Source organism: Gossypium arboreum, chromosome 1 (genome assembly GCF_025698485.1).
Source record: "Gossypium arboreum isolate Shixiya-1 chromosome 1, ASM2569848v2, whole genome shotgun sequence".
Taxonomy (NCBI): Eukaryota; Viridiplantae; Streptophyta; class Magnoliopsida; order Malvales; family Malvaceae; genus Gossypium; species Gossypium arboreum.
The window spans coordinates 57,239,124-57,311,212 of NC_069070.1; positions in this window are offsets into that span (position 1 = coordinate 57,239,124).

The following is a 72,089-nucleotide window of genomic DNA, read 5'->3' on the forward strand; positions in this document are numbered from 1 at the left end:
CCCACGTCTACGTCCATTACCATTGCCACCTCTACTTTGCCTACAGCCTCTCTATGGTGGTGGTCCTCCACGCTGTGGTTGGACACCTCTTTGCTCCGCAGCTAGATCCTGGGTTACTCTCCAAGGACATTCTCTGAACTTATGCTCCTTTGACCCATATCGAAAACATGCTCCAGCCTGTTTCCAGCACTGCCCCATATGCACTCTACCACAGTCTCTGCAAGCCTGCGGTCTAAAGGTATTCACTGGAACTGCTCAGACCGGTTCCTCCATTCTAGCTCTTTTAACATTCCTATTTGTAACACTTGGGGGTCCAGAATCCCTCCTAAATCTGGGTCAATCCTTCTCACGATTCTGCCGTTCAGTCTGTTTTACTTCCTCAGCTATTTTAGCCTTTTCTACCAATGCAGCAAAATCACGCTCCCTCTGTGGAGCTATCAGTATCCTAAACTCATCGCGGAGGCCATCCTCAAATTGAACACTGCGCTTATATTCAGTCGCAACTATCCCGCTGGCGTATCGACTTAGCCTCAAGAATTTCGTCTTATACTCCGCGACAGTCTTATTACCCTGAGTCAGATTCAAAAATTCCTTTTGACGGGCATCCACATAACTAGCTCCAACATACCTCCCCTTAAAAGAAGTCTTGAACAATTCCCAGGTTACTCGTTCAATCGGGGTACTCTCCCTTACGGTGATCCACCATCAGTATGCCTCGTCTCGTAGCAATGACACAGCCCTCTTCAGCTTTTGCTCCACAGAGCAATCTAAGTCATCCATAATCCGCTCTGTTGCTTCCATCCAATATTCAGCCACATTTGGGGCTACTCCAAATACGCCCCTAAAATCTTCTGTTCCATTAGCCCGGAGTCACTCCGAGATGGATCCCCTATTTACTGTCCCAGTGCTAGCTCCAACAACTCTTTCTAAAACCCTTAACATGGCTTGGGACAAAGCATCGTCCCCCACAGCCCGATCATATGGCCTAGTCTTAGTTGCTTGTGGCATGAATGCCTCCTCAACTGGCCTATGCCCTGAGGATGAAGATCCCGCTTGCACCCTTCCGCGACCACGTCCGCGGCCCCGTCCTCGAGTTCCTCTCGTACTCATATCAAATTATCTGATTACAAATTTTATGACATTAGTTTAATATTCGATAGTTTATTACGAGATGTCTTATGGAAATATAGCAGTTCAAGGATTGTTTTTGCAACGTTGTAGCCTAGCTACAGTCTCAATCCCATCGTTTTACAGCTCTACCCTATCTAAAGTATCTTAGTAGGGTCTCAATTCTATTCATAGCATCATATCAATATCGCATAACGTAAAAGAGAGTATAATTACAGACTTGGTACCAAAGATTCAGTGTGCCACTTCTTTCTCCAAACCATTTAAAACCAAAAACCATGTATTTGGTCACAGAAAATAGAAATTCTTAAAATTTGATTTAAAATACCTTTGTTTTGAAACTCTTGATTTTAGACCTGTTTAAAAACCCACAGCCGAGTTGTTGCAACTTGGCTCTGATGCCACTAAATGTAACACCCAAACTAGGACCAAATGTTATGGCCGAATTCGACATGCCACATTGAAGTTACAAATCCATGTTTCGTTTTAGTGTTTTAAATAACCGACTTTTGTTAAGCTAACAAAGTGAATGAAAGCTGTGCACCAGGTAGGTATCCGAAACAGAGGAGGTGAAGGCTGCTTAAGTACCAAGCTCTTCGATTGGATCCAATCCTAAACATGCCCACAACCATTGCCACACTTGGTTATAACGAGTTGAAATCTATTTTAGTGGATATCTTTGATAAACCGAATAATCGTGGCGTTGTGTTATTTTGAAAACAAGTATCATTTTAAAGACGCGCCCTAGGTCTAGCCCAATTGATTTGTTATTAGAAAGTTTAAAGTTATTAAAAATAAAATAATCCCAGAAAAGAACAAAAAAAAATAAAGTTAAAATGGCCTTATTACAACCCAAAAATAAATCGTAAATAAGGTAAACCAAATGAAACCAATTACTTATTTTAAAGTCCAAAAGCGATCACCGTGGCCACTCTGAATCCCCTCCGGCTCCAAGACCCCACATCATGGCTCACTTGCAAGGTTAAGGAAGGGGGTGAGTTTGGAAACTCAATGTGCAACAAGCCCCTTTCAGAGCCCAAAACAATATCAGCATAGTGGGCCTAAGCCCAAAATTAGTCTCAACATATACTGGGCCGAAGCCTTTCATTAAACGACTATTGGCCCGAAGCCTTTTCATAATTCAATCATTGGGCCGAAGCCTTTTCATTATTCATATCACTGGGCGAAGCCTTTACTGTAAATGGTATGGCCCATAGGCCCAAATCAATACCACATGCACTATTAATGGATGTATGCAAGCCCGTTTGGGGAGACTACTCAACCCACCAACCGCTACTCTCCACCCGTACCAACCAAGATCTCCATGTGGGGAATAACTCAACCCACAAAACCAAGCTCTCCACTGGCAGCATAGCTGCTTTATCATATAACTGGAGGCCTAGCCTCTTTTAATAACTAGGGCAAAGCCCTTTCCGGTAAACTGGGCATAGCCCTTTTGCACTTCCTCCATTCATAAAAACCCAACCCATGCATAAATGAATACATCATGTGCATATCATACATATCATGTGCATATCATGTCAAATCATGTACATCAAAATCTCACGCATCAAATTCATAATTAACCCTAGGGTTATAATGGTCATTTTTACCTAGGGGTAAAACAGTCATTTTCGATATTATAAGGGTAATTTCATAATTTTACCAAAATATTAGGGTCTCTCATGTTCATTAACAATTATCAATAACTTCAAGTGTTTAAACAATGATTTTAACGCACTTTATCAAACTCAGGCTTTTGGGCCCAAAACCCTAATAGGCCCTACGAATGCCGATCTAGCCCTTTAAGCCCTCATAACCCAAATTTTACATCCGATACACTCGATTAACAAGCAGTATATCCAAGTTCCATTTTCTATCAAATTTACCCCAAATGGGCCTGGAAGCCCATTGGGCCCGATTTTAGCCCCTCGAGGCCCATCTCACCATCGTGCACAAAATCGTGCCCTTACCTGTTCCAACGATCCTAATCATCAAAATTAGTGAATCCAATTGACCTATGAGCATTCGCGTGCTCACGAGTCCTCAAAATGCCAGAATTTCGGCATTTCGACTTTTCGGCATATATCGATTTAAGCTACGAAAGTGGGTTCGTTGCACACCTGTTTTGTGACGTTCACCAACGAAGTCTCCCATGGCAACCTACAATTATCCACCTCCACTTTTAGTCTACAAATCATACTTATCAAACCAAAAATCTACCTTACCACATTCAGCCAAAGACCCCTAATGGCCATAGTCACTTACATTCACAAGGTCTGACGATATGATCCAAGCTTATCCAAATCGACACCCCACGCCTTGCTGCTCCTCCAACGTAATTATTCCACTATACAAACCATAAAAATCAAATGAAGAAGCCCAATAAGGCTTATATCTCTAATCGGCCACCTCCATAACTATAGGGGTTTCGGCTTTTGTCAACAGTTACTACTGAATTGATTGATAGTACGAATACTTACCATAGTCTCCCTTCTTGAACCGTTTAAAGCTTAGAAGATAAAGGGATTGGCCACCAAAAAGTGAAGGAAAAAAAAGTGGGTTTTTAGTCAACAAGAAATCGACACCACCTAGCTTCATTGGTTTCGGCTTTTGCGGCTTTTCGACAGATGTGGAGGTAAGGAAAGAAGTAGTAGATGAACGGAAGGGAGTAGTTGGCTAGTTTTGGGAAAAGAAAAGGAAAGAATGATGAATGGAAGGGTGGTAGGTTCGGCTGGAGAAGAAAAAGAAAATAAAAGACTAATCCTAAAGAAGAAAATGGCACAACCTAAGTCCCTAATGCCGAAAATACTAACCTAATACCCCTCTCTCGAAATCCCCTCTCTAATCCCCTCTATTCGGCTAACTCTATCTCCCTCTCAAATCCCTAAAATCTCTCCCCTTATCACTCCTTAATCCAAGCTTTTGACTGATTCAAACTCTCTCCCACAGAGTTCCATTCGACTACAACTCCTGCATCCTCAAAGCATAAAAATAACACCACATTTGCCATCACAGTGAATCGAACCCAGGTTTCCCCCAACCACTTACACGCCACCTCTTTAGTTCCTTAGTGGCGTCACTTAACCACTTTACTAGAGGCTCTTTTGTGATACTTTTTACCCACAATTTCTAATAAGGCCACCTATCCAATGCTCCTAACTTCTTAAGTCCAAAATTCAAAAATTCTACCAGGTTTTGGCCATCACATGGGCCATTCATAATCCCATTTACACACTCCCATTATGAATTCACATCCAAATATCAAATTTTAAAAAACTTTACCAATATCTCGAGAATCACGAAAAACCCAAAAATCAGGATGTTACAGAAGAAACCAAGCTTAAGGTTTGGCCATTGTTGTAGCTCAATCAAGGTATGCAACGAGCTCAGTTTTTTATAATATTTACATTTTTGAGATCGTTGCTAAGTTATCTACAAGACCCATGCTTGAATTTTTTATTTTGGTGAATATTTTGATTTATGCCATTGTTAAAAGCTTGTGATTTTTGTTGTTTGATGATGAAATATGAAAGATATGTTTTAGATTAACATGTTTTGTATTGGATTTTTTGATGATTTTGAGTAATTAGGACTAAATTGCAAAAATAATAAATTGAGGGACTAAAATATGAAATAAATGAAATATATGGACTTGTATGAACAATAGGAACATTCGGCCTAACATGGGTGAATTAAAATTTTGCATATTTTGTGTTTTCTGCAATAGGGACTAAATTGTAAAAAGTGTAAAATGTCAGGGGTAAAATGCTAATTTTTCCATTTATGTGTTTTTGGACTAAATTGAATGAAAATATTTTTGAATGAGTTTAATTTTAATTTGTTTAGATTAAGAACCAAGGAAATCAGATTTGGATTGGGGAAAAACTAAAGTTGTCGACTAGTCGTCCCGTTTCATTTTTCATCATCCGATGTAAGTTTATAAGCAAATTGATGTTGTTAAATTTCAATATAGGTGATCTATAAATAATTGTAGTATTTAGTTGTAAATTATAAATTGGCATTGAGTAATGAAAATAATTTATGTTTGATGATAAAGTAATGAATAAGTTTTGGTAGTTGAAGTAAAGACATGAACTATATATGTTAAAGTGTTGGTTATATGTATATTAATTGCAAATTTAAATTCGGCAAAATGATATATGCATATGATATTAAGGTATGAATCATGAGTATATATATTCGATTATATGATGATTTTGTGACTAGAAAGTGAATAATAATTTTATTAATGAACATATTTGTGTTTTGGCCAAGTTAAAATTGATAAATGGATATATATGAGACTTCGACTTGTGATTATGTGTAAGACCACGTTTAATACGTTGGCATCAATATGTGATTCTGATATATATGTGTGAGTAAGACCACATTTAATACATTGGCGTCGATATGTGATTCTGATATATGTGTGCGAGTAAGACCACATTTAATACGTTGGCATGGATATATGACTCTGATATATGTATGCGAGTAAGACCCTGTCTGGGACAGTGGCATTGATATGTGATTACATGTAAGACCACGTCTGGGACATTGGCATTGTACGATATGTGTGGTTATCCTAGTATTTTATTTAATTTTGAAGGGTTCAATGGGTAATGATAATTGTGATTGAATGTGTAAAACGAGCTAAAGTGAACAGGTATGTAATAGCTTATTTCTTATTTGAATTAAGGTAAGTTGGTTATTTGTTACGTGTTATAAAATGATAAAAACAAATATATGTATATGAACTTATATATAATCGGTTATATGATGGTATTAAGGATTTAAAGTTGAATGTTATTTAGATAAAAGAAATACATGAATATTCGGCCAAGGTTAAATTTGAATATGAAACTATATGTTATATATATATGAAATGTTGAGTTTGGGAATAAATGTGATCATGATAGTATAATTAGCTTGATTAAAATGAGTTGATATTGATATTGAGTTATTTATTTGCTTATGACTTACTAAGCTATGATAGCTTACTGTATGCGTTTATGTTTGTCTCTGTTTTATAGATTTTGAAGTCAAATTACGAGCTCGTGGATCATCAGCAAAGTCCATCACACTATCGACTGTTTTTGGTACTTTATAAATTTTAACTCGAACCTATGGCATGTATAAGCTATGATGTTTTTGGTCAAGTTTGAAGTATGTATATATAATGAGCCATGCGAAAATGGCTTGTTTATTTTGTTAAGTTCAGTTACAAGGCTTGATCATTATGCTTATTTTCGGTTATATTTGACCATAATTTATGTTTATTTTGGTAAGTATGCTTTGTGACAGATAGGATTGATGTTTGGTTTTAAGTTGTAATATGCTATGGATATGTTTGGTTGTGGTTATGATGTTTTGGCTATTATATGTGTTTATATGTAAACTATGGCTAGTATGTTATATGAGTACATGAACCCTTAATCAAGTTTATATGTGTTATGTGCATTGAAGATGGTTGAAGATTTTGGATGTGTATAAATGATTGATTCGGCTTCAGTTAATGCATGGATAAAAGTGAATGTGAATTTAGTTGATATGTTTAGTTAAGGCGATATTAGGTGATTTGGTATTAAAGAATATTAGGTTATACCCAAACATGGTTGGATTTTATTCTGATATACATGTTATATGGTATAAATTGTTTTTATGAATGGTTTATTATTTCCAAATTAATGAAAAGCAAGTTGGTTTTGAGTTGTATTTAGGTAAATGTATAGTATATGTATTTAACATGATTCGCCTATATATATATATATATAAACATATGTTGTAATAAATTTGATATGACATAAATCTTAGTAAAATGTATACTTAAATACTTAGTCAAATATATGGTTTTAAATTAGTTATAATTATGATCTTTGTTATATTGCTAATAGGTAATATTATCATGTTTTTATTCGGTTATGAGATGTGAAAATGTTATACAAATTTTGTTTGATATATAAATAATTATATGTATTAGTTTAGACCTTTGAAATGTATAGATTTGTAAATTGATTGAATAAAGTTGAAAGTGAACAATCGTTAAAGCATATTTGTTAAACAAATTTATATTTGGCTAAATACATTGAAAAATGACCAAATGTAAGGTGACTTGTGCATTAGTAAATCATGAAGATAATATGAGTTTTTATGTGATGTATAAATTTCCTACTTGATAATTGATGAATGTTGAGTAATGTATAAGTCAGTCCCTAAATTATGATTATAAACTGGTTGATTATGTGGTAATATACATGAGTTGAATATGATAAGATCAAATTGATAAGATTATGTGTACTTGGTTCTGTAAGTTCTATTTATGTATGATTTTTAATATCTGTTTGAAGTGTACTATAGTTTGTATATTTTAATCATTCTATAAGTTGCATTAAACTTTATATTCGGCTAAGGTTTAAAAAAGAAAAAGAAAGGCCAAATGAATAATAATTCAAGTTATAAGGAAACATGATTATTTTTTAATATAACAGGGTTTGAGTATGAAATGAGATGTTTATTTAATGTTAATGTTAATGTTTTGTAAACTTTTACTTTGTGATTTAATTATTATTATATATGCATTCATAATGACCTAAGAGTTTATGTAATCATTCGGAAGTTGTGTCTGGTCTGCTAATGCCTCGTAACCCTATTCCGGCAATGGATGCAGGTTAGGGGTGTTACAAATTTACTCTAAGCAAATTAATATTTATTTATTTTTACAAATATTTTCTGTCATCCATAATTTCAAACGATGAATTTACTTAAGTAAATTCAATTACAATATTTAATTAAACTCCAACACATAACTTCAGTATCACTTACCAACACTTGTCAAATTAGAGAATATCTTACGGGTTCGAGTACTTCGTTTATTTGACACCATAGTCCAACTATGGCCTTACACATATTTTGCTATGGCCCTGCAAGAGTCTTACGTGTATCACAATGCCACAACCCAGTTATGGTCTTTTCACTAAAATGCCATAGTCCGGCTATGGTCTTACATTCCATACTTTGCCATGGTCCAACCATGGTCTTATCCTCAATTCATCATTGAACGATTGTACTCATTTTCTGCGTTCTACTCAATTTGATCTTCCAATTCAATTTTCATTCTATTATAAAATTCATGGTTCAATAACAAAGACAAAAAAAACAAAACATTATATTATCTCTAATTTAACAATTAAACATAAGATTCAACCATATGAACATACTTGTAACGCCCCAATTTTTGGGTTTTCTGTGTTTCTGTGATTTTTAAAATTTGTGTGTGTTCTGGTTGGTTAAAATATATATTTTAGTAGGTTAGTGGGCCTTTGGAAGGCCCAAACTTAAGTTAAATCCGTGGTAGTCTTTAGAATTTTAATTTTATGAAAAAGTGATGCAATTGGCGTTTAGGCTTTTAAGAGTAAAGGGGTAAAAGATGACACAAAAAGGAGTGTGGTGTAGTGGCAAAGTGGCGCCACTTAGGGGACAAGGAAGTGACGTCATAGAGGAAGCAAGGGGTCCAAGGTTCAAGTCTTGGCTCTTGCAATATATTTTGGTTTTTCTTTTCAATAAATCTGGAAGCAAGTACTTACGCTTTAAAGTTTAATATGTTAGATTTATGACACAAAATGAGTTGATGGCCTAGTGGTGGTGGCGTGAGTTGGCATGTGAGAGGACTTTGGTTTGAATCCCTTGGCACGCAAAGGTTGATTATTTTGCTATGTTAGGACTGCAAGAGTTGGTGTTGGTTTTAAACTCTGGTGATGGAGGGATCCCACATCGGGAAGCTAACATAAGAGTAGATGGAGAGCTAGCTTTATATAGAGAAAACCATGAGGAGAGTAGGCATACCCTTCTTGTCTGATCCCTTTCGCTTTGTGACGTGCTCGTTTGGGTTGGGCGTCAGCTAAGAGTGTTTGGAGCACGGATTAACTGCAGTCTCCTAACAGGTGTGTATTTATCATTACTCTAGCAGTAGGACGACTATTTCGGGCCGTGATGGGCTGAAATGGGCCATGTGGTTCCAATGGGTCCGTAGGCCCAAGTGGATAAGTTGTAGAATTACCAAAATACCCCTGTAGGGTAGACTACCGATTTACCCCTAGAGGGTAAAATAACTATTTTGCCCCTCGTGCGTAAATGACTAACTTGTGTGATGATTGGGTTAGTTGACGTGGATTTATGCTAGTTATTGTTAATTCGTAAGTCTAATGTGTTAGTGATCGATTGTAGGATTATCGCGTGGGAGATATCGTCATCAATCGTCATCAACCAGGTGTGTAAACGACACCCTCCCTTAGACTGAATCGGTAAAAGCCGAAATACTAAAACATTGGTATTTTGTGAACTCGCGAGCGTGCGAACGCTAGTGAGACAGTTGTTAATGAATATGGTGCATTTGGATGATTAAAGTGCAGAATGAGCATTTTCGTGCACAACAGTATTTTTGGGTTTAATGGGACGAAAAAGGGCCAATAGGCCAACGGGCCCACTTTGGTAAAAAGACGAGGTAAGGACTTCTGATTACTTGGTAAACGTTAGAATGAGCATGAAACCTTAGCAATAGGTAATAATTATTGAAATACCTTTATGCATGCAAAATTACGATTTTACCCCTAGGGTTATTTTTTTTTTGAAAAGCATGATGTTCATTTAGATATCGTATGCCATGACATATTATTTCATTGCATGGGACATGGGTTTATATTGATGGAGGAAGCGTTCTAGCGACCTCGCTGCAATCTGTGGCCTTGCCACATATATTCGTTCGGTGACTTCACACAATATCCGCACCTCATTTGCAATCTGGTGGTTTCCGCCATATATATATATATATATATATATATATATATCTGTTCGGTGACTTCACACAATATCCGGCACCTCGCTGCAATTTACGTAATGTGTAGCGGTTGGGTGGGTCGAGTAGTCTCCCACATGGTGTAAGGCTAGTACGGGGTGTTATGGATGGCTCGGGTTGGGATTTCTGCATTCATGATATATTTGTTTTGTATCTGCTATGGGCCTATGGGTTTCATTCTAATTTCTGTATTAGGCCAGGGCCCAGATAAGTTTGACTCTGAGGTTTGATCTGTTTTGGGCTATGGTTTGGTTATGTTACACACTGAGTTTACCGAACTCACCCTTTATTTTCATCTCTGTAGGAAATCCCCAACCATAGTGGGCTTGGAGCTGTGAGGGATTCAGTGTGGCTACATCATCTGCAAAGTTGGTTTTTCTAAGTTAGTTTATTTTTATTATTTTATATTCTGATTTAATTTTGGGTTTTAAGTTGTAATAAGGCCGTTATTTAAATTTCTTTTTCCGCTATGGTTTTATTTTCTGATTATATTTATACTATGTCGAAACTGCTAGTGTTAGGCTGCGCGGGTTTTCAAAATTAATGAACATTTTCCAAGACTCAACAAGCACAACAAATGGATAGCCTAAAGATTGATAAACCGGCTTTTCATTCAACCGTTGTTTTTACAAAGACTACCTCAATCACTTAAACCAACGAATGCATACTAAGTCGTAAGTCCATGTGACACGTCAGATCTGGCAATAACGTCTGGGCCAAGTTTGGGGTGTTACATTTAGTGGTATCAGAGCCACGTTGCAACAACTCGGCTGTGGAACGGGTCTAAAAACGGGAGTTTGTAAAGAAACACTGAATAAAGGTTTTCGAAAATCATTTTTTTTTGGAACTTGATTATAAATTGTTTTCGAGAATGTTTCCAATATTTTCTCTTTACAAATAGGTGATTTTAAATATTAAAATCGATTTTCTAAAATTAGGTTTTTTTTAGAAGGTGGCACACTGAATCTCCGCCCAAGTCTGTAAGTTTTCTGAGCCTTTCTGATTGTTTTTGAAATTTCTGTTATATGCTTGTACAAAACCTTATCATGGTACTTTAGTTAGGGTAACACTGGAACCGTAGAAACTCTGATAAGTAGACTGAGACTGTAGCTAGGCTACTGCAAAATGAAACAAACTCAAACTCTGAATTACTGTTATTCATAAGACATCTGTAATAAACACTGAAATATTAAACTGATTCATAAAATTCTTAACTAGATAATACGAAATAAGTACACGAGCAGCTCATGGAAGAGGCCGTGGACATGGCCGAGGTAATGCTCAGGCTGAATCTTCATCTTTAGGACATGTGCCGACAGTAGATGCCACCAGCAACGGAGGTAGAGTCTCATGATCGAGGTGTCGGGGACGATTCTCTGTCCCAGGCAATGCTTCGAGTTTTGGAATGGGTTGTTGGGGCAAGTACGAGAAACGAAATTCGGGGGTCTATTTCTGAGCCGCTCCAGGCCAATGGAGCAGAGATATTTAGGGGCGTATTTGGTGTAGCTCCGAATGTGGCTGAGTATTGGTTAGAAGCCACAGAGCGGATTATGGGTGATATGGACTGCTCTGTGGAGCACAAGCTGAAGGGAGCCATATCGTTACTCAGGGATGAGACTTATTAGTGGTGGCTCACGATGAGAGATGGAACTCCTGCTGACAGTGGATAAAATTAGAACTGTCAAGGATTTTCAAGATGTTTTTCCAGAGGACCTTTTGGGTTTACCCCCGAATCGAGAGGTTGAGTTTGGAATCGACTTGTTGCCTGGAATAGCACCAGTGTTTATTGCACCTTATAAGATGGCACCGAAGGAGTTGGTGGAGCTGAAAGCCCAAATTCAAGAGTTATTGGATAGAAGCTTCATTAGACCAAGTGTGTCTCCCTGGGGAGCACCAGTGTTGTTCGTAAAGAAGAAAGATGGGTCAATGCGGATGTGCATCGATTATCGGGAGTTGAACAAACTGACAATTAAGAACAAGTACCCACTGCCGAGAATCGATGATTTATTCGACCAACTTAGAGGAGCTTCAGTATTTTCCAAGATTGACCTTCTATCTGGGTATCATCAATTGAGGGTTAAGGAGGTGGATATTCACAAGACGGTATTCAGAACTCGGTATGGTCACTATGAGTTCTTGGTTATGCCATTTGGGTTGACGAACGCACTTGCGGCATTTATGGATCTGATGAATTGAGTGTTCCAGCCATACTTGGATCGATTCATGGTCATCTTTATCGACAATATTCTAGTTTATTCTGAAACTGAGGAGAAGCATGATGAGCACTTTCTTATTGTGCTGCAAGTGCTGAGGGAGAAGGAGCTTTATCCGAAATTCAGTAAGTGTGAGTTCTGGTTGAGAGAGGTAACTTTCTTGGGGCATGTTGTCTCTGCTGAAGGGATCAAGGTGGACCCTCGAAAGATTAAAGCGATTCTGGAATGGAAGCCACCAAGGTCAGTGTCGGAAATTCAAAGTTTTCTGGGTTTAGCTGGGTACTATAGAAGGTTTGAAGAAAGATTTTCTGTGATGGCAGTGCCTTTGACAAAGCTTATAAGGAAGGAAGTACCGTTTGTTTGGACTAAAAAACAACAGGAACTTTTGATAAGCTGAAGAAAGTTCTGACCGAGACACCTGTACTGATTTAGCCAGAGTCTAGAAAAGATTTTACCATATACAGTGATGCATCACATGTTGGGTTGGGCTGTGTGCCGATGCAAGAGGGTAAAGTGGTTGCTTATGCATTGCAACAGCTTAAGCCACATGAAGTTAACTATCCTACTCATGATCTGGAGTTGGCAGCGGTAATCTTTACGCTTAAGATTTGGAGACATTACCTGTACGGAGAAAGGTGTATTGTATACACAGATCATAAGAGTCTTAAGTACTTGTTGACTCAGAAGGAGTTGAACCTTAGGCAGCGGAGATGGATAGAGTTGCTTAAGAATTATGACTGCGAGATTGAGTATCACCCAGGCAAAGCTAATGTGGTGGCTGATGCCCTAAGTCGTAGAATCAGATCGATCCGAGAGCCATGTTTGCTCGTTTGAGTCTGTATGACGACGGTAGTCTGTTAGCAGAACTGCAAGTTAGGCCAACCTGGGTGGATGAAATTAAGGAAAAACAGTCGAGGGATGAGTCCCTAGTTTCTCGATTTTGGCAGGTTAAGAATGGGGATACTTCTGAGTTTGGACTGAACAGTGAGGGAGTTTTGTGTTACCAAGGTAGAGTTTGTATTCCGAAGGACTCTGACTTAAGGCAAGCAATTTTGAAAGAAGCTCATGGAGGTCTGTGTGCTATGCATCCTGGAGGGAGTAAAATGTATCACAACTTAAAGGAATTGTATTGGTGGCCTGGATTGAAGCAAGAGGTAACGGAAGTTGTGGGAAAATGTCTGACTTGTCAGCAAGTGAAAGCTGAACATCAATTACCTTCCGGACTTTTGCAGCCAGTGAAAGTACCACTTTGGAAGTGGGAGAGGGTAACCATGGATTTTGTGAGTGGGTTACCCTTGAAACCGTCGAAGAAGGACTCGATTTGGGTAATTGTGGATAGGTTGACCAAATCTACTCATTTCATACCTATCCGCACTGATTATTCACTTCAGAAGTTAGCCAAATTGTATGTGGCATAAATAGTGCGACTTCACGGAGTGCCAGTGTCGATTATTTCTGATCGAGATCCTAGTTTCACATCTCGATTTTGGCAAAAGTTGCATGAGGCATTGGGTACACGGTTGAACTTTAGTACAACCTTTCATCCTCAGACTGATGGTCAGTCGGAAAGGGTTATTCAGATTCTGGAAGACATGTTGAGGGGATGCGTTATAGACTTTCGAGCCAGTTGGGAGGATTACTTACCGTTGGCAGAGTTTGCATACAACAACATTTATCAGGCAAGTATTCAAATGGCTCCTTATGAGGCACTGTATGGGCGAAGATGTTGTACACCTAGTTGTTGGACCGAGTTGGGTGAACGATAGGTTCTTGGACCTGAGTTGGTGGCAGATACTGAGGATAAGGTCAAGTTGATTAGAGACCGGTTGAAGGAAGCATCTGATAGACAGATGTCATAAGCAGATTTGAAGTGCAAGGAAATTGATTACTCTGTGGGTCATATAGTCTTCTTGAAGGTTTTACCTTGGAAGAAAATATTAAGGTTTGGGAGGAAAGGCAAGTTAAGTCCGTGGTTCATTGAGCCTTATCGGATTCTTAAGCGAGTGGGTCAAGTGGCTTATCAGTTGGAGCTACCTCCAGAGTTGGATAGGATTCATGATGTCTTCCATGTCTCCATGTTAAGACAGTATCGTTCTGACCCTACTCATGTTGTGCCGGTTGCAGAGATCGAGGTCCAAACAAACTTGACTTTTGAGGAAGAGCCTGTGAAGATTTTGGATCGAGATGTTAAGATTTTGAAGAGGAAATCAGTTCCGCTAGTAAAGATGCTATAGCGTAATCATGGTAGAGAGGAAGCCACTTGGGAGCCAGAAGTGGCGATGCGTCAACAATATCCTCATCTGTTTAATTCAGGTAAAATTTCGAGGACGACATTTCTTTAAGGAGGGTAGTGTTGTAACGCCCCAATTTTTGGGTTTTCTATGTTTCTGTGATTTTTAAAATTTGTGTGTGTTCTGGTTGGTTAAAATATATATTTTAGTAGGTTAGTAGGCCTTTGGAAGGCCCAAAATTAAGTTAAATCTGTGGTAGTCTACGGAATTTTAATTTTATGAATAGGTGATGCAATTGGCATTTGGGCTTTTAAGAGTAAAGGGGTAAAAGATGACACAAAAAGGAGTGTGGTGTAGTGGCAAGGTGGCTCCACTTAGGGGACAAGGAAGTAACGCCATAGAGGAAGCAAGGGGTCCAAGGTTCAAGTCTTGGCTCTTGCAATATATTTTGGTTTTTCTTTTCAATAAATCTGGAAGCAAGTAGGTGCGCTTTAAAGTTTAATGTGTTGGATTTATGACACAAATTGAGTTGATGGCCTAGTGGTGGTGGCGTGAGTTGGCATGTGAGAGGACTTTGGTTCGAATCCCTTGGCACACAAAGGTTGCTTATTTTGCTATGTTGGGACGGCAAGAGTTGGTGTTGGTTTTAAACTCTGGTGATGGAGGGATCTCACATCGGGAAGCTAACATAAGGGAAGATGGAGAGCTGGCTTTAAATAGCGCAAACCATGAGGAGAGTAGGCATACCCTTCTTGGCTGATCCCTTTCACTTTGTGACGTGCTCGTTTGGGTTGGGCGTCAGCTAAGAGTGTTTGGAGCGCGGATTAACTGCAGTCTCCTAACAGGTGTGTATTTGTCATTACTCTAGCAGTAGGACGGCTATTTCGGGCTGCGATGGGCTGAAATGGGCCATGTGGTCCCAATGGGTCCTAGGCCCAAGTGGATAAGTTGTAGAATTACTAAAATACCCCTGTAGGGTAGGACTACCGATTTACCCTTGGAGGGTAAAATAACTATTTTGCCCCTCGTGCGTAAATGACTAACTTGTGTGATGATTGGGTTAGTTGACGTGGATTTATGCTAGTTATCGTTAATTCGTAAGTCTAATGTGTTAGTGATTGATTGTAGGATTATCGCGTGGGAGATATCGTCATCAATCATCATCAACCAGATGTGTAAACGACACCCTCCCTTAGACTAAATCGGTAAAAGCCAAAATACCGAAACGTTGGTATTTTGTGAACTCGCGAGCGTGCAAGTGCTCATAAGACAGTTGTTAATGAATATGGTGCACTTGGATGATTAGAGTGCAGAGTGTGCATTTTCGTGCACAACGGTATTTTTGGGCTTAATGGGCCGAAAACGGGCCAATGGGCCAATGGGCCCACTTTGGTAAAAAGACGAGGTAAGTACTTCTGATTACTTGGTAACGGTTAGAATGAGCATGAAACCTTAGCAATACGTAAAATTACTGAAATACCCTTATGCATGCAAAATTACGATTTTACCCCTAGGGTTATTTTTTTTTAAAAGCATGGTGTTCTGTTTCTGTATACGTATGCCATGACATATTATTTCTGTTGCATGAGACATGGGTTTATATTGATGGAGGAAGCATTCTGGCAGCCTCGCTGCAATTTGGTGGCCTCGCCACATATATTCTGATTCGGTGACTTCGTCACAATATCCGCGACCTCATTGCATCCGGTGGCTTCGCCACATATATATTTCTGTTCTGGTGGCCTAGCCACAATATCTGAATCTGGTGACTTCGTCACAATATCTGGTAGCCTCGCTGCAATTTTTGTGGTGTGTAGCAGTTGGGTGGGTCAAGTAGTCTCTCCACATGGTGTAAGGCTAGTACGGGGGTGTTATGGATGGCTCTGGGTTGGGATTTCTGCATTCATGATATATTTGTTCTGTATCTGCTATGGGCCTATGGGTTTCATTCTGATTTCTATACTGGGCCAAGGCCCAGATAAGTCTGACTCTGAGGTTTGATCTGTTTTGGGCTATGGTTGGGTTATGTTACACACTGAGTTTACCGAACTCACCCTTTATTTTCATCTCTGCAGGAAATCCCCAACCATAGTGGGCTTCGAGCTGTAAGGGATTCGGAGTGGCCACATCATCTGCAAAGTTGGTTTTTCTAAGTTAGTTTATTTTTATTATTTTATATTCTGATTTAATTTTGGGTTTTAAGTTGTAATAAGGCCGCTATTTAAATTTGTTTTTCCGCTATGGTTTTATTTTCTGATTATATTTATATTATGTCGAAACTGCTAGTGTTAGGCTACGCGGGTTTTCAAAATTAATGAACGTTTTCCAAGACTCAACAAGCACAACAAATGGATAGCCTAAAGATTGATAAACCGGCTTTTCATTCAACCGTTGTTTTTACAAAAACCACCCCAATCACTTAAACCAACGAATGCATACTAAGTCGTAAGTCCATGTGACACGTCAGATCTGGCAATAACGTCTGGGCCGGGTTTGGGGTGTTACAATACTGATCACACTTATTCAAACAAGTGTACATAAACACACATTCTATCAATTTGTGTAATTGTACTTATCATATTCACTTAATCAAATATGTTGGGCACATAACATCATATGAATACCAAACAAACATGGATGGGCTTATCACCATATAAACTTTCATTTCATTCTACGTTTCAACATTTCTTAACTTATGGTTATCTCATTTCGTACATTATCACATACATATCATGAAATTCTATTCATACCTTTCTTAGTTCCATTTCATCATAAACACATTTCAAATATCTCAATATCACTGTTAGCACTATCGAAAATAGCTCAGTTTGTAACACCCCTAACCCATATCCATTACATGACTAGGGTTAGTCGCATTACCAGACAAAACGAAACAAATAACATACATTTCATAAAATTCAAAGCATCAGAGATTAAACATCAATATAGAGTCCCTTATATAGGTCATCGAGACCATAAACATGCATTTGAAAAGGGTTGAGACTAAACAGAACACCGAAAATTTTTTTCCAAAACTTAAACATTTCTCAAAGTAATACAGGCCACATGCCCGTGTGAATAGGCCATGTGCCTCACACGACATTAGACATGCCCATGTGTTTAGGTCGTGTCAGAATAGAGTATACATACTGATTGCTCACATGGCTACAAGACACGCTCGTGTGCCTTGGCTGTGCTTGAGCCTGACTTATAATTGTAGGGTACCCTAGGGGACCCACAACTGTGCCATATAGCCGTGTGCTGAGACACACACCCGTGTCTCTACCTGTGTGGATAAAAATAGGCCATTTGAATAGCCAATTTTCCACCCCAATTTGGGTCAACCTACAAACACCAAACCAAATACATATGCACAACCATTTCAGCCAATATCTATACCAAATCATACATAATTCATGCTATAACATTATAAATCATTTCAAATCTCAATTCATCAATCAATTCCTAAGAGAAACTTAAAACTAAAATCATACCAAAACTTGCCAAACTTACCATTTCTCTTAGCCATTCATAAACACATCAAATAGATCATTTTGCATCACATTTCATATACCAAAATCAAAAGATAAACACAAACTAGCCATATCATATGGCTAAAAATGTACAATTCAAAACATAATTCCACAACTTCTAACCTATACATGACATACTTTTATACATACATTTTCAAAGTACCAGAATAAGGTTCGATAGTGTGGTGACAATCCTCGTCGATCCCCGAACTCACAATAGCTTCAATATCTATAAAACAATGCAAACACACAAAAAGTAAGCTTTCAAAAGCTTAGTAATCCATATACAAATAAACATATGATTCAAAGCAAATAAGTATCATCAAATCATTTATACTTTGTATACTAATGCTAACTCAAATCTCATATTCAAATTGTAACAGTCCGATTTAGACCCTAGTCGGAATAGTGGTTTTGGGACCACAAATTTGAGTCTAAAAAATATTTTAATATTATTTTCTGAGCCTGTGATATGTGAATTTACATCTGTGAAATTTATGTGATCTAATTTGTCTGTTTCTGTGCTTAATTATGAAAAAGGATTAAATCGCGTAAAGTGTAAAAGTTGAATGCTAGATGCTAAAGCACCTATTTGGCTTGGCTTTTACAATAAAGGTCCTTGCGTGTCAAATTGACCATTTATATTAATGGTAGACAATGATGGACATTAGTGGTTGAAAATTTGATGATATATGCCAAGGGCAAAATGGGAAAATGATTATTAAAGTTATTAAATGAAAATAAACATGAAAATAAAGCCATTTTCATGCATGTATTGCCGAAAATACAAAGAAATAGAAAGAATAAGACCATCCTAGGGTTCGACAATTGATTTGGTTGATTAAGGTATGTATTTTGGTCTGTTTTTGATAATTCTACGTTGCTGTGATTGTTGCTTCGTGTTCTACCAAGCCCATGTCTGAATTTCTGTTTCTGTTAAAGATTTCATGAAATTTCATTGTTGATATCATGAGTTTTGTTATGTTTTTGGATGAATTATGAAGGCTTGGTAGATGAGTTATAAGTTTTGTCTTTGAATTTTGATGAAATAGAGCTATTTGGGCTAATTTGTGAAAATGGGGTTTTGAAGGACTAAATTATGAATTAAGCATGTTGTATGGGCTTATATGGAAGCCATGTATATTCGGCCAAGCTATAGTCTTGGTGAATTTTGCATATTTGTGATTTTGTGAAAAATGGACTAAATTGTTAAAGTGTGAAAACGTAAGGGCTAAAATGCAAAGTGCCCTAAATATGTGTATATGGATTATTTTGAATGAAATAAATGATTGAATGGTTGAATTTGGATTTAAATAGATCAAGAACAAAAAAAAATCGAACTTAGATCGAGGGAAGTCCAAAGTAGTGGAATAGTTGACTCGATTCGTCCAAAATCCGAATGAGGTAAGTCAAACTACACTTATATGTTAAGTTGATTAAATTCTGTGTTTATAAACTGCTATCTGCATTGGACGACCTTGAGAGCCTGATAAAAGAACGTTAGTATTGATCTGAATTATCGTGTAATACCATGTCTAGGACATAGGCCTCGATGTGAAAATTTATGTGTAAGACCATGTCTGAGACATCGACATCGTATCTGATTTCATATAAGACCCTATCTGGGACAGAGGCATCGATACTAAATTACATGTAAGACCACGTCTGGGACGTCGACATTGTACTTGTCTGTGAATGTCTACTCTGTTTCTGGATTGTCGATGTTAAAGTATGAGATATGGAATGTATAATCTATTCAGGTACGTATGTATCGTACTGAATCTCTGAATATGAAAGGCTCTGTTTGGTGATATAATGAATGTGAGGCATGTACAAAATCATGAATTACTCTGTTAAATAACTATGAAGTCTTACAATTGACTTTTACTTGTATGTTTTAATAGATGGACTAGTTGTAATTGACTTACTAAGCTCTTTGTAGCTTACTCTGTGTGATTTCTATCTATTTTACAGTTATCGTAGCTACTGAAGGCTCGGGATAGTTGAGGATTGTCATCACACCATCAAATCTCATTTTGGTACTTTTGAAATATGCATATTCTTAAGTATGGCATGTATAGGCTAGAATAGGGTAGTTTGATATGTATATATGTTACGCCATATGAATTGGCTAGCAAATGATAAGTTTGTGCATAGTTGTGGTGTATTTTTGTAATGTGCCATGTTCTAATATGAATTAGTCATCTTTAAGCATGGAATTGGTTGAAAATGTTGGTTTGAATGTTTTATATTGTTGCTAGTAGGATTGGACCCAAAAAGGGTTGGCAATTTGGCTTAAACCAAGCCTGCATTGTGCCACACGGTCAGGGAACACGGGCGTGCATTGTGGTCGTGTGAAAAAGTCAGTAGTTAGCTAAATTTTACACGGTCTGGCACACGGCTATGTCTGTTGGCAGTGTTAAAAAGTCAGTATAGGACCTATTTTTGGCACGGTTGGACCACATGGGCGTGTCTTTTGCCCGTGTGAATCACACGGCCTAGTCACACAGGCGTCTGACTTTGTCAGTTTTGAAAAGTTTGTATAAGCTCTGAAAATTTTGAACGGGTTCGGTTTAGTTTCGATCCCTCCTGAATGTATGTTGTTGGTCTAGTAGACCATTTTATTGGATGAATTGTTACTGAATGCATATGTATTAATGTTATCTGACATATATGTGATTTGATATTGTTCTGGTATGCTATGTCTGTCTGGTAATGCCCCTTATCTATTCCGGCAACGGTTACGGGATAGGGATGTTACACAAATACTTGCCTTTCATTCTCAATTAGGCTATACAAAGTAAACATACCTGAATTTGATATGATTTCAATGCTCGTTCGAACCGTTTGGAAACGTAAGGATACATGGATTGCTCAGAGAACATATAGAATGCCAATGTCCCAGACGTGGTCTTACATGTAAGCAAACATCGATGCCACTATCCCAGATAGGGTCTTACACAAAATTAGATAAATCGATGCCAACGTCCCAGACATGGTCTTACACGTAAAACATAAATCGATGCCAATGTCATAGATGTGGTCTTACACGGAAACACATATCGGATCCTATGTCATGACATATGTATACTATCTATTCCTATGGTTCATACGGGCTTTTCGAACGTCATCATATTATCAGAAATTTCTTGGATTTTCTCGTATTCAATTCATATTGCCATTCATCAATGTTCAATAGCATATAAACATTAATATTCCAATTCAAATCACATTTACTTGTATATAGACTTACCTCATACGGATTCGAATGAATGAAATCAGTTACTCGACAACTTTCGACTTTCCCCGATCTAACTCTGTTTTCTTTAATTCTTGATCTATATAAATTCAAATTTAACAATCATAAATTCTTTCAAAACAATCCATAAACACATATGTAGGGCAATTTGCAAACTAGCCCTCACATTTTTACATTTTGACATTTTAGTCTCTCATTCACAAAATCACAAAATACACATAATTTGCTTGTACACAAGCTTAGTCGAATTTTCATAGCTCTCATACAAGTCCATACATTTCATTTATTTCACATTTTAGTCCCTCAAAATAACATTTTTACAATTTATCCCATTTTATTCAAAATCATCAAAAATCCAAAGATAAAACATATAAACACAACAACTTTCATATTTCATCAATTAACAACATAGAGCTCATGAATTCATCCATGGCACATTTCAAAATCATCATCAAAATAAAAAATTAAGACATGGGCTTGATATTATACCAAGCAACGATTACAAAAACGTAGAAATTATCAAAAACCGAGTCAAAACCATACCTTAATTAAAGAAAATTAAAGCCGAACCCTAGCTTGTATTTCTTTTTTTTTTTTTGATGAATTCGGCAATCACATGAATAAAATGGCTAATTTCATGCTTTTAATTTTATTAAACATATATTAATTCTTCAATTACTATTTTACCCTTGCATTATAATTATTTAAAACATTTACTTATAAGGTCATAAATGTCCACTCATATGTTCAATGGTCAAATTGCATGATAAGGACCTCTCATTTACAAAGAAAAATCAAATAGGAACTTTTAACATACCGTAGTCAACTTATATATTTTACGCGATTAGGTCCTTTTAACGAATTGAGCACACAAACAATTAAATTCTTATACGAAACTTTCACACATGCTAATTCACACCTCATAAACACGAAATATAATATTTAAATATTTTTCTGACTCAGATATGTGGTCCCGAAACCACAATTTTGACTAGGGTCTAAACCGGACTGTTACACGGTTAGAAAGCATCCCTATCTCAGCAAGACAGCTCTCGTCAGAGTCGGGAGATATCACACTATCACAGGTGGTAATATGGCATGTATAGACTAACGTACACTATGTTAGCCCGGGAATCAACTAAACCATAGCTCTGATACCACTAAATATAACACCTCTTACCCGTATTTGACGCCGAAATAGGGTACGACGCATTACAGGACTTAAACTTAAGTAAACATACAAAATCAAGACGTAAATTTCCATCCAAATTTAAAACTTTTCACATACATTCATATCGTCCCTAAAACGAACCTACGAGGCCCAAAACATTCATTAGGAATGGTTCAGGACTAAACCAAGAACTTTAGAAACTTTTAGGAAACTTAGAAAATTTTTCATAAAAACAGGGGTTACATGTCCATGTGGCTTGGAACACGCCCGTGTGGGTAGGCCATGTGGTCACACATGCCTGTGTCCCTAACCTGTGTAACTCTCTTTTTATGACGTCATCAACAAATTGAAGTCACACGGCCAAGACACACACCCGTGTCCCAAGGTTGTGTCCTTCACACGACTGAAGCACACGCCCATGTCTCTGCCTTTGTGGTCGATATTGAGCATTCTGTTTTACAACAATTTAGGTACATGGGACACACGGCCGAATCACACGCCCCTGGGGCTGACCATGTGTCACACACAGCCTGGACACATGCCCGTGTGTCTACCCGTGTGGACAAAATAAAGGCTATTTTCCGAGCCATTTGCCACCCTTATTCACACATACTTATATTAATTCAAAGGCACCAAACATAACATACTTCGGCAACCAATACCATCATAAATGAGGCTTAAACATGTCATTTAAAAGCCAACATCTATCATGCTTAAAACGTCATACTTTTCCAAACTCAAACATACCATAAGCACATCCATAATCGAGACAATAGCATGACATTCTCATGCCATTATTTATCATACTTAGAATATCAACCTTTCCACACCAAATTATGCAATTATGCCATTTTTAATAGGCAATTATGCCAATCTTTCATTTTTATCATATCCGATAAATCGCCACTCAAGTGAATAAGACGTGCTATATCACAACTCGATTTGCCCCGAAAGCAAATCACATAATCATGAATCAAATTTACCATGTATTTCATATATCACAAGTATAGACCAATAATCACAAGGTCATCACAAAGTCATCCCCATAGTGATCATAAACTCACAATATCATGAAATCATTAATTATAAACCGTATGTACATACATGTACTGTTTCAACATAATCTCATATTCATCAAGGTCTTTGACATAATCGTTTAATTTCCCATTGAACCACTTGGAATACTAAAGGATACTCGGGAATCACATACATATGGAATCATACCAATGCCATATCCCAGATATGGTCTTACATGGGATCTCATATAGATGCCAATAACCCACCTATGGTCTTACACGATTCTCATATCAATGCCATGTCCCAGACATGGTCTTACACAAAATATCATAACGAGGTCATATCCCAGATATGGTCTTACACGTAAACTCATAACCCTAATGTCATGACATTTGTATCTAACTATTCCTAAGGTTTAATCGAGAATTTGCCGTATCAATTCTTTGTCCAAAAAATCCATGATGATAATTGTACAAGTCATGCAATAACAAAATATTAAATACATAATATAAGTTGCATTATTTACACATGAACTTACCTCGAATGAGACAACGGCAAAGAGGACCTATTTGTCCAATATTTATTTTTCCCCCGACCTAGACTCGAACTTCATTTTCCTTGATCTATAATATCAAATTTAGCCCACTTATTAGTCACATTATTCAATTGACCCAAAAATCATATTATGGAAAATTACATTTTTACATATTTACATTTTTTCCCCTAAGCTCGAAAAATGAAATTTATTCAACTTCTTCGATTCCCAAGCCTAGCCGAACCTCTTTTATACTTATAGCATCCCACATTTTTAATTAAAACACACTTTTACTACATATTTTATAACTTTTACAAATTAGTCCTTTTAAGCATTTTCACTGAAAATCACTTAGCAAAAGTCATTTTTCTAACATTAAACTTACATAATCTACCATTAAACATCAAAATACACAAATTTATGACATGAGTCAAAAACTAGACCTTCATCATATCTCAAATTAATGGTAGAAATAGATAGATCATGATACAAGGATTTCAAAAACATGAAAATTATTAAAAACACGGCTAGATAGACTTACAATCGAGCTTGGAAGCTTGAAAAACCCTAGCCATGGTTTCCCCTTGTGAAATTCGGCCATGGGGTTGAAGATGGACAAAAATTGGCCTTTAATTTTGTTTTTAAATCATTTTAATTACCAAGATACCAAATTGCCCTAAATAAAAAACTTTAGAAATATACCAAACCATGTCCATTTTTCTCCACCAACATAACCAATAGTCTAATTACCATTTAATGACCTCCAATTTAAAATTTCATAACAATTGGACACCTCTAACATGTAGAACTCAACTTTTGCACTTTTTACAATTTAGTCCTTTTGACTAAATTGAGTGCCCAAACGTCGAAATTTTTGAACAAAATTTTCAAAAAATCATTCCTTGAAACTGTAGACCATAAAATTATAATAAAAATGAACTTTACTACGCTAGATTTGTGGTCCCGAAACCACTATTCTGACTAGACCCAAAATCAGTTTGTTACATGAAGAGTCAGTTAGTTTCGGCACCTATAATCATCACACCAGATTGTGCTTTGCCATTTGAATTGATGTGTGATGCAAGTGACTTCGCGATAGCAACTGTCATGGGCCAACGAAGGAACAAAGTTTTTCATCCCATCTACTACGAAAGTCAGACTTTGACAAGAGCTCAACTGAATTATACGGTAACAGAAAAACAGTTACTTACTATTGTTTGATTTTGAAAAAATTTCAATCTTATATTGCAAGAACTAAGTGACTGTTTATACGGACCACTTGGCAATTAAGTATTTACTTGCCAAGAAAGATGTTAAGCTGAGACTGATCCGATGGGTCCTTCTACTTCAAGAGTTCGATCTAGAAATTCAAGATCGAAAGGGAGTAGAAAACTAAGTAGCAGACCACTTGTCCATATTGGAGCCGCAAGAAGGGAATTCTCCACTTATACCTATTCAAGAGACATTTCCAGATGAACACATGCTGAAGGTAAATCATGTCTATAATACCTCTTGGTTTGATGATATTGCTAACTATTTAGCTTGCAGTTTGATGCTGATTGATAAGACTCATCATCAAAAGAAAAAGTTTCTTCATGATCTGAAGTACTATTTCTAGGAAGAACCATACTTGTTTAAAAAATGTGTAGATCAAATGATCAGGAGATGTGTGGCAGAAGATGAAGCACATAAGATTCTATATCATTGCCACTCATCTCCAAGTGGGGGACACTTCAGAGGTACACGTACTGCAGCCAAAGTATTGCAAACGGGGTTCTTTTGGCCAACACTATTTAAATACGCGTATGTTTACGTAAGGAGCCGTGATAGATGTCAAAGGGTTGGAAACGTCACAAACAGAAATGAGATGCCTCGAACAAACATCATTGAGGTAGAATTATTTGATGTTTGGGGTATTGACTTTCTCGGTCCTTTCCTTCTGTCTTTTCGTCACAAGTACATATTGGTACCAATAGACTATGTGTCTAAGTGGGTTGAGGCTAAGGCATATCTGACGAACGATGCTAAGGTTGTGATGAAGTTTTTGCAGAAGCATGTGTTCACAAGGTTTGGAACCCCAAGAGCCATCATCAGTGATGAAGGTCCCATTTTGTGAACAAGTGGTTTAAATGGTTACTCGACAATCATTTTATACTTAGTAAGTTTGTATAACAGAAAATAAACTTATCGGTCATATTTCTTAATAAAAACATACATAAATTTACATACCATCGATTTTGGGTAAGTTACCTAAACACATACACTTATTCAACAAGTTAGTCACATAATCTCATATGAATATTCAAGTGAACATAGATGAGCTCATCACTATTAGTTTCAGCTTTACACACTTCAAGGGTCTTTTTCGTCAAACTATTGAAATCTCGACGGATGTTCAGGTAATATACACATTTGCAAAAGTACCCATTAGGGTACATAATGGAAATGCACACTCTTGAGTTGTACATTTTATAGTAGGATTATCAGTCTTGGCTAAATCCTATCCGTAGCATGTGCTCTAGAGAGCTTAATATGGATTACCCGTCTGGGCTAAATCCAATTTATAACCTAAGCTCAAGAGGGCTTACATTAGAATTACCCGTCAGGGCTAAATTCTATATGCAACATATGCACTATTATTTTTAACCCATCAGAATTCAACATTCAACTGAATCATGACAATTTGTCTATTTTTCACAACTTATGACTATTTCATTATGTGTATCATCTCATACATATCAACACAATCATACAATTCAATTCAAGTATATTAACATGCATATTTAAGTTACATGAACTTACCTTGAAAATGATTCGTATTTGAATGTCAACTAATCTGAAACCTTTTGCTTTCCTCGATCTAGTTCTGTAGTTGGTCTTTCCGGATCTATATGGATAACTTTAACTATTAATCCATCACATTTCATTTATATTTTCATTTTATTACATCCTAGGCAAAATTATCATTTTGCCCCTATCATTTTCAAAAATTCTATTTTTGTCCCTAGGCCCAGAAAATGAAATTCATGCAATTTACTCCCTATTCCAAGCCTAACCAAAATTTCAACTTAAAATTTACAACACTTATTTTCTATAATTTTCAGAATTTTTCATGGTTTTTTACCACTTTTTCATTTTCGTCCCTAAATCAAGTTTTCATCAAAAATTACTTTGTAAAAGTTGATAGATACTTTTCATTTTCTACCATAAATTTATAATTTTTAGCATATTCATCCATGACCCAAATTTCATACCTTGATAACTTTTCAAATAAATCCCCTAAATAGAAAGATTAGACTATCCCGATTCCAAAAATATAGAAATTACTAAAAACGAGACTTGATTTCATACCTTATTGAGCTTGAAAAGTTTTCTTCCTCTCTCCTAGGGTTTCCATAGAAAAATTGGGGAAGATGATATCAAATTAGATGATTTTGTTCTGTTTAATTAATTATCATCTAATAATTTTATTGATTTCCAATTTAGTCCCAACCCTTTTCTAATTTTTCCATGGATGAGTCATTAAAATATCTACTAATTACTCTTCAATGGTCTAATTACCATATAAGGACCTTAAGTTTTGAATTCCATAGCTATTTGATACCTATAGCTACTGTAACACCCCAAACCCGGCCCAGACGTTACGACCGAATCTGGCGTGTCACATTGAAGCGTTACTAGAAAGTCATGTTTTATCTAAAGTCTTTCTTAGTGTTTAAAAAATATCTTCGTTAAAGGTTAAAGTGAATGGAAGCTGTGCACCAGGTAGGATGCCAGAAAAGAGGAGGTGAATCAATTAGACTGCTTAAGTACCCAGCTCATCACGGATGCAATCCTAGACATGCACATAACCATTGTCACACTTTAACTGAGTGATTGTTCAGGGAAAACCAATTCGTTTAAAACCATTTGAAAAGGTTATTAATTTTGAAAACGTTTTCGTTGCGGAAGCATTGCTTTGTTATCGCGATATTTTGAAATCAAGTAACCTTTTTAAAACGCGCCCTAGAGCTATTCAATTTCATACAGTTAAAACAATATCATATCTAAGCTAACAAAACATACAAAAAACAACTAAAAATAATTAAAGCGGCCTTATTACAAATTAAAACCCGAAAACATAAAGGAAATAATCTAAAACAAAAGTGAAGGTATAAACACTTATTTTAAACAGTCCACATGGCCACTCTGAATCCCTCCAGCTCCAAGTCCACCGATCTAAGGCTCACCTGCAAATATGGGAAAAAGAGGGTGATTTTAGAAAACTCAGTGTGTAAAGTATCCCAACCAGAGCCCAAATCAGTTCAAGCTTTACTGGGCCAAAGCCCTATTCAGAAATCAGAGTTAACTGGGCCTTAGCCCATATCAATATTATTCTGGGCCATAGCCCCTTACAGTGTCAGAGTATACTGGGCCTAGCCCATATCAGTGTCAATCTGGGCTGTAACCCTATTACAAGTCGAGATATGTTGGCTTACCCATATTAACACTGTTGGGCCCATTTCAATACAGTTGGCCCATAACAAAACAGTCTCATATAATTAATGCATGATAACCCCATTCAACCCTGCACTTGCCTCCATCCATCCCTATACTTCCTGTGGAGAATAAATCACCTACGCCATCCCTACACTTACAGTGTTAGCACCGGTTACGGCACAGCTATAATCAGCAGCAAAGCTGCTTATATCAGAATTTGTGGGACAGCAATCAGAACGGGTTCTTCCTCCATAACAAAACCCAACCCCATGCAATATGACATGTATGCAAAGTATATATAATTAACAAGGCATGCTTCAGAAAGACAGTCAGATTATAGCGTAAGAACAGTTATTTACCCTCGAGGGGCGTAATCGTAAACTTACCCCTTTAAGGGTATTACGGTAATTCTGCCTTACAGAGGTATTTCAGTAATTTTATTAGTTTTTTTAGGGTTTCATGCTCATTACAGTTATTAACTTGTCTTCAGAATACTTATCGGACGTTTTTACCGAAATGGGCCCGTTAGCCGATTACCAATTTCGGCCCATCCAAGCCCAAATTCACCGAGGTGCACGAAATTGCACACTTTGCAATCTTACTGTTGAAGTTACCAAAATTATCAATACAAACAATCCCACGAGCGTTCACACGCTCGCAAGTTCTCGAAATGCTGGTTTTTTGGCATTTCAGCTTTTCAGCTTTTACCGATCTAATCTACTAGTGGGTGTCGTTTACACACCTGATTTGCGACAACTACTACCGAAATCTCCCATGATATCCTACAATCGGTCACTAGAAATATCAGATCCAAAGTATAATGGCAAACATCATAAACTTACTTACCATAATCGGCCATCAATCATATGGCCCTTGAGATCCTACCTTTGCAAAAACTAGTGACTAGATCTTGATCTAGTCGTTCCACTTGTCCAAGCCTTTGATCAGCAGCCTCTAGATCACACTAACACCAAAACAAATCTATTGTTACAACCCTTAGAGCCTTAAGCTCCATTCGACAGCCTCCCTATGCCTTTAGGGATTTCGGCTTTTCTAAAACCCGAAATAAAGAATAGATCTGAATACTTACCACAGGTTCTTTCAACCAAAACGATTCCACTTCAGTTTCTACTTAGATATGATATAGATCCAGCCCTTAAACACTTGCAGAAATCGAATCTTAGAGATCTAAAGATTCGGCTATATGTCCTTAAAAACTATGGTGTTTTCAACTTTTAGAACTGTGAAGAGGAAGATGATTTGGTATGGTGGTTTTTGCAGTGGTATTGCCGACAGGGGTTGAGGTTTAGAGGATGAGAAAATTTACCAAAAGAGATGAAGAAAATAGGAGGATTTTGACTAGAAGAAATTGGCACAAAAAACAACTTTCGGGATTTCGGCTTTTATGGCAATCGGCTATAGAGGTTTAGAAAAGAATGGGAATGGAAGAGGAGATGAGTAGAATGGTAGGAATGTTTCGGCTAGAGAAGAAAAAAAGGAGAAAAAGAAAATAGAATAAGAGAGGAGAAGAGAAGAAAGAATTCGGCACTCAAGAGATCTAACTTCGCGTTTTTTGGCTTTTTGCGATATTGAGAAGAGAATAGAATGAAAGGGAAGGCTCTAGGTGGCTAACCCTAATTCGGTAAAACAAAAAGAAAATAAAGCTTGCCCTAATGGCCATTCAGACCCACAGCCCAACCTTCCTAAAGCCTTAGCTGAATTTCCAATTAAGCTCTATCACATGCCCGGCGCATGCACAAAAAAGAATAAAAGTAACAACACGCTTACCTTGTGACTTGAACTCTGGCTCCTCCTGAACATCCACACGTCACTCCCAAAACACCTAGGTGGCGCCACATGCCACTTTACCACAGATCTTTTTGTGTCCTATTTTACCACCTCAACTTTAAAAGCCCATATCGCCAAAACCCTCTCTCCCAAAATTAAAATTCAGGAATTGCCTCGAATTAAATTTACTCTTGGGCCTTTTTTCCCACACCATAAACCCTTCGTAATTTATTTAATTACTAAACTAAACATACGAAATAATAATAACATCCAAATTATTCAAGCCATTTTCCACCCGAACCCAGACTCAAGGCCCAATACTTCTAGGCCCAAAAATCGGGGCGTTAAAGATACTAGAACCCAACTTTTGCATTTTATGCAATTTAGTCCTTTCCCTAGTTGAACACACAATCTATAAAATTTTCTTACCAAAATTTTCATGTGATCTTTCTATCACGATACCAACCATAAAATAAAATAAAATAAATTTTTAATTTTGGTTCGGATTTGTGGTTCCAAAACCACTATTCTGACCACACCAAAAATGGGTCGTTATAACTCTCCCCCCTTAGAATTTTCGTCCTCAAAAATTCTTACCAGAAAAGAGGTTAGGGTATTATTTCCTCATGGTATCCTCAGGCTCCCAGGTAGCTTCCTCTAATCCATGCCGTTGCCAGAGAATTTTTACCAATGCCACCTTTTCATTTCTTAGCTCTTTCGTCTCATATGCCAATATTTTAATCGGTTCCTCATTGTAAGTCATATCAGGCTGAATCTCAATTTTTGTTGGAGTAATAACATGTGAAGGATCCGATCGATATCTTCGTAGCATGGGCACATGAAACACATAATGAATTTTATCAAGCTCCGGTGGTAATGCTAACTGGTATGCAATAGGCCTAATTCTTTCAATGATCTCATATGGCCCGATGAACGTGGACTCAATTTTCCTTTACGGTCAAATTGGAGAACTTTCTTCCAAGGTGACACTTTCAAGAATACCTTATCACTAACCTAAAATTCTATCTCTTTTCGCTTTAAATCGGCATAAGACTTTTGACGGTCTGAGGCCGCTTTTAACTGTCTCAAATTATCTTCACCTTATCTTCGGTTTCCCAGATCAAGTCAACTCTGTGTATCTTTTTCTCACTTAACTCTTTCCAATACAATAGAGTTCTACATTTACGACTATATAGATGTAACACTCCCAACCCATACCCATCGCCGGATTAAGGTTACGAGGCATTACAAAACAAAATACCACTTAGAACAAACTTTCATTTTAGTATTAATTATCTAAATAAAATTTTAATCCAAACAAACGTACTTCAATTCTATAATTCATATAATTTCCAAGTTTTACATTTAATAAATACAATCAAAGAATCAAGAAACTCGAATGTTAAATTCATAACCAAGTATATGTGTCATTTCACATACCAAACATATATATATACTTAACATTTAAGGCATTGGAATAAATTTTAATATAAAATAACTATTATTTCAGTTCAATACTAAACCAAATTAATAAACCATTTACAAAGACAAAACATACTATACATCAAACTTACCAAAAATAAGCTAAACATAGGCTATTTATGATACTTTAACAAAGCACAACAATCAAGTACTCATATAATTTTTATCTATGCACGAACCATAGCCGAATCAACCAAACACATATCCAAAATTATCAGCCATTTTTAGTGCATAAAACACATAAACTTGACTAAAATTTCATATATTCACATCACATATTAGCCAACCAATTAATCCTAAAACATGCACATACTTTTCCATCCTTTACATCATCTCATACGGCCAATATATATATAACATCCACATAGCATGTTTATCATACTTTTATATTAATATCACATAACAAGCAATATATTAAAATTAAATATTTCTTTCTACTCATCACAAATTTATGCACATATAGTTATATCAATTTGAGTCATACTTAAATAATCATATTAAATCATATCGTATATATATAACATAAACTTTTTACCAATTTACTCATATCATCTCACATGACTATACCATCATCAATATACTAAATATACCATATACAAATAGCATGCGTGAAGCTTCCAAAATAGGCTTAAATCATAGCCATAATTACACAACCATTAGCAAATATGTCAAATACCTTACATACATATATATGTACCAAAACCGAAATATGCTTAAACTTAAACTTTATACTTAGCCATTTTCACATGGCTTAATATATATACAACTTCAAATTCAAACATATAACTATCATATACATGCCATAGTTTCAAATTTAAACTTATCAAATACCAAAAACAGTCGATAGTGTGATGGACTTTGTTGACGATCCCTGAGCTCGTAACTAGATCTCAAAATCTATAAAACAAAGTTAAACATAACACATAGTAAGCTATTAAAGCTTAGTAAGTCATAAGCAAAAAACAACTCAATGACATTATTAACCTATTTTAACCAAACCAAGTTATATTAACATAGTCACATTTAATCTCAAGTTTAACATTTCATAATTAACATATGCTTTCATAAATAGCTTTATCTTAATCGATTGTACATATATACATATTCCAAGTATCATTCAATTAAATAAATCAACTCATGCATTTTTAATCACATATAATTTCAAGCTTTAAATTCCATACATATATAGCATTTACTTTTATAGAATAATTTCTCCTTGGCCAATATACATGTATACCTCATTAATATTTTCTCAAATTTCAAAACCATATTGTCTTATATAATCGAATATATACATATATATTTATAGACATATATTCATCACTCAAACTTTAACATTACATCCATATACAACTATAAGGCCAAATATACTTTTCATATTAACACATGTACTACCACACTTCATGTATCCTTTTTCATCACATATCAAGAAATCAATTCACCCTATTTTCAAATAGGAAATCAACTATCATGTAACTGATCATTTTAGTTCGTTTAACGTATTCAATTACTACATCAGCAATAAATCTTTTAGGCATAAACTTATAATAATTTACTGGCATAAAGCCTGCTAGGCCTAAGCCTGTATCTCACACCGGCATAAGGCCTGCTAGACTCTAAGTCTGATTTTATACACTGACAATAAGCCTACTAGGCATGAGCCTGATTTAATTCACCAGCACAAGGCTTGCTAGGCTCAAAGCCCGAATATCACTATTATAAAGCTGTCTCAAAACAATTCATATATCAAAAATTCCAGATATTTGATATAGTTCATACGGACTTTCAAACGTTATAACTCAGTCAGATTAAACTCAAATATATTATTTCCATGCTTAATCATAATCGGCTAACTCTACTATAAATCTATGAATTCCAAATCAGCATATTAACTCATACATAATTAGAATTAAAGATATCTATTTGCTTATAAACTTACCTCGGACGATGAAAAATCGGTACGGATCGGCTAGTCAACAACTTTAGTTTTCCCCCGATCTAAATCCGATTTTCCCTTTTCTTGATCTAAATTAATATAAATTAAACTTATTAAATCAAATATTCAACCAAATTCATCCAAAAACACACAAATGGGCAAATTACACTTTTACCCTGATATTTCACATTGTTCACAATTTAGTCCCTATTGCATAAAGCACAAAATATGAAAAATCTCACAACAACATAGTTAGGCAGAATTTTCCTTATACTCATACTAGTCCATATATTTCATTTATTTCACATTTTAGTCCCGCAATTTATTATTTTTACTATTTAGCCCTAATTACTCAAATTCATCAAAAATTCCAATACAAAACATATTAATCCAAAACTTATATTTCATAATTCATCATCAAACATCATAAAACACAAATATTCATCAATGGAATAATTCAAAATATTCATCAAAATCATAAATTCTAGCATGGGCCGATAGTATTCAAAGCAACGATATCAAAAACGTAAAAATTATCAAAAATCGAGCTAGTTACATACCTTGATTGAGCTTTACTAATGACCGAACCCGAACTTGTTTCTTTCTTTTCTTATTTTGTTAATTCAGCAAGAAGAAAGATGTATGAAAGCTTATTTTATTTATGATATATATTATAACATATATATTAACATATTATTTAATTTACCTAATTAACCTTTAAAATAAAATATGAAACAATTATAATGGTTGTCTACAACCATCCACACTTAATATTTTTGGTCTAATTGCAACGTAAATGCCTCCACTTAAAAAGACAACAACAATTTGGCCCTTTTTCAATTGACCATCAAAATTTTATTTTACCCGATTAAGTCCTTTTATTTAATCGGGCACCCAAACGACAAAATTATTTCACAAAAATTTAACACATATAAATTCACACATAATAAACAGAGAAAATAATTTTTAAATATTTTTTAACTCAGATTCGTGGTCCCGAAACCACCGTTCTGATTAGGGTCTAAATCGGACTGTTACAATAAAGCCTCATACGGCGCCATTCTAATATTGGACTGATAACTGTTATTGTAAGCAAATTCAATCAAAGGCAAGTATCTTTCCCAGTTACCTCCAAATTCAAGTATACAACACCGAAGCATGTCTTCTAAAATCTGTATCACACATGCAGATTGTCCATCTGTTTGAGGATGGAATGCAGTACTAAAGTTTAAATGAGTGCTTAGAGCTTCTTGCAACTTACTCCAAAATTGGGATGTAAACCGAGGATCTCTATCTAAAATAATGGACGTTGGCACTCCGTGCAGTCTTACAATTTCAGAAACATATAATTCAGTCAATCTATCCAATGAAAAATCCATATGTACCGAGATAAAGTGTGCAAACTTCATTAAACGATCAACAATTACCTAGTCGAGTGATAAAGGTAATCCCATTACAAAGTTCATAGTAACTCTTTCCCATTTCCATTTCGGTATTGTAATTGGCTGCAATAATTCCAAAGGTACTTGGTGTTCAGCCTTCACTTACTAACATATCAAACACTTCGATACAAATTTAGAGATATCCCGTTTCATTTTCGGCCACCAATACATCTTTTTCAGATCGCTATACATCTTATTACTACCAGGGTGGATAGACATGTTACCATTATGAGCTTCATTCAAAATCTTCTGTACTAGTTCTGAACGTTTCAGTACACATACTCTGCCTCTAAATAATAAACAATCATCAGTCTCGACATGGAATTCTAAGTCAGGAGTCAATTCACTTTGTATCCATTTTTCTTGCAACTTACTATCATTTTTCTGAGCTTCAGAGATTTGTTGCAAAAATGCCAGTCTAACTATTAACTCAGCTATGAGTGAACCATCATTAGATAAAGACAACTAAGCATTCAATGCTCGTAAGGCAAATAAGGATTTTCGGCTCAAGGCATCCGCCACTACATTAGCTTTCCCTAAATGGTAATCAATAACGAGGTCATAATCTTTCAATAATTTCAACCACCTACGTTGTCTCAAATTCAATTCTTTCTGTGTCATTAAATATTTCAGACTTTTGTGATCCATAAATATGAGACATTTTTCACCAAAAAGATAATGCCGCCATATTTTCAGCACAAAAACAATAGCTGCTAATTCAAGATCATGTACCGGGTAATTTCTTTCATGCAGTTTTAGCTGCCTAGATTTATAAGCCACTACTTTACCATCTTGAATCAATACAAATCCCAAACCATTCAATGAGGCATCGCTATAAACTTGATACGAACCTGTCAAGGAATGATTCGAGCCGTAATGTTTCTCGATCGTGAATTTGAGTAAATCTGAATGGCTTGGCAAAAATAGACTTAAAATGATGAAAGATAGGCTCAAATGGAATAGTTTGAAATGGTTATGGAAGCAAAGAATGGGATTCGGCTAAGGATTAAAAAGTGAACCAACACAATTGGACGTGTTGACCCGAAATTTAGACAAGCACGTGGGTTTTTAAAGGGTTGAAAGATAAGATAATTTAATAACTAACCTCAACCCACTATCAATGGTTGATAGGAACCTTGGTATAAATGAACCATGACCCTCTATCAATGGATAATAGGAATCGAAGGTATATGAATGCCACACTTTAGAAGTGATAAGTTCAGTAACAAGGAAAGGATAGATGTCACAAGCTAAGCTTGATAAGTCAAATCAATTCCAAAAGGACAAAGAGAATTGGATAGCTCACAATTCAAATATAGTTCAAATATTTAGCCAAAAAGATCTCTTCAAAAAGGCTGATTACACACATATTTATAAGGCTAGGAAAAGTCTAGCTGAATGGTCACAAGTATTCATCTTAAAAGCTGAAATAAAACTCAAGTCTCTTGGGATTCTTGAACCAAATAACTCTACCATTTAATTCACTTCAATTCAGCTGCATATTTGACCTTAAATGCTTGAAAAGTGACTCTTGAAGGGTCCTTTGGTTAGCTGAATAGTCACCAGCACCTTAATAGTGTTTTGAATAATTGAATTAATTCTTTTGAAGTAGCAAAATGGTTGGAAGTTGCCAAATTTAAAGAAGTAATAATCCACTCTTAAATTCTTTTAAATGATGTGTTAAATCTTATTTGTAACACCCTCTTGCTTAAAACCAAAAATGACTTGAAAAGCCACTTCATTGAATGTGTAACAACATATAATCGAAAACACTTGAAAAGCCTCTTTATTGAATTTGTAACGATTGTGAGCTGAAGAGACACCTGCAATAAACACATTAAAGTGAACTTATTAAACACTAATTAAACTCAAACACATTAAATACTTAATCTCAATAAATGAACTAAAACTTATTCATCAATTATTCCAGCAACTAGTTTAATTAAATAAAGCATAATTAATTAAACTTAAACTCATGCATCAATAAATTATCCTAGTAACTAGATTAATTAAAGAAACATCTATTAAATGAAGTTCAATAATAACTCAATTATTAAAACTACGATGAGTTGAATTAATGACCAGCAACTCATTTATTAATCTAAGATGAGTTATTAACTAAGATGAACTCAATTAACTGAAATGAACTCAATTAACTAACATGAGTAATTTATTCAAGCAACTTAATTAAAAATAAAGTCCAACAACTCAGTTTATTAACAAACTGAAATTAAACGTCTCATTTTGCACTTGGGCTCCTTGAGTGGCCAATCTCGATTTCATCGAGATGTATCGAAACATGATGCAACCGGGATCGCATCATACCCTCCCTCTTGAAGATGATTTGTCCTCAAATCGGGCCACTTGCTCGAAAGAAAATTTTCAAGATAACAAATCAGATTATTTGCAGACCCTCCCTTTTTAAGAGGGTACCACCTCACATCATCGCCTACAGAAGAATAAAATGAATTAGTGACACAATGAAGGTTAAACCAAAAGAAATTTTCCAAGACTTTATTCATATTCGATAACAAGAAAGGTTTATGCGTCAATCTCAAATGGTAATCAAAATACATTAAGAATGCTTCCAAACAAACATGTAATCCAAGCATCTTTTATTCAGAACATGCATGATTCATATCAAAAGGCAACTTCCATACACCATCGTCATAATCAATTGAGCAGAACTTTTTACAAGTTAATGCCTTATCACATAATTGAATCAAAAACATACATGTTTTGAAACATACAATTATCTCAAATTGCACCTGCAAATCATTATTTAAACAAATTGAATTCGTGCAATAAATAAAGGAACGCATATCAACAACAATACCTTTTTGAGTAATAGTCTCATTATCTTTTTTCAAAACAAAAATCTATTACTAATCAAAGAAGGAAAATAAACCTCATCAAAGTACGAATGTGTTTCAGAAAACAAGACATCAACAATGTTTCCATTAATGATCGAAGGGAACGATTGAGTCTTAAAAGATTTAGAAAACTCACCTTGTTTACCCATATGAATGAATGCATGGGAATCGATTTGAATAGTACCTTTTTAGTCAATGTAAACCTCATCTCTTTGGAAAGATAGTAAAGTCAAAGCTCTTTACTCAAACTAACCTGAAATGTAGGAGAAAAACAACTCGCACTTCTCAAAGTGTCACCTTTACAAAAAGAAAAAGGGTTTAGTGACACCATAATTGATAAACTTGAAAGGACATGCTAAATCAATGCCAGGATCAAAAGTAGAAGTGGATCTTACCTTATCATTATGAAATAGAGAATTCATTGATAGCAACCAACCAAAATCAAAAATTTGATTTTGACCTTTTCTTAACAACTTAGAAAAAGTTCTCCGGGTTTGAACATGTGATTTTGATCACACATTTTCAAAAACAGCAAAAACTTTTCTTTTATCAACAACTCACTCTCTTCAATCACGCAAGACTTAAGCATGTAATCATTCAAACCATTATAGCTTTCACAATTCATCCGAAAAGGTAAACTTATACAAAATGAGTTCGCACAAAAACTCAAAGATCTCACATAACAATCACAATTAAACAAGTCAAGATTTGTATGTGGATAATCTTTAACACACACATTAAAAATTTGTATATGCTGAATCAAAGGTAATTTAGGCATGCATATATTCAAGCATTCATGCTTTGTTTAAGTACGCGGTTTTTCCATAACAAATCAAAGAATGCACATCAACACCAAAATCAAAGTAATCAAATTGCATACTTGGACATCCACTATCGCACACAACCAAGTTTTGCAATGGCCGTTCGAATTTTACTTCACCATCATGCTCGTCAATACCACGATTTTCATTAAAGATACTCGCCTTACCAATATTTAAGACAAACGCGTCTTTATTAACCAAAGAATGACAATCAACTATATCATCAATATAATCACAAGCATTCAAATAAGTTGATGAAGACTTAGAGACGATTATATCCTTACCTAACTTACCTTTAGGCACTTGTGGTATAATGTCACTTTCATTCTTACCTTCCTTGATCAATTTAAACAGTCTCTCCTTGGGCAGATAATGTAGTTGGAACTTGTCAAATGAACCTTGAGAAACCTGAAAAGAAGACAAAATACAAGGAGAACTAATAGGGTGGTTAGTAAAAAAAGTCCTCATTTTTTCTTGTTCACTCTTTTCACTCATTGCTTTTTTAAACTCATTTTCAAGTCCTTTCTCTTTACCACAACACTCGTTTCTTTTACACTCTTGTTTCGTACTTCAATTTCTTTCTCTTTTTCAATTTGCGTTTCTTGCTCACACTCTTTTTCAAACTCAATCTCATTTTTCTTTCTCTCATTCTTTTTCATTTTCTTTTTCTCGCAACTCTTTTTCTCTTCTCTCAATTTCTTTTAGGATCCGCTCATTTTCTCGCATCAACTTTTCTTGCCTCTCTTTCCTTTTGATCTCTTTTTGTCTTGTTTTTTTGTTATAAGAAGATGATATCATAAAAGAATCAGAATGACGGGCTTTTAGTTGAAAAAAAGTGAAGGAATCTTTATATAAGTTGCATTCATCTCTTCATGAATGAGCCTTTATGGACGAGTATGAAACACACTCACTTTTTCATAAGGACTTCTCCGTAGATAAATACTTTGAGGCACTTGAAGAGAAATTCCTACATTCTCGTTTGTCACCTTGAAAGGTTTCAAACTTGTGATTCACCTCATTTCGTCTTGTATTCCTGGATGAATAAGAATCTCGATATGAGTCTCTTCCTACATAGTCATTGAAAGTTTGTCTCCGTGAAAATCTTGACTCTGTCTTTTGACTGAGAAATTTGCTCTAGGTGGGCTCTTGCTCGATGGCCTTGCTCTTTGACACGTTCCAATCGTTTTTTGATGGGTTTAAGTTTTCGATCAAATAGATGCTCCATTTCACTTGTAAAGGTTTGGAGTGTAAAAATTTGGCACTCCTCCTCTAGTTGCCACATTTCTTTCGAAACTTATTGACATAGTACTTTACTCACACAAACCTCATCACAAATTCTCACAAGTTCACTTGAAAAGAATAATAATAGATTTTCATTCACACTCATGTTTACACTCTTTAAAAGGCTTTTTCTTCTCTCTAACGAACTCACATGCTCTTTGCCTTTTACCGCTCACTCCACCTCTCTAAGTTCTTAAGCAATTATTTGAACTTCAAAGTTATTGTTGTGGGTTGGCTTACAAACTTGATGTTCGGGTTTGGTAGGATATTATTTTAGGACAATAGGTAGGCTTGAAATAAAAATTTCAGTGTGGCTGAATGGTAAATATTGATTGAGTGTTTCAGAGCAGCAAGCAAAAGTTTAGAAAACTCGGCAATGAAGAACTTGAACAATTTTTTTTCACTTGAAATCTTAATATTCACTTCTTGAATGCAATGACTTTTTTTTCAAAAGAAAATTACTATACTGGGATGGCGAAAATGTTGATTCTCACTTCAAATTCTCTAGCTCTAGTACCAAATGATACGAACTCATCTCGAAATGATTCGAGCCGTAATGTTGGCCGATCGTGAATTTGAGTAAATCTGAACGGGTTGGAAAAAATAGACTTAAAATGATGAAAGATAGGCTCAAATGGAATAGTTTGAAATGGTTATAGAAGTAAAGAATGGGATTCGGCTAAGGCTTAAAAAGTGAACCAACACAATTGGACGTGTTGACCCGAAAGTTAGACAAGCACTTGGGTTTTTAAATGGTTGAAAGATAAGATAATTTAATAACTAACCTTGACCCACTATCAATGGTTGATAGGAACCTCGGTATAAATGAACCTTGACCCTCTATCAATGGATGATAGGAACCGAAAGTATATGAACACCATACTTTAGAAGTGATAAGTTCAGTAGCAAGGAAAGGATAGACGCCACAAGCTAAGCTTGATAAGTCAAATCAATTCTAAGAGGACAAAAAGAATTGGATAACTCACAATTCAAATATATTTCAAAGATTCAGCTAAAAAGGTCTCTTCAAAAAGGCTGATTACACACATATTTATAAGGCTAGGAAAAGGCTAGCTAAATGGCCGCAAGTATTCATCTTAAAAACTGAAATAAAACTCAAGTCTCTTGGAATTCTTGAACCAAATAACTCCACCATTTAATTTACTTCAATTCAATTGCATAATTGACCTTGAATGCTTGAAAAGTGACTCTTGAAGTGTCCTCTGGTTAGCCGAATAGTCACCAGCACCTTAATGGTGTTTTTGAATGCTTGAATTAATTCTTTTGAAGTAGCAAAACGGTTGGAAGTTGAAAAGCCTGTTGCCAAATTTAAAGAAGCAATAATCCACTCTTTAAATTCTTTTAAATGATGTATTAAATCTTCTTTTAACAGCCCCTTTCTTAAAACCAAAAATGACTTAAAAAGCCTCTTTATTAAATTTGTAATGGTTGTGAGCTGAAGAGACACCTGCAATAAACACATTAAAATGAACTTATTAAACACTAATTAAACTCAAACACATTAAACACATTAAACACTTAACTTTAATAAATGAACTAAAACTTATTCATCAATTATTCCAGCAACTAGTTTAATTAAATGAAGCATAATTAATTAAAATTAAACTCATGCATTAATAAATTATCCTAGTAACTAGATTAATTAAAGAAACATCTATTAGATGAAGTTCAGTAATAACTCAATTATTAAAACTAAGATGAGTTGAAATAATGACCAGGAACTCATTTATTAATCTACGATGAGTTATTTCCTAAGATGAACTCAATTAACTAAGATGAGTAATTTATTCAAGCAACTTAATTAAAAATAAAGTCCAACAACTCAATTTATTAACAAACTGAAATTAAACGTCTCATTTTGCACTTGGGCCCCTCGAGTTTAGGCCAATCTCGATGCCGTCGAGATGTACCGAAACATGATGCGACCAGGATCGCATCAAAATTATAAATTCCTTACCTGATTCAGATTGGACTAATACGAACGCTTTATTCAATAAAGCTTTCAATCTATCAAAACTTTACTGGCACTTATCAGTTCACTCAAATTTCACTTCTTTTTGCAGTAATCGAGTCATTGGAGAAGCTATCATTGAAAAACCTTTAACAAATATCTGATAATATCCTGCTAGTCTCAGAAAACTTCTGACTTCTGAAACTTTCATCGGTGACTTCCAACTTACAATAGCTAAAACTTTGTTCGGATCCACCCGAATACCCTCTGTAGATGCAACTTGCCTAAGGAAACTAACTTCTCATAGCTAGAATTCACATTTACTAAATTTAGCATACATCTGTTTCTCATGTAGAGTTTGCAAAACAATTTTCAGATGCTCAACATGCTCATTCACATCCCGAGAGTAAACCAAAATATCATCAATAAAAACAACCATGAACCTATTTAAGTATGGTCTGAAAATTCTATTCATTAAATCCATAAATACCGCCGGGGCATTTGTTAATCTGAATGGCATCACCAAAAATTCATAATTCCCATATCTGGTTCTGAAAGCTGTCTTCGGTACATCTGCATCTTTTACTCGTACCTGATAGTAACCAGATTGTAAATTAATTTTTGAAAATATAGTGACACCTCTTAATTGATCAAACAAGTCATCTATATGAGGCAATGTGTACTTATACTTTACTGTGACTTTATTAAGCTGTCTATAATCGATGTATAATCTCAATGATCCATCTTTCTTCTTTACAAACAATTTCAGTGCACCCTATGGTGAAAAGCTGGGTTGGGCATATCCTCTATCAATCAACTCTTGCAACTGTACCTTTAGCTCTTTCAATTCAGTAGGAGCCACTCTATATGGTGCTATAGATATCGGCGTCATCCTTGGCACAAGGTCTATGGAAAATTCCACCTCTCTAGCTGGAGGTAAACCAGGTAGTTCTTTTGGAAAAACCTCAGGAAACTCACAAACAACCGGCACCGACTGGATTTTCAACTCTGATACTTTGGTATCCAGTATAATAGTAAAATAAGCCTTATACCCCTTTTTAATATATCTCTATGCTGATATTGTTGAAATCACATTAGAAAACTATAACGTGTAGGTTTGTGCAAGTGTACACAATCGTTATCAAGTAATAAGTAAGTATCGAGTTATCGTCTCCACAAGGATTGTATTTGTGTTAAATCACTTAATTGTAAAATAATACTAATAACTTGGTAAATAAAAACACAATATGGTTGCAAAGTGATGATTAAAATTAACTATATTAAACTAAAAGCAATGATCCCTAATGCATGTTATCCTAAGTAAACTATATGAATGGAATAGATTTTAGCAAAATTAAACACAATTTGCAACAATTATAACATAAATAAACTAGGACAATTACTTTAATTAAACATAATTTATTATCAACATGCTTAATAACATTCAAAAAAACATTCCATGGCAACTCGATCTTTCATGAGTTTGGAAACCATATTAGGTACTTTCGGAATCCTTTACTTAGTAAATACGCATTTTACTGATCCTTATTTACTAAGGGTTTCTTAGCATTCATGTGAGGTTGTAACCCCTAAATTTTTGGCCTAGAAGTATTAGGTCTTCAGCATGGGAACAGTTAGGAGGTTGCACATAAATGTTTAGTTGAGCAAGAAAGTGACACAAATATGTATCTACTCTAGTGGTTAAGTGTTCTGGAGTGTAGGGATGGGGGGTTGATTATATCCCCATATAAAGTGTAGGGTTGGACGGAGATGGAGTGTAGAGGCTAGATGGGTAGGATATGTTTACTGTTACTAAACTAATTACTATTACTGCATTTTTGATTGTTACTACAATGGGCCAAGGCCCGAACACATGACTATTTCTGTATTGAGTTGGGCTAAGGCCCTAACTGAAACTGAACTGTTACTGATAAGGGCTTAGGCCCAGAATGCTTGTTTTTTAACTATTTGCTTATATGGGATTACACACTAAGTTTTCGTAAACTCACCCATTTGTTTATCTATACAGGTAATCCCCAGCCTTAGACGGATCAGTGCTACGAGGGACTCAAAGGTGGCCACACAACTGCAAATACTTTCTTATTTAATTTTTAAATTATAAGTAATTTTAATTTGGTACCTTTTTATGTAATAAGGCCTCTATAAACTTTTAATCTTTAATTTGGGCTTTTAAATATTTTGATTCATAAATGCTAGAAGTAGGATAAGATGCGTTTTTTTCAAAAGACCAATGATTTTCAAAAATATCAAGAATACGTAATTGTATAAGAGCTTTCATAAGAGACAACATTTTAAAAATTAAAGACTTTTTAACATGAGTAACATTTTATGAACAACATGTTTTAAAAACATTGTTAAGAATACGTAACAAAGGTAAATATGGAAAAAAGGGTTTTTCTTTCGATATCAAGCTTTACGAAAATCACTCTTATGTGACATCGCCAGATTCAGCCATAATGTTCAGGCCGAATTTGTGCTGTTACATTTAGTAGTATCAGAGCCTGGTTGCAAAACTCAACTGTGGATTTGGGTTCTTTTAAAACTTGGAATTTCTAAAAGAACTGTTTCAAATGATTTGAGGTAGTTTGAAATGTTTTACTAAACGTGTGGTACACCGAGTCTCCGCGCCAATCCTATAAGTTCTCTCTAAAAACTATATTTTGATTTTGACTAAAACTGCCATAGGTAGGATTATTGAGATTACTGTAGGTAGTAAACTGTACTGAAATATCCTAATTAGGGTAAACTGAAAACTGTAGTAAGACTACGATCCGCGAAAACAAACTCTATATTATTGATACTATTTTTCATAAAATATCCGTTAATAAACACTGGAACTGTAAACTGATCTACATAAAACTATTAATTCGAACACAATTCGATAATGAGCACCAGGGGTATTGGGTCTCTTGATCGTGCGGCTGGGGACGACGCACTGTTCCAAGCTATGTTGCAGATTCTAGAAAGGGTTGCTAGGCCTAATAATGGATCTGGGGGCTGAGGGTCGGTTACTGAATGACTCCAGTCCAATGGAGTTGAGGTCTTCAGGGGGAGTGTCACTGGTGTTGCCCCTAACGTGGCCAAGTATTGGATTGACGTATTATCTCAGTCTATTTATAGATTGTACTGAAAACACTCAAGTTAAATATGGTAGTGTTTTGGAACTAGAGTGCACAGCGGGAACGTAGTGATGTAGTCTATGTAATGCGACTGATCTGATAGTTGGAAATTTCGGGGACAAAATTTCTTTAAGGAGGGGTGAATTGTAATGCCCTGAATTTTTGGCCTAGAAGTATTAGGTCTTCAGAATGGGAACAGTTAGGAGGCTGCACATAAATGTTTAGCTGAGCAAGAAAGTGACACAACTATGTATCTACTTCAGTGGTTAAGTGTTCTGGGAGTGTTTGAGAAGTCATGGGTTCAAGCCTTGGCTTGTGTAAAAATTTTGTTTTTATTAGTTGGTAGGCTTTTAAATAAATATGAGTATTTCATATCAGAATGGGCCTCTGGTTTGGTGGTTAAGTGGGGTGTCAAAATGAAAGTGGTCTTGAGTTCGAGTCCTTGGCCGTGCATGAGTGTGTTTTATTTTGCTGTTTGGCCGTGTGGTGTGGTGGTGTCCTGGTTAAATTGAAACTGTGAGAGGTGGAGTTGTTGTGGGAGGTTAAGGAGAGTTTTAAGGAGAAAAGTCACCACAATTTTAGGCATTTTTTATTTTATTCACACAAAGTTCGGTTGTTCCTAATTTTTGACGTTTTGGAATTTATTCTCTCGGCCAAATCTCCTCTTTAGCTTCCGTTTCTCCTTTCTTTTGTTTCGGCGACTATTCCTAGCTTGTTGATGCCGATTGTGTTGTTCTTTTTTTAAAGAAGAAGTATTTTCTCTCTGTTCATTGCTCGTCCTTTCTCCATATTTTTTTCCTTTTTGTTTTTTGTTTTCTCTATTGTTTTCTCCCCCACCTTGCTGTCGAATTTTGGTTCTTGGCACACCACCCTTCCTTTCTTTCTCTTTATTCGTATAGTCTTTCAGTGGAACTTTGAGTCTTGCACACACGATAAATTCAATTTCGGTTAATCTATAGATGTATTTTGATCAAGCATTAAAGAAAGTGTTCATTTGATGTTAGGTGTTAATCAAGAGGCTGACCAGAGGTCTTAAACGTTTTAAGTATATAGGATCTCTATTGATAAACTGAAGGTAAAACATTTTTGTGATTCTAATTGGTTTTACCCATCCAATTTTGGGTAATTATCTGTTAAAGGTGACTAACTAGAGGGTTAATCTCTGTTTGACAGCAAGGGATTTTGGGTGAAACGGGGTTGTTATAACACCGTTTGGGTTGTTGGATAGTTGAAGTGTTAAGGGTTAGTGAACTTTGAATAATTGTTGTTGTTGCCAGTTACACTACCGCATTTCGATCATGAATAAACCTGAACTAAACTCTAGCTTGATGTTTTTAGGGTGCCGGAGTGAGTGTGGTGGAGTTAGCATAAAAGAATATTTCAGGTGTGTAACAACACTTCCATAATCGTAAGTCGACAAAAGTAGAAATAGGTGGCCGTTGGCGCTACATGAGCGTGCGCTCACTCGTGTGGTAATCTGAATGCCTAAACGTGGGCGTAAGATCGTTAAGGCTGGCCATGAGCAATCTTATGGCCTGAGTCTGAATTGGGCCATGGTGAACTGAAATTAGCCGTGTGGGCCTCGGGCTATGGGCCCCATAAGGGTTTATCACACGGAAGTGTGAAGAATATTGAGTCAGGCTGTGTAATTAACATGACCAAGGCCATTTTTGGGCTATGTGGACCCCACGGGCGTGTGGGCCAACATGGGCCCATTTTTACTATTTGACTGTTAAGGTTGCACGGGTCGTCGAGACAACTGTGGACCTACTATTGGGTTGGTAAGTGTGCCTGGACCCCTAATTGATAAAATAAATGTTTTGCCGTTATGTGGTACGATGACTGTTTTGCCCTTATGTGATAAGATGGCTGTTTTGCCCTTATATGGTAAAATGACTATTTTGCCCTTATGTAGTAAAATGACTATTTTGCCCTTATGTGGTAAAATGATTGTTTTTCCCTTATGTGGTAAAATGATTGTTTTGCCCTTATATGGTAAAATGACTGTTTCACCCTTATGTGGTAAGATGACTGTTTTGCCCTTACATGGTAAAATGACTGTTTTACCCTTTATGTGATAAAATGACTATTTTGCCCTTATGTGGTAAAATGATTGTTTTGCACTTATGTGGTAAAATGACTATATTGGCCTTATGTGGTAAAATGACTGTTTTGCCTTTATGTGGTAAAATGATTGTTTTGCCCTTATGTGCTAAAATGACTGTTTCACTGTTATGTGGTAAGATGACTGTTTTGCCATTATGTGGTAAAATGACTATTTTACCCTTATATGGTAAGATGACTGTTTTGCCCTATTTGATGTATATATATGTGCATGTATGACCGTATTTTAGCATGTTATTTAAACTGTAATGGATACATGTATGATTCTATGGTATGACATGACATGACTGTATGATGCATTGCATACGGACGGGTTTATACTAATCGGAGGAAGTGTACTGAAAGGCTTTGAGGCTAAATTACTGGCAAACCAGTTGCATATTACTATTTAAGGTGCTAATTCTGGAGTGTAGGAATGGGTGGGTTGATTATATCCCCACATAGAGTGTAGGGTTGGATGGAGATGGAGTGTAGAGGCTGTATGGGTAGGACTTGTATATTGTTACTACATTGATTACTGTTACTGCACTGTTTATTGTTATTGCAGTGGGCCAAGGCTCGAACACATGACTATTTCTATATTGAGTTGGGCTAAGGCCCTAACTAAAACTGAACTGTTACTGATAAGGGCTTAGGGCCAGACTGTGCTTGTTTTCTGACTGTTTGCTTATATAGGATTACACACTGAGTTTTCATAAACTCACCCATCTGTTTATCTGTACAGGTAATCCCCAGTCTTAGGCGGATCAGTGCTGCGACAGACTCAAAGGTGGCCACACAACTGCACATACTTTCTTATTTAATTTTTAAATCATAAGTAATTTTAATTTTGTATCTTTTTATGTAATAAGGCCTCTATAATTTTTTAATCTTTAATTGGGATTTTAATTATTTTGATTCATAACTACTATTAGTAGGATAAGACACATTTTTTCAAAAGACTAATACTTTCCAAAAATATCAAGAATACGTAATTGTTTAAGAGCTTCTGCAAGAGACAAAATTTTAAAAATTAAAGACGTTTTAACATGAGTAACATTTTATGAACGACATGTTTTAAAAAGTCATTATGAATACGTAACAAAGGTAAATACGGAAAAAGGGTTTTTCTTCTGATATCAAGCTTTGCGAAAATCACTCCTATGTGACATCGTCCGATTCAGCCATAACGTCCAGGCTGGGTTTGGGGTGTTACAGAGGTAACAGAGACGTGCTAGGTTTGAAACATTTTAATCACACAAATCTAAAAACTATGCAGATAACAGAGCTTGGTTAGAGTAGTTATGCAACCTGCAATTTAATCAGGTTAGAATCTAAATTGAGCATGCACATTTCAATTATGTGTCCACTAGTCGTCGTTTGGTTAGGATCACTCAGCTAATTCAGGTGCATTTCGATCATGTATGAACGAAATACAAACTCGATTTTAATTGAAAACATGATCAATTGAGGCACAAACATTACAAGCATGAATCAAATAAATATTATTTAATCAAAGCAATCATCCTAGCTTAAATAAAATTAAGCTAACATTGTTGTACATAAGAACAAAGAACACATAACAAACATTTTTAGATTAAATTAAAGAAAAGAAAGATTAAACCCAAATAAAAGTAGTTGTCACCCAAGAATCTGACTGACGAGGCTCCCTCGCTTCTTCGCTTTGCTCTTTTGCTGATGGCTCTCCAAGGGCTCTTTAAGAGGATTTAATTGCTAAAATCTCTATGAAGAGATGATTCTAGGTGTGGGAAATGGAAAATGCTAAAGAGAACTTAGAGAGAAGAGAGAATGACGATGGATGACGAATGATGAATGAGGGAATGAAGGGGTCTTATTTCTAGGTAAAGAGAGGTGGGTAGTTTGATAAAAATAGATAGGTTTAATCTCTTTAAAATTCTTCCATGAGTAGCCAGCCACAATAACTGGAATTTGAGCTAATTTTTGCTTGATTTTTAAGCAATTTAAATGCCATAATAACTCAGGACTGAGACTCGATCAAATGTGAATCATCAGGCAAATCTCTAATTTCTTCAACAATGCAAGGACCTTGTGTAATTAAACCAAAAAGTGGTTTAAATGGACCGCCATGTATAGCCAAATTTGGGTTGACTTGGTCTTCAATTTGGATGGATTTTGTAATCCAACAAAGCTATCAGATCTGTCCAAAATAAATTAATAAGTTAAAGGACCAAGAATAAAATTTATCCAATTTAAACAATTAATTACAACCCAAATTATTAATGAAATATTTAAAATGATTTATTAAATATAATTTTATATTTTATTATTTAATTTAATCATGCATGGCCTATTTTATGTCTTGAAAAATGTAATATGTTCAAATCAATACAAAATAAGCCATTTTGATGCATGAAAACTATATAATAAAGCATAAAATCACATTTTAATAATTTCTATGTCCTAATTTCATATTTTCACATATTTCATTAATATATTAAACAATGACTTAGTTTTTAACAACGAATTTAAGTAAAAAGGTGATAAATTACATAGGAAAAATCCTATATATTTTTTCAGTTTACACACCCCCAAACTTAAATCATTGCTCGTCACGAGTAATGTTTATGCACAGCAAAAAGGTCTTGCTAAGGAAAAATTGCTAACTGTGTAAGCAGCATCAATCTTTGTCCCATTATCATGCATTAATAACTTCATATTCATAGATCTTCTTTATTAACAAGTAATTCATATGCAAACATTTATAGAATTTCATATGATGTTTCAAAATATGCCAACGTGAATCATAGTTTGTATGTATGTCACAGCTACAGATAACATTCTTCATTCAGCATAATTTCTTATCAATCAAGCAAACTACCATAATGCTTATATATGATCTTCATTTGTTGAACTTAGTACTTCCTCTCCACTAATGTAGGTGACATAATCATCAAATCAATAGGTCTTTTATAAGGTTGAAATGGGGCTCGGTTAAATGTAGGAATTTTAAGAGATGAGACATTTTGGCTTCAAAATCTTAACCTTTAACTTTGTCTTGGATTTCTCGAAATACAACCTTTGTCTTTAAGTGAACCTTTGGAACACCCCCAAACTTATTTTGAACTCAAGTTTATACATTTTTCCTTTTTGAGCAAACTTTTCTTCGCCTTTCATTCGTTTCTTTTTTTTATGCATGAGCACATGCATCTTTTTGAAAATTTCCTCAAATGTTGATTACCAAGACAACTTTAGTTAAGATGGGTGCACAAAATTAGGATAACTTTAAAAGATGGTAATGTGGCTTATAATGTAGGTTCATTGCAATAAACAGGCCTTTAAGCTCAAAATTACAATTTCAAGGGTCTAATATCATAGTGTTGGCTTGAAAAGGCTCAAACAATCCAAAGAAATAGTGCCTATATCATTTTAGATTTTTATGTCCCCTAAGATTTCGCCTCAAGAAAGTTACTAAGTCAATTCTAAGGATATAAACCTTCATGCATGTCTAATCTCAAAAGAAACTAAGTTTTGATGGTAAATATTACTAAGGCTAAGATCATACAAGCATTCCATTCTTAATGATAACATACTTTCACTCAGATAAAATCATCATTCATACTTGTATACAAACTATCTCATTAACAAAAAATGTCTTTAAACATTCATTTATTAAAACATACTTATGAAAGAAATGATTGAAACATACTTAAAATTTTTAAAAATTTGAGCAATTTATTTGCCTTACACCCCTTTAGAAAGAAGCAATGTCCTCATTGCAAGAACAAGTAATGAATGAAAATTGAACACCAGGTAGGGTTGAAAAGAAAGAGAGGTGAGTCATTAAGACTGCTTAAATACCAAGTCTTTCCTAATAACCCAATCCTAGACATGTTCATTCCCATTACCTCATCACTTAGTCTTTTTCTTTCTAAAGAAGTGTTAAGTTTATTTATACTTGCTATGTTTTATTCTGCAGAAATTAAATCCTAATTACGAAAGAAATAAATTCCTAAAGACTACAAAATAATTAAATAAATAACAAGAAAAGAATCCCCCTTCTATTTTTCTGACTCATTCCCCTTGTCTTTTTCAGCTTCATCTCCGCTTGCATAGTCAGTACCTTTCGTCCATGTCTCAAAGATAGCAGCTGGGAACTCAGGAACAAAAGTATTAGAGATATTCTTAAAATTATTTTGAATTGATTCATCTCTAATTTTTGCATATTTCTAGTAAGTTTGTTGGTAATTGCGAATGAACTTGCACATATCCATCAAAATTGACAACTCCGATTTCTTTGAAGTACTTGCAGAAGTCGGCATAGGAGTTGTAGATTCAGATTCAACACTTAGCTTGACTGGCTCTTCTTATGGCTCAATCCTTGGTTCAGATGTTGCAGATCCTTCAACTGGTTTAGGATTGTTCGGTTCCTTGTCAGATTCTTCTTCTTCAGTACCTATAACTGAATTAGCTTTAGTTTCAATTTTATTTGTTGACTCCACGATATCTGGCTCAGTTGGCTCTTCTTGCTCACCTTGATTTAGCTCATGCACCTTCTCTACTAACCTTTCAAGATCATGATTTGTAATGTACCCTTGAACATATCACCCCTTTAGATTTGCTTGTGTTTTAACATGGGCCCCTTAAGCAAAGTGAAGTGATTAATGATGAGAAATAAGCACTTCCTATCTTCTTTTTAGCACAATCATGAATCTCCTTGATAATAATTTTCCCAACATTAATGGACTTTTCTGTCAAGATTGCATATAACAAGAGCATCCGTTCCATCAAGATGGTGGAACTATGTGAGGTAGGCATAAAACTGTAGTGAACGAAATAAAACCATACCTTTATAACTGGTTTTAGGTATTCCCTTTGGCAAGAATGGCTCTCATAGTTTCTTATAATCCATTGGGGTCCTGGATTTGTCACAACATCAAGCACTTGTTGAAGAAAATCCCAATTGATATTGTTCATCATAGGGTAGTACTCATCTTCTTCAACATCAGGTATGTTAAACAAATCATTGATGGACCTAGAAGTAAGAGGTACCTTTTTCTTTCGAACGATGACCTCAGTAGCATCTTGCATAGTCAAACTAGTATAGAATTCTTGAACTAGTTCATCATCAGGAAGTGAATGAGCATCACAAAATTGTTCCCACTTGAGAGCATTGTTTTTCTTTCTAATAAGTATAGGAACAACCATCAAATCATTACTTGTAACACCCCGTACCCGAGACCGTTTCCGGAGTCGAACACGAGGTGTTAACGGACTTAATTCATTAATTAAACAGCTCATACAATTCATTTTAAAATTTCCAGACAAGCTGGCTAACTGCATCACAGTCGCTTTAAAAATCATATCTCGAGTTACGAAACTCGAAATCCAATTTCGTAAATTTTTTCTAAAACTAGACTCATATATATATCTACTAATTTTTTCTAGAATTTTGGTTGGGCCAATTAGTACAGTTTATTAGTTAAAGTCTCCCTGTTTCAGGGTTCAACTACTCTGACCTCTGTGTATTACGAATCAGATATCTCCTGTACAGAGCTTCAATGACTATGCCGTTTGTCTCTAATAAAACTAGACTCAATAAGGAATCTGTACATATAAAGCATGACTTCTAATTATCTTTGTAAAATTTATGGTGAATTTCCAAAGTCAGAACAGGGGATCCAGAAATCGCTCTGGCCCTGTTTCACAAAAATTTAAACATCTCATAAAATATAGCTTATATACCTGTTTTGCTTATTCCATATGAAAATAGACTCATCAAGCTTCGATTCCATCACTTATTCATTATTTAATTCCATTTCTACTATTTTTAGTGATTTTTCAAACTCACGTCACTGCTGCTGTCTGAATCTATTTTATGGTAAATTTTACCTATTTCATGGTTTCCATGGATTAGCTAGCAATTTGACATACATAATACCAAATATGATCATGATTAGCCATTCCAATGGCTAATCATTACCAAGCATTTCTATTTCCATACCACTCAATAACCATATCATAAGACCATACATATAAAATGATTATAATGCTATACATGCCATACTCAAAATATACAAGCCATTACGCCAAGATGGTATACGGATAGTGTGAGCGTGCCTCCGACCGCTTCCGATTTCGAGCTGGCTTGTCAACACTACAAGGAATGAAAAGGAGGAGTAAGCATAAATGCTTAGTAAGCTCACATGCAAATAGCAAGTAACATAACCATATAAGCAAACATAAAACATCATTTGCATAATCATCACCAAGACATTCATATCACCTTTTCATTTATCATCTTACCATATTGTTGTTATATCGAGTTTTCAACCCGAGGGTTAAGTACATACCTGTTCAAAGTATCCATTTCACAACACTTACCAATACGTCCCTTTCATCTTGAGTATTCCTCCATTTGAGTAGAACTTTACCCGTTGAACACATCGGAATATAATTCGGATACATGGATAACTTGCACATAAGTGCCACATATGTAGCCAAGCTACCATGTAACCCTCCCATAAGTGAACTCGGACTCAACTCAACGAGCTCGGGCGTTCGCATCCATAAGTGAACTCAGACTCAACTCAACGAGTTCGGATGCCTAGTTACATCTCACGAACTCGGACTCAACTCAACGAGTTCGGACGCTCGCATCCATAAGTGAACTCGGACTCAACTCAACGAGTTCGGATGCCCAAATATCCCAGTGACATGTCACTTGTATCCTAATCCATTCCTGAGGTTCAACGGGACCTTTTTCCCAATCATGTGTCTCAACCATATTCTACGGAATGCCGATACCGATACTCGGTAGTATTTCACATTTTCCAAGTATATCACATAATTTGACATATTATCAAACAATTATCACAAGTATAATATTTCATAATAATTATCATATCATTTAAAAACATTAAAACATTTAAAATAATAACTATGTTACCAACATTTACATATGAACTTACCTCGTATGCTAAAATGGCTATTTTACCATTTCGCCCACCACTTGGTATTTTCCCCATTTTAGCCCGAATTTCAGTTTTCCTTGCTCTATCATTTAAAATATAGTCTAATTAGGACTCACATTATTCAAATTGACCCAAAATCATATTTTGGAAAAATTACAATTTTGCCCCTAAACTTTTGCATATTTACACTTTTGCCCCAAAGCTCGTAAATTAAAATTCATCCTATTTTCTTATGTTTTATGACATGCTGATCATTTTTCCTTCTATGGAAACATCAAATTCTCACTCTAACATGTACTTATGACTATTAGGTATTTTTACCGATTAAGCCCTTTTACTCGCTTTTCACTTAAAACCGAGTAGCACAAGTTGTCTAACATAATTTAAAACCTCATATTCTATCATAAAACACCAAAATACACAAATTTCACCTATGGGTATTTTTCCAAATATAAACCCTAGGTTAAATTATTGCTAGCATAAGCTAAATCGAGCTAGGGACTCTAAAAACGTAAAAATCATTAAAAACGAGGCTAGAACGGACTTACAATCGAGCTTGGAAGCTTGAAAACCCTAGCCATGGTTTCTCCTTGCTATATTCGGCCATGGGGTTGAAGATGAGCAAAATTGGCTTTTAATTTTGTATTTTAATTCATTTTACCCTAAATGACTAAAATGCCCTTACTACTAAACTTTCCAAAAATTCCTTCCATGTCCTAATTTTGTCCATGAACTCAAAATTGGTCAAATTTCTATTTAAGACCTCCTCATTACTATTCCAAAACAATTTCATACTAGAAACTTCTAGAATGCAAGTTTTGCAATTTATTCGATTTAGTCCCTAATTTCAATTTAAGCACTTTATGCATAAAATTTCTTCACGAAATTTTCACACAATCATGAAATCATATCATAGACCTTAAAATAATCATAAAATAATTATTTATATCTCGGATTTTGTGGTCACGAAACCACTATTCCGACTAGGCCCAAAATCGATATTACAACTCTCCCCCTTCGAGGATTTTCGTCCCGAAAATCTTACCGAAAAAGTGGTCTTCACTTTTAATCTCATATTTGGTGTCAAGAACTTGCACTTAGACTGTACCTCCAATACATCTCTTCAATTTCTCATATGATCTAAAAGCTTACAGCCTCAACTCTCAACTGTTCTTAAATTTTCAACCCTTCTCAATTTCCCATGATATCATTACATAAAACCCGGATCTCAACTTGATTTAATGGAGACCGAATTCCAAGAAATCCAACAATCAAAGAGACACGAAATTCCATGAATCTGATGAGTAGAAATTCATTCAATACAGATATGATTTATAGATCTTGCCAAACATTTAACAATAGAATACATCACATTTTCCTCTTTCCGCCATATAAATAATTCTGATATGGCCTCAAGAATAATCCTTCTCATTTCCATCCCAATATCAACATTGACAAGGATAATTTTGATAGATCCCAATGCTCGGCTTTAACCCCTTTAACAACTCCGATTTTATGTAACATCGGATGCTCTAAACTATCACATTACCTCACTGTCTTGAAACACATCACAGTTCATACAACAATACATTACCGAAAGTCGAAGTCATTGCTCAATGTAGATCGGTCTAGTTCGACGCCTTGGTTACCAATATTCTCATCTATCCGAACTCACAACATGTAATAAACTTTTCAGCTTTCACAAGATGGAAACCTTATCATTCGTAGTGACTTAAACTAATATTCAACTCTTTCTATTAAATATAAACTTCGCTCAAACTATTTACTCTTTGATCTGTACAAAATGAAATTCTATTATCGACTTGGGAAAAATAATCCCGACATAATTGTCACATGAAATCTTTCAAATAAATAATTTACCATACCGACTAAAACTCGCGCTTTTATCACCTATGCCTTTACTGATGTCAAATCCTTACACAGAAATTAGAAAAAATCCCAATACTAAAATCACCACATTACCAAGATCAAATTAGAAGTATAGTCATATTTGACATGATTATCACGAAATGAAGAACGATTGAACACGAGTCATAATTGACAAATTATGGAACAAAGATAACAAGGAAACCGAATAAAGAAATCCAAGATAGAGAAATCCAGAATAAGGAAATCCAGAATAAAGAAACCCAAGATATGATACTATGCCGAGAATCGAAAACCAAACTCATAGAGAAAATACGAATACCCGATAATTCTTCAAAGAAAGAAAGTCCAAAAGAAAACATCATTTAATCCCAATCAGTAATCAAATATAACAAGATCAATATATCTTCCCATACATATATATCGATGAAGCATCAAGTAGAAGAAACATAATCATAATATCATATGTATTCTCTCATCAATTCTTATCGATTTAAATGAAATAGAATACCCGATGAAATAGAGCAATATAAATTATAAACCGGTCAGACTACCAATGCTTTCATCCAACACCGTGATTAAAAGACATTCCCATATAACAAGAATTTCTTCAAAGATCAATAGCCATAGAAATATTTCGAGAACGGGTAAACACATAGAACATCTCAAAAGAGATCGCTAAATCATCCAAATCATAACTGTCACACTCAGATAGTTCACATTTCAATTATCATTTCCCCAACTAGTTCTCGTCACAAATTTCATATTAAACCATTCACTAAAGAAGGCCGATTCAAATAAATTTCGATTTACGCTTTCTCGACCTTGCACCTGAGTAATTCGATTTACCAAGGAGAATCCCTTTTCTAACTGGGACAGTGCATAATTCCAATAATCTTTACGTCAATCCGATACTTTACTGGCTCTGACTTTACTTATGAGCTCATTTTCAATCTCTGATCATACTTATAATTATTCTATCACTGAACTCTTTGGGTTCTCAACCGAAAACTTATTCAATACAAATCGCATGAAATTCCATTATAAGTACCACTTTGGCAAGGGGGAGGGGTTGTAGGACCTCTAACTCGACTTTCTTATACATACACATATGACACAACTTCCATCATCATAGTAACATCATCAAAATCATGTCATTCATTCATGTTGGCTTACACCAATTTTCCTATTGTCCCATTTAGACAATATACTATGCATACATTCTATGTTTTCTAGACAGCTTTACTTATCCATTCATTTAATTAAATTAATTCATGCTCATGACATTATATAAGGCCAAACAAACATAAATATTTGCATCACAATCACAACTTTCATTTCGTGCATCATCATGTACATATCATTACAATCATACAATTCAGTCCAACAATTTAACATAGATAAGTTCATTTCATTATAATCCTTTACCTCATAAAAAATTGTATATCATTAACATTCATCAACATTCAACGTCCAATCAAGACAAGGACATTTTCATTCAGATATGATATTATGACCTTTATTCATACCTCTACTACTTTTTATTTATTCCGTTCATCTTATCAAGTAAGCCACATACACTACATCATATGAGCATTAAGCAAATATGAATATTTATCACAACATGAACTTTCATCTCACATATTATCACATATGTATCATAAACATTTATTCATACTTTTCTGAACCGAGACTTATCATAATCATAATTTTACTCAAATACCTTTACTTAACATTGAACATGGTTGGCGCAGCTCGGTTGGAGAGTACCTGCCTAAATAAGACGGTACTTATACGCGTCGGAAGACATCACACTATCACGCATCGGTGGCATGTATAGCTAAACTTTTACACATGCTAGGTTAGTCCGAGAACCGACTAAACCTGCTCTGATACCACTAAATGTAACACCCGCACCGAGACCGTTTCGAGTCGAACACGAGGTGTTAACGGACTTAATTCATTAATTAAACAGCTCATACAATTCATTTTAAAATTTCCAGACAAGCTGGCTAACTGCATCACAGTCGCTTTAAAAATCATATCTCGAGTTACGAAACTCAAAATCCAATTTTGTAAATTTTTCCTAAAACTAGACTCATATATATATCTACTAATTTTTTTCTAGAATTTTTGGTTGGGCCAATTAGTACAGTTTATTAGTTAAAGTCTCCCCTGTTTCAGGGTTCAACTACTCTGACCTCTGTGTATTACGAATCAGATATCTCCCTGTACAGAGCTTCAATGACTATGCCGTTTGTCTCTAATAAAACTAGACTCAATAAGGAATCTGTACATATAAAGCATGACTTCTAATTATCTTTGTAAAATTTATGGTGAATTTCCAAAGTCAGAACAGGGATCCAGAAATCGCTCTGGCCCTGTTTCACAAAAATTTAAACATCTCATAAAATATAGCTCATATACCTGTTTTGCTTATTCCATATGAAAATAGACTCATCAAGCTTCGATTCCATAACTTATTCATTATTTAATTCCATTTATACTATTTTTAGTGATTTTTCAAACTCACGTCACTGCTGCTGTCTGAATCTATTTTATGGTAAATTTTACCTATTTCATGGTTTCCATGGATTAGCTAGCAATTTGACATACATAATACCAAATATGATCATGATTAGCCATTCCAATGGCTAATCATTACCAAGCATTTCTATTTCCATACCACTCAATAACCATATCATAAGACCATACATATAAAATGATTATAATGCTATACATGCCATACTCAAAATATACAAGCCATTACGCCAAGATGGTATACGGATAGTGTGGCGTGCCTCCGACCGTTTCCGATTTCCGAGCTGGCTTGTCAACACTACAAGGAATGAAAAGGAGGAGTAAGCATAAATGCTTAGTAAGCTCACATGCAAATAGCAAGTAACATAACCATATAAGCAAACATAAAACATCATTTGCATAATCATCACCAAGACATTCATATCACCTTTTCATTTATCATCTTACCATATTGTTGTTATATCGAGTTTTCAACCCGAGGGTTAAGTACATACCTGTTCAAAGTATCCATTTCACAACACTTACCAATACGTCCCTTTCATCTTGAGTATTCCTCCATTTGAGTAGAACTTTACCCGTTGAACACATCGAATATAATTCGGATACATGGATAACTTGCACATAAGTGCCACATATGTAGCCAAGCTACCATGTAACCCGCCCATAAGTGAACTCGGACTCAACTCAACGAGCTCGGGCGTTCGCATCCATAAGTGAACTCGGACTCAACTCAACGAGTTCGGATGCCTAGTTACATCTCACGAACTCGGACTCAACTCAACGAGTTCGGACGCTCGCATCCATAAGTGAACTCGGACTCAACTCAACGAGTTCGGATGCCCAAATATCCCAAAGGACATGTCACTTGTATCCTAATCCATTCCCGAGGTTCAACGGACCTTTTCCCAATCATGTGTCTCAACCATATTCTACGGAATGCCAATACCGATACTCGGTAGTATTTCACATTTTCCAAGTATATCACATAATTTGACATATTATCAAACAATTATCACAAGTATAATATTTCATAATAATTATCATATCATTTAAAAAACATTAAAACATTTAAAATAATAACTATGTTACCAACATTTACATATGAACTTACCTCGTATGCGAAAATGGCTATTTTTACCATTTCGTCCACCACTTGGTATTTTCCCCATTTTAGCCTGAATTTTAGTTTTCCTTGCTCTATCATTTAAAATATAGTCTAATTAGGACTCACATTATTCAAATTGACCCAAAATCATATTTTGGAAAAATTACAATTTTGCCCCTAAACTTTTGCATATTTACACTTTTGCCCCAAAGCTCGTAAATTAAAATTCATCCTATTTTCTTATGTTTTATGACATGCTGATCATTTTTCCCTTCTATGGAAACATCAAATTCTCACTCTAACATGTACTTATTACTATTAGGTATTTTTACCGATTAAGCCCTTTTGCTCGTTTTCACTTAAAACCGAGTAGCACAAGTTGTCTAACATAATTTAAAACCTCATATTCTATCATAAAACACCAAAATACACAAATTTCACCTATGGGTATTTTTCCAAATATAAACCCTAGGTTAAATTATTGCTAGCATAAGCTAAATCGAGCTACCGGGACTCTAAAAATGTAAAAATCATTAAAAACGAGGCTAGAACGGACTTACAATCGAGCTTGGAAGCTTGAAAAACCCTAGCCATGGTTTCTCCTTGCTATATTCGGCCATGGGGTTGAAGATGAGCAAAATTGGCTTTTAATTTTGTATTTTAATTCATTTTACCCTAAATGACTAAAATGCCCTTACTACTAAACTTTCCAAAAATTCCTTCCATGTCCTAATTTTGTCCATGAACTCAAAATTGGTCAAATTTCTATTTAAGACCTCCTCATTAATATTCCAAAACAATTTCATACTAGAAACTTCTAGAATGCAAGTTTTGCAATTTATTCGATTTAGTCCCTAATTTCAATTTAAGCACTTTATGCATAAAATTTCTTCACGAAATTTTCACACAATCATGCAATCATATCATAGACCTTAAAATAATCATAAAATAATTATTTATATCTCGGATTTTGTGGTCACGAAACCACTATTCCGACTAGGCCCAAAATCAGGATATTACATTACTCTTCAAGTCAAAACCTTTTTTGGCGTCATAGGTTGATGCTTGAAGATTGAATCAAATTTCTCTTTCACTTCTTCATCGATCAAAATCGGGTTTTGAGGAGTAGTCTTTGAAGATCTAGTTCTTCTACAAGACATGGTATCTTTTCTTGAAAATTGGAAAAGTTTCTGTACAAGGGGAAAAAAGAAATCGGCAAAGCGGTAAGGACTTGCTATGACAAAAATCTTGTGACGAAAAGAATAGTGTGACGGCAACGACGGCGTGCAATAGCAACAGCAGTACTTCGACAATCTTCTTGCGACGGCAGTAGATGGTCTCTGCAAAAAGGGAAGAAAACTAGGGTTCCTTTTGGGATTTGAGGTTGACGACAGAAAAAAAAGATTTACGGATTTTTTTAGGGGTTAAGCGAATTGCTTTGAGGGATATGAAAATTAGTAGAATGGAGAGGGGTTTGTATAGGGAATTATTAAGGAAACATGTAGTGAAAATTTAGCTACATTAGGGTTACTTGGGCGGAAAACAATGGGAGTGGCGGCAAAGTGTGGATTTTTCCCTTCTTTTTCCTTCCTTGGGCCTCAAACTCAAATTGTATTTACAAACTTACTAAAAAATTTTGATTAGTACTTGGGCCAAATTTGACCCCCTTTATTAACATAAAAATTTAAAATTTAAATAGAAAAAATGAAACATAAAAAAATTTAAATCTTAATTAGAAAATTTCTTATTAACAAATTACATTAAATTAATTCCTAGGAAAGGTTGGAGGGGTCACAACGGTCCTGCTTAAGTTCCAATCTCCTTAGACAGAATTAATTAAATGTAATAAGTTAAGAAAAGAAGTTCTAATTATGTATTTATTTACAAAATGATTTCATGAAAAATCAAGGGTCTGTTAATTTGAACGAGGATTCAACTCGCTCAACTTCACCATCCCAATAGTGTTTGAAACATTGACCATTAACTCTAAACGTACCTCCGCAATTGTCGTATAATTTAATAGCTTCATAAGGGTAAACTCGATAGATGGTATAGGGTCCATTCCATCAGGATTTAAGCTTCCTAGGAAATAACTTCAACCTTGAATTAAATAACAAAACCTTCTAACCTTCTTTAAACTCGCAAGGTTGTATCTGACTATCATGCCATCTCTTTGATCTTTCTTTACACATTTTGGCATTCTCATAAGAAAACAACTTCAGCTCTTCCAACTCATCAAGTTGTAACATCCTTCTCTCATCGTCTTTCTTAAGATCAAAGTTCAACTACTTCAAAGCCAGTGAGCACTATTCTCCAACTCTAATGGCTAATGACATGCCTTTCCAAAGACTAATCGATAAGGAATCATTCCTAATAGTTTCTTAAATGTTGTTCGATAGGCCCATAATGCATCATCAGGCCTTCGAGACCAATCTTTCCTACTAGGGCGTACTATTCTTTCAAAGATACCTTTAATTTCATGGTTCACTCTTTCAACTTGCCCATTAGACTAGGGGTGATAGGCAGTAGCAATCTTGTGCTTCATATCATATTTTTCAAGTAACCACTTAAGCCATTTGTTCACAGTGAGAACTTTCATCACTAATAATAGCTCTTGGTGCCCCAAATCGTGTATGTAATGTGACAGCCCAAAATTGACCCTAGTCGAGAAGTGGTTTCGGGACCGCTAAACCGAGTCACCGAAATGTTGGAACGTAATATTTATTTTCTAGAATATGTAATTATGAATGTGTGAAAATTTCAAGCTTCGATTTAGTCGATTGCATGTGAATTCAGTTAGTAGGACTTGTGTGACACTTTTGAAATGTGATAGGCTAATCTATAAGGACCTAATAGTGCATGTAATCAAAAGGGGGGGACTTGCATGTCAAATTTCCCCCCCTAATTGGTAGTGGCCGGCCATGGCAAGGGATTATGGGCAAAAACATGTCATAAAACATGTTGTGACAATGGTGTATGTAAGAAAAAAATAAAATAATGAGCATGGGAATTGAATAATGAAAAGGAAAAAAAAAAAAAAGAGAATGGTGTGAGTGTCCCCCCTTTTGCCGTGAGTTGAAGAAAAGAGAAAAAAAAAATTTGTTCATCCTTTTCATTCTCTCTTGGCCAAAAATTCTAAGGAAGAAGGAGGGAGTTTTTGCTTCATGTTTGGTTTGGAAGAGGATTAGGAAGAGGTTTGGCTATACTTGTATCAAGATTAAGGTATGTTTGATGTTGTGCCATGATATTCATGCATGTTTTTAGTTGCTAGCTTGATGTTCTTATTAGCCCATGGTTCAAATCCTTGCTATGTCATAGGAATGGTATTCGGCCAAGGTGGATTTTGTGTTAATGCCATTGCATGCTAAATATGAAGCTTGTTAATGATATATGTGATGGTGGGTTGATGACTCTTAGATTTTCTTTTTAGCATTTTTAGTGAGACATTAAGTTCTTTGTTTAACCATGACCAAAATTGAAATGGTATGGTGTTGTGATGTATTCGGCCATGGTATATCCATAAGCATGATTTATACTCATTGCATGGTAGGTAAGATTTGTGTTTTGGATATATTTTTATATTTAGTTATAATCAACTTGAGATTCGGCCCTTGCACCTATATGTATGTATGTTTGCACATGATGTATTGGTATGACATATATACTATCTCAAGGTATATATTTTCTTATGATGATGTTTCGGTTATGAAGTAAATGATAGATGTGTATTGAGCTACAATATGTAATGCATTAGTTAGTAAAATGTATGCCATTCATGTGTGGTATTAAACATGTAATTGGCCTCAACATCAACATGCGTATTCGGCCACATGAATGAGTACATAGGTTGATGTGTTGTTCGGCCATAAGTAAGCATGTTGAAGGCTTTATCTTGACTTAGAAAATTCGGCTAAGGAGAGTACTAACTAATGTGTTGAGTTTGATTCATGATATCCGTACATATGTGACTTTAATATCTAATGAATATATGTGGGCTAAGTACCTTGAATTCCTCTTTTCGATGCTCAAATGATTAAATCAATTTATTTGTTAAATTAAGCTCAAGAGCAAAGGGAACTAAATCCGATAAAGGGAAGGAAAAGTGGTCGAATAGCCATCGGAATCGCTCGACAACATCCGAGGTAAGTTCTTGAGTAATAGAGCTTAAATTATGATTTGATTAGATCATGTTTTAAGCAAATCAAATCATGCTCCTTGTGTGTGGATATTGAGCGAAATTGCAAGAGTGATAAGTGTCTTGTGTTTGAGTTTTGCTAATGAAAATGAAATACAAATGTGTCATGATTTAGTGTTAAATGTGCATGATGATTCGAATGATGTCCGGGCTAAGTCCCGAAGGCTTTGTGCTAAGTGACTATATCCGAACTAAGATCCGAAGGCATTTGTGCGAGTTCCCAAATCCGGACTAAGATCCGAAGGCATTTGTGTGAGTTCCCAAATCTGGGTTAAGTCCTGAAGGCATTTGTGCGAGCGATTATAACCGGGCTATGTCCCGAAGGCTTTTGAGCGAGTCACTATATCCGGATAAGATCCGAAGGTACGTGATTCGGGAATGAACGATCTTGCTGTAAAAATCCCAGTTAATACATTTAAAAAAAATTCCAGCAATGAGGTATGTTCGTATGTGCATTGGAATAGTTGAGTTCCTTCGAATAATATTCGCTCAGTTGAGTAATGAGCTTACGATATTTGGCTAAGATGATCCCTTATGTATGAACATAGGGGTTGGAATGTAAAATAGAAATGATTTGAATATATGAATACGCGGAATTATCCGTTTAATTATGTGAATGCTATACTTGAGTTGTGTTTAAATTCTTGCTCAAAACTTACTAAGCATAAATTGCTTACTCCGTTTCTTTGTTTCTCTGTTTTATAGATTTTGGCTCGTCACCATCGGACTCGGGATTTTTGGAAGTCGAAGTCTCCCACACTATCAAAGCCCCTTTGGTACAATTTTGGTTGAGCTTTGAAATGGCATGTATAGGACTACCCTTTGTTGATTTTCAAGTACTTTTGTGATGTATGTGTACACCACCATGCGAAAATGGCTCATAGAAGTGGAGTATGGCATTAGACCATTTGTGTTTATGTATGTATATATGGTTTCATGATGTGACTATGGACTGGAATGGAAGTGTTGGGCAATGATCAGCCCTTGGAATGGCTAAATATGATCATATGTGGACCTATGTATGACAAAACTCTAGTTGGTCCATGGAAACCACGAAATAGGTAAAGCTTACCTTGAAAACAGATGCTGACAGCAGCAGTGGTGTGGATGTGAAAAATCACTAAAAATAGAAGGAATGGAATTAAATAGTGAATAAATTATGTAAATGAACCTTGATGAATCTACTTTCATATGGAAGAAACGAAACAGTCATATAAGTTGTATGTTAAGAGATATTTAGGTTTTCGTGAAACAGGGCCAGAACGGTTTCTGGATTCCCTGTTCCGACTTTGGAAATTAATTATAAATTAACTAGAGATAATTAGGAGTCATGCCATATATTCATAGATTCCTCTTTGAGTCTAGTTTCTATAGATACAATTGGCATCAGTATTGAAGCCCTTTACAGGGAGATATCCAATTCGTAATGCGTGAAGGTCAGTGTAGTCGAACCCTGGATTAGGGAAGACTTTAACTAATAAACTGTACTAATTGGCCCCACCAAAAATTCTAGAAAAAAAATATGTAGATGGACATATGAGTCTAGTTTCAGGGAAAAATTACGAAACTGATTTTCGAGCTTTGAAACTCAAGATATGATTTTTAAGGCGACAGTGATGCAGTAACCAGCTTGTCTGGAAATTGTTTTTTATGGACTGTGAAAATAATTAAGTCTGTGTGCACCTTGTGTTCAACTCCGGTAACGGACTCAGGTACGGGGTGTTACAATTTTATTGGTATCAGAGCCACGGTTTAGTCGATTCTAGGACTACCGTAATGCGTTTGGGTCTAGCTATACATGCCATTTTATGTGATTATTTGATAGTGTGGTGATTTCTGACAATTGTAAATGTGTTTATTTATAGTGATGGATCCCGATCCCGACCGAGCGGTAGCTGATGATCTTGAGAGTGTAGCGCCTGCTCCCGCACAAGGGATAGCGCCAGCGGACTCTCAACCTAATGCTAGTAATCCAAATGATGAAGCTAGACAAGCTTTCTATAGCGTGATGAATGATTGGTTCAACCAATACATTCGAACTAATACGGCTGTTCCACAACCTCCATTCCCAACAAACACAACCCCCGCACCTACAATGCCTCCGGTAACTGACCAAATAAGGTGAAATAAGCCCCCAATTGATAGAATCCGAAAACACGAGGCTACTGATTTTAAGGCTACGGATAGTGATGATGCCGAGCAAGCTGAATTTTGGTTGGACAACACTATTCGAGTACTCGATGAACTATCTTGCACACCCGATGAGTGCCTAAAGTGTACTATCTCCTTGCTACGTGATTCTGCCTACTATTGGTGGAGTACTCTGACTTCTGTTGTGCCCCGAGAGCAAGTGACTTGGGAGTTTTTCCAAACTGAGTTTCGGAAAAAGTATATCAGTCAAAGATTTGTTGATCAAAAACGGAAGGAATTTCTTGAGCTTAAGCAAGGTTCTATGTCGATTCTCGATTCTGCGAAAATTTGTTAGACTTAGTAGATACGCCGGGAATGTGTTTCGTCCGAGGCTATCATGTGTAAACGCTTCGAGGATGGGCTAAATGAAGATATAAAAATGTTCGTTGGCATTCTTGAAATACGAGAGTTCGTAGTACTTGTTGAGCGAGCTTGTAAAGTCAAGAGCTTAGAAAAGAAAAACAAAAGTTGATGTGGGAACTGAGAGTTTCGTAAAGATCCTCGGAAAGTCTCTTCAACAGCATCGAAGAAATTTCGAGATGATGTGGGCCGGTCTAGAGGCACTTCGGGCCTTTTTAGACGAGATCGTGATCGACCCCCTGTGGGTACACGAGGCACTTCAGTCGCCAGTGTTGGGAATGAACGTCGAGACAGAACGGAGTGCCAGTATTGTGGCAAATGGCATTCTAGAAGTTGTAGATTCCATGACCGCTCCTGTTACAAGTGCGGATCAGTTGACCACTTCATTAAAGATTGCCCAAGGTTGCCTGAACAGAATGTAAATCAGAGTGGGAAACCGGGTGCTACCACTGCTCGAGGTAGACCATCTAGAAATACGGGCAATGCTAGTGGTGGTCAGAGAGGATCTAGAGATGCTACGACCAGATCCGAGGCTCGCGCTCCTACTAGGGCTTATGCAATACGCGCATGCGAGGATGCTTCCTCACCAGATGTTATTACAGGTACTTTCACTCTCTTTGATACTAATGTGATTGCTTTGATTGACCTGGTTCTACTCATTCTTATATATGCAAAACCTTAGCATCCAAAGAAGACTTTACCTATTGAGTCTCTTCGAGTTCGTAATTAGGGTGTCAAATCCTTGGGTCGTTCGTGCTTGTTGACAAAGTGTGTAAGAAATGCCCCTAGTAATTGAGGTTCCTGTTTCCCGGACTTGATGCTTTTGCCGTTTGATGAATTTGATGTTATTCTTGGTTTGGATTGGTTGACCGTGCATGATGCGGTTGTGAATTGCAAAAGCAAGACTATGGATTTGAGGTGCGCAAATAACGAGATGATCCGAGTTGAGTCTACGGACTTAAAGGGGTTGCCAGCTATAATATCATCAATGTTGGCCCAGAAATATGTAAGAAAGGGGTGCGAAGCATACCTTGCGTATGTACTTGATGACAAGGAATTGGAAAAGAAACCCGAATCTGTGCCGGTGGTTTGTGAATACCCGGATGTTTTTCCCGAAGAATTACCGGGTTTGCCACCTGTTCGGGAGATAGAGTTTGGTATTGAGCTGGTACCTAGGACTACACCGATTTCGATAGCTCCGTATCGTATGGCACCAACCGAGTTAAAAGAGTTGAATGCTCAGTTGCAAGAATTGACGGACAAAGGTTTCGCTCGACCGAGTTTCTCACCTTGGGGTGCACCAGTATTGTTTGTGAAAAAGAAGGACGGAACCATGAGGTTGTGCATTGACTATCGTTAGCTGAATAAAGTGACGATAAAGAATAAATATCCGTTACCGCGTATTGATGATTTGTTTGATCAACTAAAGGGAGCCTTAGTATTTTCAAAGGTAGATTTGAGATCGGTTTATTATCAGTTGCGGATTCGAGATTCGGATGTACCCAAAACTGCTTTCAGAACGAGGTACGGTCACTACGAGTTCTTAGTGATGCCGTTCGGGCTCACTAATGCCCCTGCGGTATTTATGGATTTGATAAATCGGATCTTGAGATGATTTAGACCGGTTCGTAGTTGTGTTCATTGATGACATCTTGGTCTATTCAAGAGATGAGACCGAACATGCTGAAAACCTGAGATTAGTGTTGCAAATTTTACGGGATAAGCGGTTATATGCTAAGTTCAGCAAGTGTGAGTTCGGTTAAGAGGTTAGCTTCTTGGGTCACGTGGTATCACATCGGTATTCGAGTCGACCGAGCAAAATTTCAGCCATACTTAGCTGGAAGCCTCAGAAATATTATCGAGGTTCGAGCTTTTTGGGACTTGCTTACACTACCGAGGGTTTGTAAAGGTTTCTCAATGATAGCCACACCCATGATGAAGCTACTTCAAAAGATGTTAAGTTCGAATGGACGGAAAAATGTCGAACAGTTTTGATCAATGAAAACTTATTTGACTGGAAGCTCCAATTTTAGTGCACCCAAATCGTGCAAAGAGTTTGTCATCTATAGTGACGCCTCCTACTTAGGTTAGGTTGCGTATTGATGCAAGAAGGTCGAGTTGTGGCCTATGCGTTGAGACAATTAAAGCCACATGAGAAAAATTATCCGACCCATGATCTTGAATTAGCTGCCATCGTATTCGCCTTGAAAATATGGCGACATTACTTATTTAGTGAGAAGTGCCATGTATTTTCGGATCACAAAAGTCTCAAATATTTGATGACTCAAAGAGACTTGAATCTGCGACAAAGACGTTGGCTCGAGTTGTTAAAAGATTATGAGCTTGTCATTGATTATCACCCGGGAAAGGCTAATGTGGTTGCGGACGCCTTAAGCCGGAAATCACTGTTCGCTTTGCGAGCGATGAATGTACACTTGTCTGTTCTACCCGACAATGTGTTAGTAGCTGAATTAAAGGCCAAACCATTATTGATTCATCAAATTCGTGAAGCCCAGAAAGTCGACGATGAGTTGGTTGCAAGACGGGCTGAATGTGTTCCGAATGTGGAATCGGAGTTTCAAATTGATGATGACGATTGTTTGAGGTACAGAAATCGGTTGTGTGTTCCAAGAAATTCAGAACTCATTTTGATGATTCTGAACAAAGCTCATTGTAGCCGAATGTCAATTCACCTGGGGAGTACGAAGATGTACAACGATTTGAAACGTCGATTTTGGTGGCATGGTATGAAACGAGACATCTCCGACTTTGTTTCGAGATGTTTAATATGTCAACAAGTGAAAGCGGAACATCAAGTGCCTTCAGGATTACTTCAGCCGATCAAGATACTTGAGGATATGTTGAGATGTTGCGTCCTTGAGTTTAATGGTTCATGGGAACGATATTTACCTTTGATTGAATTCGCTTACAACAATAGTTTTCAGTCAAGTATTAAGATGGCACCTTACGAGGCTTTATGCGGTCGAAAATGCCGTCGCCATTGTTTTCGACGAACTTCGGTGAAAGTAAAATTTTGGAGTGGACTTGATTAAAGATGCTGAATGTAAAGTAAAAGTAATCCGTGAAAGTCTAAAGACACCGCAGATCGTCAAAAATCGTGACGCGGATCTGAAACGAAAAGACATTGAGTATCGTGGGAGATAAAGTGTTTCTTAAAGTTTCGCCTTGGAAAAGATACTCGATTTGGTCAGTAAGGCAAATTGAGTCCGAGGTTCATCGGGCCATATGAAGTCTCCGAACGAGTCGGTCCGATTGCATATCGATTGATTTTCCTCCGAACTTGAGAAGATTCACGACGTCTTTCATGTTTCGATGCTTGACGCTATAGATCGATCCATCGCACATAATTAGTCCATCGAGGTCGAAATTCAAGCCGATATGAGTTATGAAGAAGAACCGATTCGTATCCTAGCTCGTGAAGTGAAGGAGTTGCGAAACAAAAGGGTTCCGTTAGTAAAAGTGTTGTGGCTCAAACACGGGATGGAAGAAGCTACTTGGGAACCCGAGAACTCTATGAAAGAGCGATACCCAAACCTATTTACCGGTAAGATTTTCGGGACGAAAATTTCTTAAGTGGGGAGAGTTGTGACAGCCAAAATTGACCCTAGTCGGAAGTGGTTTCGGACCGCTAAACCGAGTCACCGAAATGTTGGAACGTAATATTTATTGTCTAGAATATGTAATTATGAATGTGTGAAAATTTCAAGCTTGATTTAGTCGATTGCATGTGAATTCAGTTAGTAGGACTTGTGTGACACTTTTGAAATGTGATAGGCTAATCTATAAGGACCTAATAGTGCATGTAATCAAAGGGGGACTTGCATGTCAAATTTCCCCTAATTGGTAGTGGCCGCCATGGCAAGGATTATGGGCAAAAACATGTCATAAAACATGTTGTGACAATGGTGTATGTAAGAAAAAAATAAAATAATGAGCATGGGAATTGAATAATGAAAAGGAAAAAAAAAAAAAAGAGAATGGTGTGAGTGTCCCCCTTTTGCCGTGAGTTGAAGAAAAGAAAAAAAAATTTGTTCATCCTTTTCATTCTCTCTTGGCGAAAATTCTAAGGAAGAAGGAGGAGTTTTTGCTTCATGTTTGGTTTGGAAGAGGATTAGGAAGAGGTTTGGCTATACTTGTATCAAGATTAAGGTATGTTTGATGTTGTGCCATGAGATTCATGCATGTTTTTAGTTGCTAGCTTGATGTTCTTATTAGCCCATGGTTCAAATCCTTGCTATGTCATAGGAATGGTATTCGGCCAAGGTGGATTTTGTGTTAATGCCATTGCATGCTAAATATGAAGCTTGTTAATGATATATGTGATGGTGGGTTAATGACTGTAACACCCCTAACTCGTGACCGACGCCGGTGTCGGACACGAGGGGTTAACGGCCAAACCCTCTCTAAATACCAACCAATTTGACGTTACCAGTCAGGCTGGAAAACTGCGTCACCGTCGCCTTAAAAATCATATCTCGAGTTTCAAAACTCGGAAACTGGTTTCGTAAATTTTCCCTGAATTTAGACTCATATACCCATCCATGGATTTATTTTTAGAATTTTTGGTTGAGCCAATTGGTACAGTTTATTAGTTACAGTCACCCATGTTACAGGGACCGACTACTCTGACCTTCGTGCGTTACAACTTGAATATCTCCCTGTACAGGGCTTTAATACTGGTACCGTTTGTTTCTAATGAAACTAGACTCAAAATGGAATCTTTACATATAAGGCATGACACCTAATTATTTCTGGATAATTTATGGTAAATTTTCAAAGTCGAGACAGGGGACCCAGAAACCGTTCTGGCCCTGTCTCACGAGAACCTTAATATTTCTCAGTATACCGCTTGTATGGTCGTTTCGTTTCGTCCATATAAAAATAGATTCATCAAGGTTCAGTTCCATAATTTACTAACTATTTAATTCTACTTCTACTATTTTTAGTGATTTTTCAATCTCATCTCACTGCTGCTGTCCGCAACAGTTACTGCAGTAGACTATGCCAATTTCATGAATTTTTCCTTGGCCTTAATCATCCACCATACATGACACAAATTATGGCCACCTTATCAAAATTTGAGTTTCTAAGACTCGTGGCTATAGGTTCTAGCATCCCACTCGACGACCACATAGGCCATTTTCACATGGCTTAAAGTTTACAACCCACAATTCGACAAAATATAATAGCCTATACATGCCAAATGTTCTTCAACAACAAAAACAATACCACAAGATTTCAGCCGGTGTGATGACTTCAACGACGGTCCCGATCACGCAAACAATACGAGTCCGAGAGACCTAAAATGGGTGACAAGAAAAACACGAGTGAGTTTACAACTCAGAAGTCATAAGCATTCATCAATCCACCGATAAAGTTACTACAACATGAAACAATAAACGAGGCTAGGTACTCATCCATATCGAATCTATACCATAATTCCTCGGACCTTTCGGTCCAATCTCATACCAAGTCATACATCCACATTTCATATTCTACACAACAAGATATTTGAGGCATTTTCACACACTAACTCATTTCCACCACAATCATACAATTTCAATCATCACATAGATTTAAGG